This window comes from Dendrobates tinctorius, unplaced genomic scaffold (genome assembly GCF_039654945.1).
Source record: "Dendrobates tinctorius isolate UK_male_01 unplaced genomic scaffold, ASM3965494v1 ptg000005l, whole genome shotgun sequence".
Taxonomy (NCBI): Eukaryota; Metazoa; Chordata; class Amphibia; order Anura; family Dendrobatidae; genus Dendrobates; species Dendrobates tinctorius.
The window spans coordinates 14,625,712-14,697,800 of record NW_027361673.1 but is presented as its reverse complement, the minus strand read 5'-3'; positions in this window follow the sequence as shown (position 1 = coordinate 14,697,800).

Here is a 72,089-nt window from a genome sequence, read left to right as displayed (position 1 = left end):
CTCTGCATTTTGTTTCTTGTGAACAAAATAGGTGAAGCAGTCACCTATTTATCCCCCACAGCACAAAAGGCTGCATGCAAATTTGCTAAGGTGTTAGCAACCTTATGCATATCCCCCGCACAACAATGCAGCTGGGGGGTGGGCAGACACACTCAGGAGCAGCTTACATTCTTTTGCTCTTTTACAAGACCTTTGTTGAGGTGGATCAACACAATTAATTTGTTTTGTTTTTTGTCAGTCATTTTTAACCCACTTCTTTCACATCTTTTTTTAACACCTCCCTTGCCGAACACCACAGGTGGCGTCACGAATCACTTATAAACTTTATTCCCAACTCAACCCCTTTTAGATGGGCAACCAGGGCCACGGACCGGGTCACCGCTGCTGTAACAATCCCCTCTAAGAGACCGGCCCGGTACCGAGTACCCCACAGCCCTGGGAGGGTGACCCATTTTTGCGTCACGAACAGGATTATGGAGCCCGGTATCCCCGGGTCCTGCGTGCCAGAGACTGTGTTGTGTGCTATAGACTGTGTGCGAAATTGGCGCCATTGCCGCCATTATCCCGCTGATTGGCGCGTGCGGGAAGAAAAGGGGGCAGGCCTTTGTGGGCGGAGCCAGCTGAGAAGCGCGAAAGGAGAAGAGCGCGCGGGAAGTGAGAAGCTGAGGCCTGCAGTTCCAGCATCCCCTGATCCCGCCGAGGAGCAGCATCCGGTAAGCCAGCGCAACCCCGCGGCCTGGCCCACGTTAACTAGGTGGGAGAGAAAATGTCTGAGGACAATGCCAATGTAGCGGTGGACGCTCCCACTAACCTCCCAGTGCTGCCAGATGCAGGGTCCAGCGCAGCTGCGGCTCCAACAGCGCCACTGAATCCGGCAGCCAGCGCTGCCTCCAGGGCACCGCAAGATCAGCGCCCACCGCAGCGGTCCCCATAATGCCGCTGTCTATGCCCTATATACTGGGAGCCGCCTAGCTTCCACAGTACTCAGGTGAGTCACATACCCTGAGTGAATTCAAAGAGAGACTGTGCAGTTTGTTTGAGGTGTATCCTCTATCTGAAAGTCAGAAAGTGAACATTCTTATTGGGCAGTTAAAAGGTGCAGCACAGAGAGAAGTAAAAGCCTGCAGAACCCTGACCTGGACTTTGCAGACTTCAAGGACAGAGCTATCCGGGTGCTGCATGAACCAACTGTCAACCGTCCAGTGCCCCCTAGGTGCCCAGCAATCACCTACCACCAGGAAGCAACATCTTTCCCTTCCATCCCTGTGGAGGCTGATGCACAGACTCTGGATAAAGATCCTACAGAAGAGCTGCATCTTCAGGTCCAGGAGTTGACCAAAGGGATGGCTGCACTTACTAAAACCGTGCAGTCCCTGCAGGTGTCCTCCAAGGAAAAGATCCAGCTTGCTTCCAGTCCAGAGGATGTCCCGTGGCTCCGGAGGAGGAGAACCCCGCCACTCCGATGGAGGAACAACGATCGCTATGACCAGGACGGACCTCCCATCTGTCGTCACTGCCACAAAGCAGGCCACCTCGCAAGATTCTGTCCTTTAAACGAATAACCGCTGGGGCAGAGGGCTAACCCCCAGGAGTAGGACCACAAGGCCCAAGGAACTGGCGAGCCAAGTATGTTGGAGGGAGACCGATCCTTCCAGTGGTGATTGATGGCATCCCCATGAATGCTTTGCTGGACACTGGCTCCCAGGTGACCACTATGCCCTATATCCTCTACAAGCGGTATTGGGCTGACTCTGAACTCACCCGTGGCCCAAGTGATGAACTAACAGTAGTTGCCAGTAATGGCCAGTCTTTACCACAAGTGGGATGCAAAGAAATTACTGTTAAAGTGGGGAGGGTGGAGTTAAAATCTCAAGGTCTGATAGTTGTGGATATTGATCGACGAGAACGTAATCCCATGATGACTCTTGGTACAAATGTAATTGAAAATTGTCTTTCCGAGGTTATTATCTTGTTGCAACAGGTGGCTGAGACTGCTGGTTCCAGTGATCACTGAGTCCTGCAGAAGGAGATGAAGGCCCTGATGCAAAGACAGCAGGTAGAACTCTCTGGCGGAGAAATTGGCAGTGTCAGAGTGAGTGATGCTTTCCCCATTGCCATACCCCCCAGATGTGAAATGTTGATTTGGTGTCGGGCAGCCATAGGCCTCAGAGGAAAAGATTACCAGGCAATGGTAGAACCAGTGTACTCTGATAGCAGGCCCACTGTCCTGACAGCCAGAGGGGTAGTTGATGTACGTAAAGGGAGAGCACCTGTACGCCTTTTGAATTGTGGGGAGGAGGAGGCCACAATACCTCGGTATGCCACAGTTGCTAAGCTGCTCACTGTCAGTAACAATGCAATGCAGGCAGCAGAGTCCTTGGTCTCATCTGACCAGGTGGAGGACAATGGCTCTGTCAAGCAGCTGGAGGAGTGGTGCCAGCAACTGCAAGTGGGGACTGACTCTACAACTTCATACCAGAAAAATGGGGTTTACAGGGTGACCCAGGAATATGAGCGGGTATTCAGTAAACACCCCTTAGATTTTGGGAAGGCAAAAGGGGTTCAACACCATATCCCCACTGGAGATCATCCACCCATAAAAGAAATGTACCGGCCTATACCTCCAAGACAATACCAATGTGCCAAAGGTATGTTGAGAGAGATGAAGGAAGCAGGGGTTATCAGAGACAGTTGAAGCCCCTGGGCAGCTCCAATAGTTTTTGTAAAGAAAAAGGATGGTACCATGAGAATGTGTGTTGATTACAGAAAAATTAACAGTATTACACATAAGAATGCCTACCCATTACCCAGACTCGAGGAGTCATTAGCTGCACTTAAAACTGCTAACTATTTCTCCACCTTAGATCTCATTAATGGGTATTGGCAGGTTCCTGTGGCAGAGGCAGACAAGGAGAAAACAGCATTTACCACCCCAATGGGTCTCTGTGAGTTCAACTATATGCCATTCGGGCTCTGCACCGCCCCAGGAATATTTCAATGGCTGATGGAGTGCTGCGTGGGACAAAAGAACTTCGAGATGGTCCTGTTGTACCTTGATGATGTCATTGTTTTCTCCAAGACTTATGAAGACCATCTCAAGCACCTGGCTGAGGTGTTTGAAGCCTTGTCCAACTTTGGCCTGAAGGTGAAGCTTTCCAAATGCCACCTCCTGAAGCCCAAGGTACAGTACCTCGGTCATGTAGTGAGTGCAGAATGTGTGGCACCAGATCCTGACAAAGTCACAGTCATCCGGGATTGGCCGAAGCCCAGCAACCTCCATGAGGTGCGCCAATTTCTTAGGTTGGTAGGCTACTACCAAAGGTTCATCAAGGGCTTCACTAAAATAGCCACTCCTATGCAAAATCTTCTGGTGGGGCAGTCCAAGAAGGCCAAACAGAAAAGTTCCACCTTTGAATTGACTGAGGATTTGGAGAGGTCCTTCACCCGACTGAAGATGGCTCTCACAAGAGATGAAGTTCTGACCTACCCAGATTATGACCAACCCTTTGTGTTGTATACTGATGCCAGCAACGTGGGACTTGGAGCAGTACTGTCACAGGCACAGAATGGCAATGAAAGGGTGATCTCCTACGCCTGCAGGAAGCTTCATCCCACTGAAAGGAACCCTGACAACTACAGTTCCTTCAAGCTGGAGTCCCTGGCTGTGACTGAAAGATTCAAGCATTACCTAGCTTCAGCCAAGTTTACCTTCTTCACGGACAACAACCCGTTGACTCACTTAGAAACTGCAAAACTAGGTGCACTGGAGCAGTGATGGATGGCTCGGCTATTTAACTATGAGTTTACCATCAAGTACCGGGCAGGGCATAAGAATGCCAATGCTGATGCGCTGTCCAGAATGCCTAATCTGCCAGATGCAGGAGAAGACCCTGAGGCTCTTGAAGAAGTAGAGTTACCTCCCTTCCACCGGCCAATTGCGGCCCAACGTGCTCAAGGAGCGAGAAACAGGCAGTCTAGCTTGAAAGAGGTCACCCTAAATCCATTGCCCCATCTTGACTGGGCATAAACACAGGATAGTGACCCCGCAGTCCACATGGTGAAGGAGCTACTGTCACGAGCTGACTCACACCCAGAGTCGGATGCTCTTGAAGAAACCCAGCAGTTGTGGAAGGAAAGAGGCCGGCTGTTCATCTATGAAGGAAAGCTGTGTCGGAGGAGTATCAATGCCCGTACTCATGAGTTGGTCTGGCAGATGATTGTTGTGAGTTCATTTTCCCCTCCGTCACTGAGGCCTGGTGAACTCTCTATTCTAGTGAAGGAAGGTAGTGAGCCTGATTATCAGGCACCTGGGACTAATGAAGACGATTGGCTGAGTGGAGTCACTGACTGGATTTAAGGCAGCCTACGCCCTTTCTGCCCTGCAGGTGATTTCTCTGTGGACTCTTGGACACCAGTCTGATTCCTGCTCTCCAAAAGCTAAGTTTTCTGTTTTGCCTTTTGCATTTAAGATTTGCTTTTGTTTTTCTTGCTTTTTGGATTCTGCCACTCCCTGCTGGAGTGTGCAGTGTTCCGTTAGCTCTGTCTTCTGAAAGTACCTGAGTGCTGATTTAGTTTTTGAAGCTTAGTTGCTTCAGGGCCATTTTTATATCAGCTTGTTGGCTTTTGTCTCTGATAGGGTTTTGGCAGATTGCAGACAGCAGCCTTCCTACTTGTTCCTATCTAGGTAGTTTTTGGGCCCGTCTTTGCTCAGTCTGTCTTTCTGTCTGTGTAAGTGTTTTCATCTTGCTCCACCGTCATTATATGTGGGGGGCTGCCTATTGCTTTGGGGTCTGCTCTGGGGCAGATAGATTTCCCCTTTCCTTCTTTAGGCCTATGTATCTCTCCGGCTGTGATCGAGGGGTCTAGGTCATCGTAGGAACCCCCCACGGCTACTGCTGGTTGTGTTGATAGGTTCAGGGGTCTGCAATCTGATAGTTGCCAACTTCTCTGGTTTTCTGGACTTAGCTAGCATTTCTGTTTTTGCCTCCTACGGTGACTCAATCATAACAGAATCACCCGCCGAACCGCAGATCCTTGGGTACTCAATAGCAGGAAAGAATTGTGTTTAAAAAAAAAAAAAAGTGTGTATATTCTTTCCTCTATATCTCTGAGGCCGTAGGGGGAATTTTTTTTCCCTCAATGGAGATTAAGCAAGTGTCTGATCGTGTGGAGCAGCTCGCTGCTGAAGTGCGAGGAATTTCCGCCTATCTTGCTCGTTCACATGCTGTTGAACCAAAGATTCCTACACCTGATGTATTTTTTGGGGATCGATCTAAATTTGTGAGTTTCAAAAATAATTGTAAATTATTTTTTGCTTTGAAGCCTAACTCGTCAGGGAGCCCCGCACAGCAGGTTAAAATTGTCATCTCTTTGCTGCGGCGATCCCCAGGATTGGGCGTTTTCTTTGAAACCAGATGACCCTATTCTGACTAATGTGAACGCATTTTTTCAAGTCTTGGGGTTGCTGTACGATGAACCTAATGCTATTGATCAGGCTGAAAAGACCCTGTTAGCATTGAACCAGGGTCGAGAATCTGCAGAGTTGTACTGTCAAAAGTTCCGAAAGTGGGCGGTCCTTACTACCTGGAATGATAGTGCCTTGGCTGCTCTCTTTCGGAAGGGTTTGTCAGAAGCAGTAAAAGATACTATGGTGGGATTTCCTGTTCCCTCTGGTCTGCACGATTCTATGTCTTTAGCCATTCAGGTTGATCGGCGTTTACGTGAACGCAGGATTACACGAGAGGTGTTGCCACCGGTTGAACAGACGTCTGAACCTATGCAATGTGATAGAGTTTTGTCTAAGGTGCAACGTCAGGAATTCAGAAGGCGTAATAAGCTGTGTTTTTTCTGTGGAGATGCCTCACATATTATTTCTGTTTGTCCGAAACGTGAGAAACGCTTTGCACACTCGTTTTCTGTTGGTGGGGTTCAGCCTAAGTTTCTTTTGGCGATTACTCTGATCTGTTCCCTGTCCACATTTTCCGCCAGGGCTTTTGTGGATTCGGGAGCAGCGCTAAACCTTATGGACTTGGATTTTGCTAAACGTTGTGGATTTCCATTGGCACCTCTGCAGACGCCTATCCCTTTGAGGGGGATTGATGCTACCCCTCTGGCTAAAAATAAACCTCAGTTTTGGACCCAGTTGGTCATGCGGGTCGCCCCAGACCACCAAGAAAATTGCAGATTTTTGGTGTTGCATGGTCTGCATGATGCCGTTGTTCTGGGGTTTCCCTGGTTGCAGATTCATAATCCAGTTTTGGATTGGAAGTCTGTGTCTGTGGTGAGTTGGGGTTGCTGGTGTACCTTTAGTGAGGCTCCGGTTTTTTCCACCTCTCCTCAGTCGCATGAGGTTCCTGACTATTTGGCGGACTTCTATGATGTATTTAGTGAGAATGAGTCTGCGTCCTTGCCTCCTCATAGGAGTTATGACTGTGCAATTGAACTAAGCCCGGGGTGTAAATTTCCTAAGGGTCGGCTCTTCAATTTATCTGTACCCGAGCACGAGGCTATGCGGTCCTATATTAAGGAGGCGTTGGAGAAGGGTCATATTAGACCATCCTCTTCACCCTTAGGTGCCATTTTTTTTTTTTGTGGCCAAGAAGGATGGTTCTTTAAGGCCATGTATTGATTATCGTGCCCTCAATAAAATTACTATTAAATATCAGTATCCGTTACCCCTGATTTCGGATCTATTCTCTAGAGTCAGAGGTGCTTGCTGGTTTACCAAGCTTGACCTCAGGGGGGCGTATAATCTTATCCGCATTAAGCAGGGGGATGAATGGAAGATGGCGTTTAATACTCCGGAGGGACATTTTGAGTACCTGGTGATGCCTTTTGGGCTCACTAATGCCCCTTCTGTCTTCCAGTGCTTCATGAACGATATTTTCCGAGACTTTGTCGATAAATTTTTGATTATCTATCTGGACGATATTTTGATCTTCTCCAAGGATTGGGATGCTCATGTGGAACATATTCGGACTGTGTTCCGGATCTTGAGAGAGAATTCTCTGTATGTTAAAGGATCAAAATGCCTTTTTGGAGTACAGAGGATTTCTTTTTTGGGATTTATTTTGTCTCCGTCAACTATTGAAATGGACCCGGCCAAGGTACAGGCCATTTATGATTGGGTTCAGCCCACTTCTTTGAAGGCCCTCCAGAAGTTTTTGGGTTTTGCTAATTTTTATCGGAAATTTATAGCAAAATTTTCCAGTATTGCCAAACCATTGACTAACCTGACCAGGAAGGGTGCGGATGTGTTGAATTGGTCTCCGGAGGCGGTTGCTTCCTTTCAGGAGCTGAAGCGTAGATTTACCTCCGCCCCGGTTCTGCGGCAACCTGATGTCTCACTCCCGTTTCAGGTAGAGGTGGATGCTTCTGAGATTGGTGCAGGAGCGGTGTTGTCCCAAAAGGATCCGGTAACATCTAAAATGAATCCCTGTGCTTTCTTTTCCCGAAAGTTCTCTTCATCTGAACGTAACTATGATGTGGGGAATCGGGAACTGTTGGCCATGAAATGGGCATTTGAGGAGTGGAGACATTGGTTGGAGGGAGCCAAACATCAAGTTGTGGTCCTCACTGACCACAAAAATTTGATTTACCTAGAGTCGGCTAAACGCTTGAACCCTAGACAGGCTAGGTGGGCCTTGTTTTTTACATGTTTTGATTTTGTGGTCTCTTTCCTTCCTGGAACTAAGAATGTCAAGGCAGACGCCCTCTCTAGGAGTTTCTTTGCTGATTCTCCTGTGGTGACCAAGCCTGCTACCATCTTGGGCGAAGGGGTAGTTCTTTCTGCCATCTCGCCCGATTTGAGACTTGCTCTGCAAGAGTTCCAGGAGGACAAACCTGAGCGTTGCCCCAGTGGAAAGTTGTATGTTCCTGACCAGTGGAAGAAGAGAGTGATGTCTGAAGTTCATTGCTCTGCATTGGCTGGTCGTCCAGGTATTTTTGGTACTAGAGATCTGGTGAGTCGCTCTTTTTGGTGGCCCACCTTGTCTCATGATGTCAGGAATTTTGTGCAGTCCTGTGGGACTTGCTCCCGGTCTAAATCTTGTTCTCGCTCTAGTGGGTTGTTGATGCCTTTGCCGGTCCCCAGGAGGCCATGGACCCATATTTCAATGGATTTCATCTCTGATATGCCGGTCTCTCAAAGAATGACTGTTATTTGGGTGATTTGTGATAGGTTCTCTAAGATGGTTCATCTTGTACCACTCCCTAAGTTGCCATCTTCCTCTGAGTTGGTGCCCCTGTTTTTGCAACAGGTGGTTCGCTTGCACGGGATTCCTGAGAATATTGTATCTGACAGAGGAGTTCAATTTGTGTCTAAATTTTGGAGGACGTTCTGTTCCAAGTTGGGAATTCAGTTGTCCTTCTCCTCTGCTTTTCACCCTCAGACCAATGGGCAGACAGAGAGAACAAACCAGACCTGGGAGTCGTATTTGAGATGTTTTATTTCCGCTGATCAGGATGATTGGGTTTCATTTTTGCCCTTGGCTGAATTTGCTTTGAATAATAAAGCTAGTTCTGCCACTTTGATGTCACCTTTTTTTTGTAACTTTGGGTTTTATCCTCGATTTTCTTCAGGGCAGGTGGAGCCCTCTGCCTGCCCAGGTGTTGACACTGTGGTGGAGAGAATGCACCAGATCTGGGACCAAGTGGTGGATAAGTTATCTCTCTCCCAGGAAAAGGCCCAGCGGTTTTCCAATCGACATAGGACCATTGGTCCCCAGTTTAAGATTGGTGATATGTTGTGGTTATCATCAAAAAATATTGCTATGAAGGTAGCCTCTCCTAAGTTTAAGCCTAGATTTATTGGACCTTACAAGATTTTGGAGATTATTAATCCAGTCTCTTTTCGTTTGGCTCTTCCTGTCACATTTAAGATCCATAATGTGTTCCATAAGTCCTTGTTGAAGAGGTTTGTTGAGCCAGTTGTGCCTGAGGTGGCACCTCCGGACCCTGTATTGGTTGAAGGTAACTTGGAATATGAGGTAGAGAAAATTCTGGATTCCCGTCTGGCTAGACGGAGACTCCAGTATTTGGTTAAGTGGAAGGGTTATGGTCAGGAGGATAATTCCTGGGTCTCTGCCTCTGATATTCATGCCAAAAGATTGGTGCGTGCCTTTCATCGGGCTCACCCTGATCGCCCTGGTAGCATTGTTGAGGGTTCAGTGACCCCTCCTCAAGGGGGGGTACTGTTGTGAGTTCATTTTCCCCTCCGTCACTGAGGCCTGGTGAACTCCCTATTCTAGTGAAGGAAGGTAGTGAGCCTGATTATCAGGCACCTGGGACTAATGAAGATGATTGGCTGAGTGGAGTCACTGACTGGATTTAAGGCAGCCTACGCCCTTTCTGCCCTGCGGGTGATTTCTCTGTGGACTCTTGGACACCAGTCTGATTCCTGCTCTCCTAAAGCTAAGTTTTCTGTTTTGCCTTTTGCATTTAAGATTTGCTTTTGTTTTTCTTGCTTTTTGGATTCTGCCACTCCCTGCTGGAGTGTGCAGTGTTCCGTTAGCTCTGTCTTCTGAAAGTACCTGAGTGCTGATTTAGTTTTTGAAGCTTAGTTGCTTCAGGGCCATTTTTATATCAGCTTGTTGGCTTTTGTCTCTGATAGGGTTTTGGCAGATTGCAGACAGCAGCCTTCCTACTTGTTCCTTTCTAGGTAGTTTTTGGGCCCGTCTTTGCTCAGTCTGTCTTTCTGTCTGTGTAAGTGTTTTCATCTTGCTCCACCGTCATTATATGTGGGGGGCTGCCTATTGCTTTGGGGTCTGCTCTGGGGCAGATAGATTTCCCCTTTCCTTCTTTAGGCCTATGTATCTCTCCGGCTGTGATCGAGGGGTCTAGGTCATCGTAGGAACCCCCCACGGCTACTGCTGGTTGTGTTGATAGGTTCAGGGGTCTGTAATCTGATAGTTGCCAACTTCTCTGGTTTTCTGGACTTAGCTAGCATTTCTGTTTTTGCCTCCTACGGTGACTCAATCATAACAGATGGTAGTCCCAAAGAGAGAGGCATCAATGGTCCTGGAAGCATACCACAACGGAGCTGGCCACTTCGGATGGAAGAAGTTGGAAGCATTGCTCCGGGAGAAGTTCTACTGGACTGGTATGAGGAAAGCCACTGAAAAGTGATGCCGAGAGTGTGGACAATGTAACCTGTGCAGAAAGGATCGAAACAGCCAGAGAGCTCCTTTACAGCCAATAATAACCAAACAGCCACTTGAGTTGGTCGCCCTAGATCATGTAAAGCTGGTCCCAAGCCGCTCAGGCTACATCTATGCTCTTACCATCGTGGACCACTACTCAAGATTCCTGGTAGTTGTGCCTGTCAAAGATCAAACAGCCAAGACAGCAACCAGAGCCTTCCAACAGCACTTCTGTTGACCACATGAATATCCAGAGCGAGTGCTTACAGATCAAGGTCCAGCTTTTGGGGCAGAAGTGTTCCAGGAATTCTGTAACTTGTACGGTTGCAAGAAGATCAGGACAACACCGTACCATCCACAGACCAATGGGATGTGTGAAAAGATGAACCAAGTAGTGATTGACCTACTGAAGACCTTGCCTTTGGAGGAGAGGAATCTGTGGCCAGAAAAGTTGCCAGATCTGGTAGACCTCTACAACCACATTCCTGTGAATTCCACCAACTGCACTCCAGCCTACCTAATGAGAGCGAGGCCTGGAAAACTGCCTGTTGATTTGGATATGGGAGTCCTTACCCCTGAAGTGAAATCACCAGATGCTGACTGGGATACAGAGAGGCAGCAACAGTACAGAAGAGTTCAAGAGTGTGTGGAAAAGAGTCTAGCTCAGGCAAGACAAAAACAAGAGAGGAACTACAATCATCATGCACCTGCAGTCCCCTTGTCACCAGGAGAACAAGTCCTCAAGAGGAAAAGAAGACTGCATAAATTGGATGACCAATGGGAAGCTGAACCCTACACCATTCTACCCTCAAATTTTGACAATACCAAGGTGTGCCTTATTAGTAAAGAAGGAGGAGAAACCTCAGCAGCAGTATCAAGGGATCCTTTGAAATTATGCCCTGACCAGCTAAAGGAAAGAATAGAAGAACAGAATAACATCCAACCCATAGAAGAAGAAAAGGTCAGCACTATACTTGGAGAATTCCCTGCCAATTGGACTAAAGTAAATGATGCCATAGTGGTGCCAGTGTTGACATTTCCCCAACTGGTAGTACAAGAAGAAGTGACTCATGAGATCTCCGAAAATCAAGAAGATGCCATATCAGCAGTGGAGCCAGAGAACCCTTGCCCTGCCAATGGTGAATTTGTCATACCCATGGTGAGACTAAGAGTCGGTAGGAGAATACAACCCAGTTTACCCACACCAGAGTTACGCAGGTCTACCCATACTACACAAGGTATACCGCCCATCAGATATCGTGTATAGATAAGTTTATGTGAATGTTGAAATTGTGTATATATGTAACTGTTCTCAAGTTTTGTGCCTACGGATAATCTGCAAGAAGCCTTTTTGAAGTTCTTGTTTCATATTTTGATGGACATTGAACCATAGGACTTGTGTGGTCACAACCAACTTGTACATAGTTCACCATTTGCCCAGGAATGGACCATGGACTTTGAAGCTTGGACTTATCATCATAGTACTATTTTTGGAGCCTTTGGTTTTTGTAAATTTTTCATTTTTCTTAAATCTTGTAACCTTCATATTGTTTACATGGTTATGTTTTTCATGTTTTTCTTTTATCAGTCCAGGAGTACTGACTTGCAGTAGGGGGGAATGTGGCACCCCCAGGAGTATGGTCGCCACAGTGGCATTGCCTTCCTCCAGGGGTACTGAACGTCCTGTAACAGAAAACAGAGGAATAGGAAACTGTAAATGCTCTATTCCCAACTAAGACTCGGAGGCACAACAACGACGTGTGAGCCAAGAGAGATAGAGGGCTACAGCTGTCTGCCATACGAGGTAGTTCTAAGAGAAGATAAGAAGGAGGAACTTCAGTGTAACACTGTACTGCATGTATCTCAAGCCAGCGCTAGGAAGGAGACTACACAACCCATCTGATAGAGAGATCCCTGAGTTGCTTCCAGGCTAGCCTGCTCCTGTGCCATCTGTAACCAGTACCCTGGACTGCGTTAGCCAAGTAAAGGTAAAGAAACTGCACCCTGTTGTGTCCTTGCCTCCTTCCTGCAACATCCTCAGCACTGCTACATCTCTGTACCAAACACTGCACCCTATTCCTAAATATTCTGCTACTCTGCCCTGGGACCAACAGCCCTACCTGTGGAGGGCTACAACATCATTGCTGCCCTACACCATCTGTCCCAGAGGATCTGTCTGCAGCGTCGGCTTAACACCTCTCTTGCCGAACACCACAGGTGGCGTCACGAATAACTTATAGACTTTATTCCTAACTCAACCCCTTTTACATGGGCGCCCAGGGCCATGGACCGGGTCGCCGCTGCTGTGACAATCCCCTCTGAGAGACCGGCCCGGTACCGAGTATCCCACAGCCCTGGGAGGGCGACCCATTTGACAAGGTGGAGGGTGTCTATAGGATTGGTGAGAATTTGGATCTCACTAGAGATTTGAAGACGCTGACAATGATGCTCTTAGTCCGAGTATGGACGCAGGCAGCATAATAAGCAGGACTGCTGCACACAAAAGGGTGGAAAAATGAATGCTTGGTAACTGTGCAGAAAAGAGGAAGAAAAGTTTTTTTGCTTTTAAAAAAGCAGTTTGCACAGCAGTGTGCAAACAGCAATGCAGCTGTCAGCGAGCCTTATAAGGCAGCCTAATAACCAACAGAGCTGATGCACAAAAATAGAGCCTCCCCTGTCACTGCACACAAAGTGCTGAGTTGTAAGTGGAAATCGCTAACAGCAGAAGCAGTTTTTTGTTCTTCTTCCCTGCCTAACGCTCTCCCTACAGAATCAGCAGCAGCAGCAGCAAGATGGTGGTCAGCGTTCACGCCCTTTTATAGCCCCTGTGACGCCACACAAAGCCAGCCAATAAATTGCATACCCTTCTCAAAGATGGTGGTGACCGATGCCTATGTCATCGCGTTGCCCACAGTATGTGTCCTCCATCATTGGCTGAAAAAGGGCGCTGGAAGCATCTTTTGAAATGTGACTTTGGCGCTCTGGTCTCCGACATCGTGGCCGACCTCACGCTATGGTCGGGTTTCGTTTCATGAAACCCGACTTCAGCGAAAGTCGCCGACTTTTGAATATGACGGACCCGTTTCGCTCAACTCTAGTCATCATCATTATCAGGTGGCAAGCCTCAGTCAATCTGACCAGCTCCACTACCTCCAGTAACCACCAGAGGGAGCCCAGAAAGAGAACTCACAACAGACTATTACTCCTTCTGACTTACGGTGCTCCGAGCGAACAACAGCCAGAATACCACCAATTAATACAATCAGGACCAATTTATTTGACAGCAAAATGTCCACGGAAAAGAAGACTGCCAAAGCATTTTACAAGAACACTCGCCCGTAAAATGGCGAGCAAAAGCAGAGGAGGGGGAGTGTAGGAAGATGGATCGGGCCGGTGGTACCTCTCTCGCGTCGGTTACAAAATCATTGGGACTGTCACCATTGTTGCTGGGTGGGAAGCTTTCTGACCTGGACACACCTTTGCACCCGACTGTAGGGGTCGTGACAGAAATAAAAGAGATGGTGCTCGAGAAAGCAGGACACTTGGAGGGAAGACAGAGCACACAGCAGGAGAAGGTTGATTCCCTCTTCGTGGAGCTATGCGATAATTCAGGCCCGACCTCCAGCTCCCCTGCCCATACACACACTGACTGTGAGCAACTTATTCGTGCGTGTCCGTTGACTCCGGTGACTGAGAATCAGTCCCGCTCCGCTGACTGCCGGGGGCGTGTGGCCTAATTCTGACCAGGTAAATCAAACAGAGCCGGGTTGCTTCACCCCGTCTCCGCCACTGAACTGAGTGACACTCCGGCGGTGCCACAGACTACATCACACCATGTTCGTTGCTCTGGGAATGTAGGACCTCGCCTAGAAGAGCCAGGATATGCGCTTCTGTCAGGAGACAGTGGATCTACTTTCTTCAGGATCAGGCGAGAGACTTCACGCATTACTTGCGGCGCTACCGTGGGATTTCATGCTTCCCCTGCCTGGAAACCATCAGACTTTTAAGTTTACCCATTTCATAAATATTCGTTCTTACCCTGATACATTACTCAGTTTACTCCCCCTCATAACTCTTTCTCTCCGTGCGTGGAGTAACCCTTTACTAAACCCTTTAACTCTTGCTCTGCCTTCTGCTTGTCACTGCATCCCACGTACCTGTGATTTCTATATATGTTCCCTCACACTGCCTGCACTCCTACTAATTTTTCCCTTGCAAAGCGTTGTCCTCTGATGCCAGTTCCTGGCTTCATTGTCCAAGTCACGGAGCCGCATGACATCGCTGCCATGCGCCCAGTCACGTGCACACCTACATCAGTTGCTGACCTCTGATTGGCTGGCAACTTATATTGCGGAGAACGGACCGGCCCGTTCCTGAGCTGAAATACACTTCAGCTGGATGTGCGTCCGATTACCCACGTTCAGCTGAAGTAGGGGCTGGCGTCGGTGGCGTCCGCACTACGGCGTTATTTTATCGAAGGCACTCTTCAATAAAATGGTGCTGCAGTGCAGTATGCACATGCGCTGCTCCCGACTCCACACTGCGCAGCCGTCAAGTCTTCAGTCACAAGGACACATCTCCGTTTACATTATAAATATAATGCATGACACAATACATGCAATATAGTCCACACCCTTACAGCATGACATTAATTAAAACCAAACAGCCCCCATTATAGTTAAGCTATAATAGTTCCTATGACCATTATTGGGTTTGACATCTAAAATATGAGATGTCATTGATGAATATTATTATTTAACCTTTGTATTGCGTAAATGATCTACAATGATTGGTTCTACATAAAACTTTGAAAATGTGCTCCCTGTTAAGCCTCACCCCTAAAAGTATGCCACTTTTTTTCACTTTTGCTGGTATTTTTGGTGAAAAAGGAAACAATTTTAGTGGAAGTGGTCATCAAAGCGTATTTCCTGACTGTTCGGAGGGTGGAGGTGCTGCATTAGTTAGCATAGTTTCTGACCCATTACTTTGCTTGGAAGGATGTCATTGGCTTCATCTGCCTAAGGCTTCAAAATACCTTGTCCTGACCCTGATCATATTACTAAAGATACCAAAAAGCAGGTCTGTATATGAGAAGAATCTAACCAAAAGCAACATAGATGTTTTATATATATATATATATATATATATACTTGTGCATAAAAGTTGTTAATATTATGCAAATATGAAAAAGAAAGTGTGTAGATACAGTGACTTTCTCTATAAAGGAGCAGATGATGACGATTCCGCTTCTTGGGCCTTGGTTTGCACTTGTGCTGATTTTAGACATCCAGATCTGGATCACACATGACAGAGATGAGAAGAGCAGGAATTTGTGACATGTGATCTGTGTAGTTGAAGTTTTCCTGGATTCCTACAGCATTGCGATCAACCATATGGCCTTCTGTCTGACCATGGGCAGTAAGGTGAAGGAGCAGCCGTTTCCTTCCATCTGTCCATGGCCTTTTAGGTGAAGGAGCAGCCACTTCCTTCTGTATGTACATGGCCAAGTAGGAGAAGGAGCAGCCGCTTCCTTCTGTCTGTACATGACCAAGTAGGTGAAGGAGCAGCCGCTGCCTTCTTTCTGTAAATATCTAGTAGGTGAAGGAGCAGCCGCTGCCTTCTGTCTGTCCATATTCGGTAGTCTTATCCTTGCCACCACGTTGTAGATGAGTCGTCCAGATGGTGACATAGCAATTATTGCTGAAAGAAGTCCTTCAATTTCAGCCTTTAATTACTTGCTATGTTGCTCCAGAGGAAGGCGAAAAATAACCCTGAAGACTCGTTGATGGATTGTCCTCATATCAAGGGAAAAAAATTCCTTCCTGATCCCAAATATGGCGATCAGAATAAATCCCTGGATGTTTGGTGCTCAAATCTACGTGGGTGTTATGTGGTGGAAGCTCAGTAGGTTTGCCACAGTCCGGTTAATGAGAAAGTCCAGTTTTGTCGTCTCGTCCGATGAATGTAAATCTTAATTCCTGGATGTTACTGGAATGGGGCTGATTGTTATCAGCTTAATAGTCTTGCTGTAAGAAGAGAAATATACACGTCTGAGAATCAGCTCCTCACATTCAGTATATACAGTTTACTGGGGGATATAACAATAAGGGGTATAGTGGGTAATTGCGTTACTGAGTAGTGATAACATTATGGATGTCCGTATGTGTTATACTTACATAGTAATATGGGAATGGTGGGTCGGATCTGCCGCACTCCACATCGCTCCAGTCTATGGAGTGGAAGAACGGGTGGGACCTGATGGATGTTGTTATGGCAAATCGGGTAGATGGAGTTTTGCAGAGAAGCTAGAAAATGAATGAGACCATTAGTCATTAGATTATGTATTATTACTTATAAGTTATTACACAATGTCTATGGACTGTCCACATCTTATCTTCTATCTATTCTTGTAGTCCACAGTCATCTTTATCCATCTAAAACTACTCACCCCTTTTATGATGTCAATGGTATTAGTGCATATCCCTGGTGGAAAATAAGGGATGTGCTCACAGAGAGACTGGTGGTATTCGTCCAGTGAGCCTTTGCTGTAAAATGGCCAGTCACCTACACTCATCATATATAGGATGACTCCGAAGGAAAAGGAGTCTGCCAGATGGTTGTATCTTTCCTCATTCATTATCTGTGGGAACATGAGATTGGAGAGAAGCTGAATATAACGGGAAGAATGACACACAGAGAATATGAGTACCGGTCTGTGATTAGATGTGAGCAAGATACATTGGGATCAGATTATCCCTCAATCCTGCAATCGGCACCAGTCACACAGAGATGTTCCTTACCTCAGGAGCTACGTAGCCCTTAGTGCCAACAAAATATCTCACTATGTCACCCTCAGACACATTCATGACTGATAAGCCAAAGTCGGAGATTTTGATATGTCCGGTGTCTTGAAGGAGGATGTTCTCTGGCTTCAGGTCACTGCAGGGAGAAGGAACAGACACTGATTGTGAGGATTATTCATGAAAATAACTTTCTACAATAGATATGTAAGGAGATAACAGAGAGTCACAGGTGACAGATTTATGGAGGTGAAATGATTACCTATGTATGACGCCGTGTTCATGCAGGAATTGTAGTCCACACACCATCTCTGCCGCAAAGAGTCTGTGGAGTAGAAAGTAAAAGATGGATCAGTGGTACATACACAATCATACGGAGAACATGAGGAGATCACACACGTGTCCTTTTCACCTCATTATTTGCTCTTGTTGTTATTCTCCATTGCTCCAGGACTATAATGTGCAGGCAGCAGATTATTAAGATTCAGTATAAGACATTTACCTTGTTGTCTTTGTGTTAAACATCATTGAATCTTTCATGTGGTGAGACAGGTCTCCTCCGGCCATATAGTCCATGGCTATTGCATACTCCGTAGGTGTCTCCATAAACGCCCTCATAGACATTAGGTAGGGGCACCCGGCAGCCAGTCTCAGGACTTCTACCTCTGTAGAGATTATGTGCTCACAAGATCTCTTGTCTATGATCGTAATGGCCAGCAGTCCTTCACTGACCGGATCTGATGCCAAGCTGACCTGGAGAAAAATCACAACAGATCAGACCAAACTCCCAAATATTACTCTGTAATATGTCACTGGTTTATTCCAAGTATCATTACATATGAACATCCTGTAATGAATAAGTCCATCCCTCCTGTGTATCTGTGCAGGATACATTGAGGGTCACGGACAAATATAAATTGACACTTACTTTTCCATAGCCTCCTTTTCCAAGATCTTTCAGGAACTCAAGACTGTAAAGGTCCATAGGTTGGTTTGTGTGGACCAGTCCTCTGTGTGGAGAAATCTGTACACTGGCATCACCAAGGCGTCGTGCCGGCATGTATGGTGTGTCGATGGACATCATTTCCACTCCGTCGATGGACATCTTATCCATTCCATCTGCAAGAGATGATACAAGATTAGCCCCTTAGCGAACACATGATGGAAATGTTTGTCAGGTTGTGTAGAAAATGTATGGAGTGGGCTCAGAAGCTGAGCATGCATCGTACCAATGCCTGTTGTATTACATAGCTGCCACCTGCCTATAACTTCAGCGACCAGAGCGTTCTCCGATTACTGTAGTTTATCCATTTCAATGCTGACAATTGTATTTAAACTAAGTGACTTCCAATTTGTGTCCACGCAATTGCAGGACATAATTGCTGGGGGTTGATTGTTTGAAATGACTACCTGGGCCTGCTGAAAGCCCCTGTCTCTCACTTTCCTTCTCCTGTGAAGACCAGCCTGGCTTAATTTCATATGAGAACATTAATATAGCTATATACAGTTCTATCACAGTACAGTCATGGCCAAAAGTTTTGAGAATGACACAAATATTAATTTTTACAAAGTCTACTGCTTCATTTTTTCTAATGGCAATTTGCATATACTCCAGAATGTTATAAAGAGTGATCAGCTTAACAGCAATTACTTGCAAAGTTAATATTTGCCTAGAAAATGAACTTTATCCCCAAAAACACATTTCAACATCATTGCAGCCCTCCCTTAAAAGGACCAGCTAACATCGTTTCAGTGATTGCTCCATTAACACAGGTGTGTGTGTTGATGAGGACAGGGCTGGAGATCAATCTGTCATGATTAAGTAAGAATGACACCACTGGACACTTTAAAAGGAGGCTGGGGCTTGGCATCATTGTTTCTGTCATGATCACGTGTGTCTGGACGCAGATGATACCGCAAGGCGGACCCATAACACACGTGACCCTGGATACACCGCCTCCAGTGGGGCGCATTTAAATAATAGAACGTGCAGGTGGATACACCGCCACCACCTGGCGGATTTAGGTATTACATGCCATGCATACATATATATGGAAACACCGCCTCCAGTAAGGTGCATTTAAATAATAAGGGGGGAACCTGGGTAACTTTAACAATGGTGGGCCCTGTGATAGGGAATGGGGACATGGAGACGTCCTAAGCTCCCCTGAGCCAGTGTCCCTGCACTCCTAACATTCCCTATGCCGGTTTCGCACCGGGCGCCGCACGCGTACCTTAACGCCCTTGCTCACCCTGACCCTAAACCCTCACTAGGGAATGGGTCGGTGCGGAGACTAATCCCACCACTGCACTAACAACACACATGAGGAAAGAGACAATACAGGGGAAACACCACTTATCTTTGCTCTGTTGCGAGCTCTCCTAGCAACAGAGCCCACCACCTGCGTGCATCTTCCCCTCCACCTGGATCCATCACCATAACTGGATCCGACACCATCGTGCAACCTGGGAGCAGAGTCCATCACCACTTGCAGCAGTCCAGAACACAGAGTCCCAAGATGAGTCCAGCCTCTGCCAAGAATCCAAGCATGCTCGAGTCCAGTTCTCAGCAACCAAGTCGAACATGCTGAGTGCAACTCTCTTCCAAGTCGCCACTCCTCCAAGCCATGCCCGCACCTCCCGCCGACACCATAAACTGCGACTCCACCAAGCCATGCCAGTCCTTCCTGCAGACACCATTAGCTGGCACTCATTCTCTCTGGCTGACTGCGCAGGACTCCTATCCCGCTCCATCCTTCCACCAGGCTCTCCAACAACTCAGCAAGAAATATCACCAGCCGTGAGTGAACACCCTGAGCACACCTTTATAGGGAGTCACACCTGATCCATAATTAAGTGAACATTAACCTAAACCTAAGGTGCAATACCAAAAACCACCACCGGGGACAGTCAAGACACCTTTGAACTCAACCAAAGTAAAAAAAAGTTCACTTTGTGCTTTTAATACCGCCAGATCCAACACTGGATCATGACAGTACCCCCTCCTTAATGAGGGGCCTCTGGACCCTCAAGACCACCCCTCATTAGGGAAACACCTACAGCGGGGATGCCCAGACCCTGAATTCACCCTACCACTACCTGACACTTCAGGTTTATGACAAACACCGCTGATATTGGCAATAAAGTTCCTTTTGGAGGCACCACTCATCTCCAGAGCGCCGACCTGGGGAACGAGTTAATGTATGTGTATGTTTGCTCAGAGCTGATCAGACTCCACAACACATTTCCACAAGATGTTTTTTGGTGGGACCCATACATGCTCGTTCACACACAGGTCCGGACCTGAACGTTTATTGCACACATACATTTGTCATTTTTTGGTGAACTCACTCTGGACTTGACAACAGAGGCGTCCCCCTGTGTCACCACACTCACACCCCCGCTATTCACCAAGGGACACCACCCTCCAACCCTTTCACCATGAGGACTGCGCCTCCCAGGGTTGGTTAATGGCGAGGGTAGAGGTTTGTCCCTACTCCCCCGCAGCACACCTGCTGCACACACCAGGAGGAGAAGGGGACCGGGAAATGGAGGAAATATACTCTCGCTGGTCACCTCCACATGACCAGGAGGGCGGCTTCTTCGATGGTATGAAGATTTGGCGTAAAACCCCGCGGACTATCACACCAGTCAGCTCACCACAGGGGCGTACCCCTTCACCTCGGGGAATACCAGGCAGCTCCGTGGGGCACCATTCCTCCCACCTGCCTGGGTGCGCCCGCCTGCATGAACCAGTCCTGCTCCCCAGCAGCGACTCTAGGGGGTTTTAGTACCATAGCCGCAGGAATATGGAGGAAAATATATATATACTCGCTGGTCGCCTCCACACGACCAGGAGGGGCGGCATCGAAGATTTGGCATGAGCCCCGCGGACTATTCACCAATCTGCTCACTACAGGGACGTACCCCTTCACCTCGGGGAATACCAGGCAGCTCCGTGGGGCACCATTCCTCCCACCTGTCTGGGTGCGTCCCCTGTAAGAGCAAGTCCCGCTCCCCAGCAGCGACTCTAGGGGCTTTTGCCAGACCGCAGCCGCCATTTTTGTTTCTCTGGTTATCTGAGCAGAGGCCCCAGACCCTGATAACTGCTGCTGCAGCGGCTTTAACACACCTTGCCGCTCCCCACTGCACCTCAGTGAGGCCCGGCAGCAATTACCACAGGTCTCCACATGGCCAAAGCTCACCAGAAAAAAAAGTAAGGGCCTGTGATAATGTCATGATCACGTGTGTCTGGACGCAGATGATACCGCAAGGCGGACCCATAACACACGTGACCCTGGATACACCGCCTCCAGTGGGGCGCATTTAAATAATAGAACGTGCAGGTGGATACGCCGCCACCACCTGGCGGATTTAGGTATTACACGCCATGCATACATATATCTGGAAACACCGCCTCCGGTAAGGCGCATTTAAATAATAAGGGGGGAACCTGGGTAACTTTAACAATGGTGGGCCCTGTGATAGGGAATGGGGACATGGAGACCTCCTAAGCTCCCCTGAGCCAGTGTCCCTGCACTCCTAACATTCCCTATGCCGGTTTCGCACCGGGCGCCGCACGCGTACCTTAACGCCCTTGCTCACCCTGACCCTAAACCCTCACTAGGGAATGGGTCGGTGCGGAGACTAATCCCACCACTGCACTAACAACACACATGAGGAAAGAGACAATACCGGGGAAACACCACTTATCTTTGCTCTGTTGCGAGCGGTCCTAGCAACAGAGCCCACCACCTGCGTGCATCTTCCCCTCCACCTGGATCCATCACCATAACTGGATCCGACACCATCGTGCAACCTGGGAGCAGAGTCCATCACCACTTGCAGCAGTCCAGAACACAGAGTCCCAAGATGAGTCCAGCCTCTGCCAAGAATCCAAGCATGCTCGAGTCCAGTTCTCAGCAACCAAGTCGAACATGCTGAGTGCAACTCTCTTCCAAGTCGCCACTCCTCCAAGCCATGCCCGCACCTCCCGCCGACACAATAAACTGCGACTCCACCAAGCCATGCCAGTCCTTCCTGCAGACACCATTAGCTGGCACTCATTCTCTCTGGCTGACTGCGCAGGACTCCTATCCCGCTCCATCCTTCCACCAGGCTCTCCAACAACTCAGCAAGAAATATCACCAGCCGTGAGTGAACACCCTGAGCACACCTTTATAGGGAGTCACACCTGATCCATAATTAAGTGAACATTAACCTAAACCTAAGGTGCAATACCAAAAACCACCACTGGGGACAGTCAAGACACCTTTGAACTCAACCAAAGTAAAAAAAGTTCACTTTGTGCTTTTAATACCGCCAGATCCAACACTGGATCATGACAGTTTCTCTTCTGTTAACCATGGTTATCTCTAAAGAAACATGTGCAGTCATCATTGCACTGCACAAAAATGGCCTAACAGGGAAGAGTATCGCAGCTGGAAAGATTGCACCTCAGTCAACAATCTATCGCATCATCAAGAACTTCAAGGAGAGAGGTTCCCTTGTTGCCAAAAAGGCTCCAGGGCGCCCAAGAAAGACCAGCAAGCGCCAGGACCATCTCTTAAAAGTGTTTCAGCTGCGGGATCGGGCTACCAGCAGTGCAGAGCTTGCTCAGGAATGGCAGCAGGCAGGTGTGAGTGCATCTGCACGCACTGTGAGGCGGAGACTCTTGGAGCAAGGCCTGGTCTCAAGGAGGGCAGCAAAGAAGCCACTTCTCTCCAGGAAAAACATCATGGACAGACTGATATTCTGCAAGAGGTACAGGGAGTGGACTGCTGAGGACTGGGGTAAAGTCATTTTCTCTGATGAATCCCCTTTTCGATTGTTTGGGACATCTGGAAAACAGCTTATTCGGAGAAGACCAGGTGAGCGCTACCATCAGTCTTGTCTCATGCCAACTGTCAAGCATCCTGAAACCATTCATGTGTGGGGTTGCTTCTCAGCCAAGGGAATGGGCTCTCTCTCAGTCTTGCCTAAAAACACAGCCATGAATAAAGAATGGTACCAGAATGTCCTCCAAGAGCAACTTCTCCCAACCGTCCAAGAGCAGTTTGGCGATCAACAATGCCTTTTTCAACATGATGGAGCACCTTGCCATAAAGCAAAGGTGATAACTAAATGGCTCAGGGAACAAAACATAGAGATTTTGGGACCATGGCCTGGAAACTCCCCAGATCTTAATCCCATTGAGAACTTGTGGTCAATCATCAAGAGACGGGTGGACAAACAAAAACCTTCAAATTCAGACAAAATAAAAGCATTGATTTTGCAAGAATGGACTGCTATCAGTCAGGATTTGATCCAGAAGTTGATTGAGAGCATGCCAAGGAGAATTGCTCAGGTCCTGAAGAAGAAGGGTCAACACTGCAAATGTTGACTTGCTGCATTAACTCATTCTAACTGTCAATATAACCTTTTGCTACTCATAATATGATTGCAATTATATTTCTGTATGTGATAAAAACATCTGACAAACACACATAAAAACCAGAGGCCAGCAGATCATGTGAAAATATAATATTTGTGTCATTCTCAAAACTTTTGGCCCTGACTGTATATAGTACAAGCAATCAGAAAATCACAGGTTCAAGTCCCCTAAGGAGACTAAAGAAAAGAAGTAACTGAAAAAATTGTTACAGAAGAAAACAGAAAATAAATCTAAAAACTTAAACTTTCTCATTAATAATAGCAATAATAATGATAATAATAATTTACATCTCTGTTATCACCACATCTATATTGGTCCGATACACAAAAATGCAATATTTATTATTATTAACGCAAACCGTAAACACTGAATTGAGAAAAAAAATGAAAATTGATTTTTTGAGAGTGCCGTATCCACCTAAACAATTGTAATGAAGAGATATCACAATGTCCGCTCTACCCAAGAAAGGTATTAATAAAAGCTACAACTCAACATGCGAAAAATAAGTCCTCACACAGTTCCATCAAGCTATCAAAATAAAAAAGATACAATGTCTCAAAATATGGGGATACAAACCAATTTTTTTTTTTAAATTTACAATTTTCTTTCAACATCAAGTAAAATGAAAATCCCTATGAATTTTCAGCATCAGCATAGCTGTCACTGACGTGGAGAAATATTTTGTGAGGTAATTTTTACCACTTTTTTTACCCACACTTTAAATCTTTTTCCTTATTTTCCAGAACATTGAATGGTAAAATAAATAATGTTCAAAACTACAGCTCGGTCCACTAAAAAAACAAGTCCACATACGGCTACTTTGGCAGAAAAATTAAAAATAGTTATTTGTTTTATAAGGAGTAAGAAAAAAAAACGGACAGTTACCAGCTCAAGAAGGGGTTAACAAATATAGCTCCAGAAGACATATTACAATTTTATACAGCATTATGTAAATGAGCAGGAAATGTCTAATATTTGGGCTCCCATTCATCAAAACTGTCCATTAGCAAAAGTTCCTGTTGCCAATAGCAATGAATCACAGCACAGATTCTATTTCTTAACATTCTATAGAACAATTAAAGCGCATTGTGATTGGTTGCTATGGAAAACAAGGACAGTTTTTCTGCACTTTCGATAATTGTGGCCAGTACATAATATTAGGAGTATAATCCCACTTACCCCAGTCGTATTATACTGAGCAGTGTCCATCTTACCTGGTCCCTCTTTATCCAGTGATGTGTTCGATGGAGAATCACTCAGCTGTTTGTTATCTGGGATGGAGATGTTTTCTGCTGATGTCCTGGACCTCCGTGATGCACCATTCCCATTTATAATGGGTTTAGCATAGATGAGACGTCTTGTACATTGGACAACCAAGTCTCTGCTGTTTCTGATCCTCCTCTGGGCTGCCGCTCTTTGTAGGTTTGGTGTCTCCAGACTTTCAGATCTGGAGAATGTGACATGTCTCGGTCTTTCTTGGAGAACCGCTTCCAGCTCTAACTCTGCGCTGATGTTTCCCCGCTTATTGAGGATGTCATCTTTGTTCCTCCTCCATATTTCAGGGACCAGATCTCCGATTTTTTTCAAGGAGATAAGAATGGCCCTCTGAAGCTCAGTGGAGGCTGCAGAGTGAAACTCCATAAGGGTCTCCATTTTCCTTTTCTCTGTAAGGATGTCATGTCTTTTGGTCTTTCTCATTTTCTCCAGATTTTGTCGTTTGAATGCCATTTCTGAGGCTTCAGTGTCCATGTCCAGTAATATAGAGTCTTTTCGCCCTAAAGCGAACAATGGTACCTGCTCTTCATTTATTCCTCTCTTCTCTCTCAGAACTCAATCTCTTCCTCTTGGGGCTTTATCCATTTTAGAATGAATTTTTGCTTCGTTCATCATGAAAAACAAAAGGGGTTGCCTCACCCTTGGGAGTCTGTAAGGCAGTGATTTCCCTTAGGCCGCAACAATGGAATATAGAATGTGATGATGTCATCACATCACTTGTGACATTGGTTTTATTGTGATGTCACCATAAGAGAGATGATAGGGATAGATAGACAGATAGCTAGATAGATAATAGATAGAAATGAAATTTAAAGGATGATGAACCAAATTTTTGCAGATGTATGCATGTACATATATACCCTGTGTGCACAATTTGTATTTGTGATAGATTTTATTATTGAACAACTACTGTGCTGCTGATTGATTCAAAATGTTAATAAATCTGAAACCTGAATATTTAGTAAATTAAAAATAAAGTTTTTTCTTTCTTAGGAGAATATCTCTGTGCGCAGAAGTATTGAGTAACTATTATTGTGCAGAATTATTATGCAACTAAATGAAAAACCTACATTTTCTCATCTCATTTGTTTATTTTCCTCTTACAGTGAGAATAATAATCAAGGAACTCAAAAAGTAAAAAAATACATTTCTGACATTTAAAAAATATATATCAGTGCCCAATATAGCCGCCCTTCTGTTCATTAATAGACATAAGCTGCTCATCCATGGAGTCTGTTGCAATCAGCTTTTTGATCAACACCAACCACATCCTCCCAGACCCCGGTATTAGATGCATTGATACATAATGTTTTAGAGGTTCCCAATTGGATTCAGGTCTGGGCCTGTTTTGGAGGTGGTAGTGGCCCCCTAACCTCTTGGACCCCTGTGTGGATGTAAAAGTTGCACCAGGTCTGCGCCTGGGTCTGGGGATCATGGACTCACAGGGCCGGCGTTACGGGCAAGCAGACCAGGTAGCTGCCTAGGGCTCCCACTCCTCCTGTGAGCCAGGGTGGCCCGCCTTCCCCCAGCGCCGATTCCAGCGGCCGCCGGATTGAAGGATGCAGTGATGGAGGAGAGAGCGTCAGCTGATGCTCCCTCTCCCATCAATCCCCGCTCTGCCTCTGACACAGCGGGGTCGCGATGACATTATCGCACTCTCACTGTGTGCCAGACAGAGCAGGAGGAGACAGGAGCAGCCAGCAGCTCAGGCACGAGGAGAAGGTGAGGAGTGTTTTTTTTTTTTAAATCAGTGTGAGTACTGGACTGTGGGGCCACTCTGGGGGGGACTATATACCATGCTGGGCTGTATTATACCATGCTGGGGGTTATATACCATGCTGGGCTGTATTATACCATTCTAGGTGGACTATATACCATGCTGGGCTGCATTATACCATGCTGGGGGGGCTATATACCATGCAGGGCCGTATTATACCATTCTGGGGGGCTATATACCATGCTGGGCTGTATTATACCATGCTGGGGGGCTATATACCATGCTGGGCTTTATTACACCATTCTGGGGGGGGCTATATACCATGCTGGGCTGTATTATACTGTGCTGGGCTGTATTATACCATTCTCGGGGGGGGCTATATACATGCTGGGCTGTATTATACCATGCTGGGCTGTATTACACCATGCTGGGCTGTATTATACCATTCTGGGGGGGCTATATACCATGCTGGGCTTTATTTTAACGTGCTGGGCTGTATTACACCATGCTGGGCTGTATTATACCATTCTGAGGGGGCTATATACCATGCTGGGCTGTATTATACCATTCTGTGGGGGCTATATACCATGCTGGGCTGTATTATACCGTGCTTGGCTGTATTATACCATTCTGGGGGGGCTATATACCATGCTGGGCTGTATTACACCATTCTGGGCAGTATTATACCATTCTGGGGGGGCTATATACCATACTGGGCAGTATTATACCATGTTAGGCTGTATTATACCATTCTGGGGGGGCTACACACCATGCTGGGCAGTATTGAACCATGCTGGGCTGTATTATACCATTCTGGGGGGCTATATACCATGCTGGGCTGTATTATACCGTGCTTGGCTGTATTATACCATTCTGGGGGGGGGCTATATACCATGGTGGGCTGTATTATACCATGCTGGGCTGTATTATAGCATGCTGGGCTGTATTATACCATTCTGGGGGGGCTATATAACATGCTGGGCTGTATTATACCATGCTGGGCTGTATTATACCGCGCTTGGCTGTATTATACCATTCTGGGGGGGCCATATACCATGCTGGGCTGTATTATACCATTCTGGGGGGCTATATACCATGCTGGGCTGTATTACACCATGCTGGGCTGTATTATACCATTCTGGGGGGGCGATATACCATACTGGGCTGTATTATACCATGCTGGGCTGTATTATACCATTCTAGGGGGGCTATATACCATGCTGGGCTGTATTAAACCATGCTGGGCTGTATTATACCATTCTGGGGGGCTATATACCATGCTGGGCTGTATTATACCATGCTGGGCTGTATTATACCGTGCTGGGCTTTATTATACCATTCTGGGGGCTATATACCATGATGGGCTGTATTATACCATGCTGGGCTGTTTTATTCCATTCTGGGGGGCCATATACTATGATGGGCTGTATTATTGTCATGATCTCAGTGCGGGTTTGACTTGCACACGTGAGGTTAATGTCTGGAACCAGTGCTGATGACTGGCATTTCTGGGGTTAAAGGTTGTGATCCCGATGCAGGCTTACATGCACACCTGGGGCTATGATTGTGGCCTCTCCCTGGTTCTGGGGGAGGCTTCTTATAGCCTCAGGATGCTCCCATCCCTGTCAGTTATACTCTTGCCCTTGGCATTGTGTGGTGACCCCTGAGTGTGTTTGTGCTGTGTTCTGGTTACTTGATTCTCTGTGTATGACTCGGTCTGTTCTCTGGATATCGCTTTGGATTCTGCCTGGTACCTTATATGTCTGTTTGGTTTAGATCTCTGCTTGGCCCTGACTATCCGCTCTGTCTCATCCCTGGTACTGTACTGTGATCCTGTGTATGACCTTTGGCTTTGTCTGACTACCCGTCTGTTTATCCCTCCTGTGCCTCATTTGCCCGTACTGTTGTGACCTCCGTTTTGCCTGACTCTGAGTTGTTGTATGGTGTCCTGTCATATCTGAAAGCAGGATGCTAAGCCATGCCCCCTTGCAGTCACATGACCATAGGTCCCGTGCAAGCTTGCTCATTGTCCGCAGGTCCCGTGCCTCTTTACTTTCCAGCGCTGACTGGACCCTGACACTAATAGTTGGAGCACGCATTGTCACCTCTGCTGCCCTGCTCCCCAGGTAACTCTTAGCACTGCTTCTGTACTCAGGACATGCGCACTGGCTCTATGAGCAAGTGTAGTGCAGTGTCTCTGACATTATAACTGACCGTTTCAGTTTTTTGTGTTTTTTTTCTCTGAAGGAAAAAAAAAAAAAAAGTGTGTGTTATCCTCATGGATCCCATACGAGCCTTGTCTGATCAGGTCAAGCACCTGACCCAAATGTTCCATAAGCTCAATGTGGAACAACGCACGATGGCCCAGACCCAGCAACAGTTGGTGGTTACTGTGCAGGGGGCTGTCGATGCAGGGGCTTCTGGTTCTTGGGGTAGGGTTGTGTCATTAGCATCCCCCAAATCTCCGGTCAAATTACCAGACCTTTTCTCAGGGGATAAAAAGGAGTTCAGGTCTTTCAGAGAAGGATGCAAGCTTTTTTTTTCTCTAAAGCCCCGCTCCTCCGGGGATGAGTTCCAGAAGGGTGGGGGTCATTATTTCCCTACTTCGGGGGGCTCCGCAAGCATGGGCTTTCTCTCTGTCTTCCTCTGCTCCTGAACGTATGTTAGTGAATGCATTTTTTGAGGCCCTCGGGCACATTTATGATGAACCTGACCGAGTGCGATTGGCAGAGGACATGTTGATGAGTGTCTGTCAGGGGAAACACTCAACTGAGTGGTTTTGTTCTGAGTTCCGCCGCTGGGCTGCAGAGGTCTCTTGGAGCGACGCCGCACTCCGAGGACTCTTTCGCAGAGGCTTGTCCGAGCGACTGCAGGATGCCTTGGCGTTACATCCTCCACCTAACTCTCTTGATGACGCCATGATCCAGGCCGTCCGGATGGACCACAGGCTGCGGGCCAGAGGGGTGATGCAGGTGGATACTCCATTATTCCCCAGTGGAAAAGAGACTGCCCCTGAGCCCATGGATGTAGGCGCCCTCTCCCTGAAGGATACGGAGAGGAAATGCCAGAAGGACAAGCAGTTATGCTTTTACTGCGGTAAAACGGGACATTGGAAAAGGGAGTGCCCGAATTGCCCGTCTTCAAACCCGGTCGACGGGAAACGACTAGGTCTGGGTAGTCAACGAGGAGGCTGCTCAGACCCTCAGGTACCATTTTCCTCATTTTCTAAAGTAGTACTGCCTGTGGAACTGTTTGTGGATGGTAGTTCTTTTTCCTCTACAGCCTTCGTGGACTGCGGATCATCTATTAATCTTATTGACTCTCAGTTGGTCACACACTGCAAGATAGGGACAGTTAGGCTCAAGGTTCCGATCAAGGTGATGGCCATTGACTCATCTCCCCTTACTAAGGAGGGAATTCACTTTATGTCTGATGTGTTTTCGCTCAGAGTGGGCGCTACTCATGTGGAAAACATAAGTTGTTTTGTGCTGGACAATCTACCTGCAGGGTTGGTGTTGGGCATGCCCTGGTTACAACACCATAACCCAGTTATTAACTGGAAAACGGGGAGATTGTACAATGGGGGTTTAATGATTTTGAGTTATGTGATAAATCCGCACTGCTGGTTGAACCTGTTAAATCTGTGTCTGAATCATCTGTCGAGCTGGAAGGTATTCCGGAATGCCTGAAGGACTTCGAAGATGTATTCTCTGAAAGCGAGGCCGAGACGTTACCGCCACAAAGACCCTTTGACTGCGCTATTGAGCTGGTCCCGGGGGCTAAATTACCCAAAGCCCGTCTGTTTAATTTGTCCGGTCCTGAGCGCTTGGCTATGAAGGAGTACATTACTGAAAGTCTGCGCAAAGGACACATACGTCCTTCAGTCTCACCTGTGGCAGCATGTTTCTTTTTTGTAAAGAAAAAAGATGGCGGGTTACGTCCCTGTCTCGACTTCCGGGAGCTTAATCAAATTACTGTACGGAATACGTACCCCCTTCCGTTGATTCCCGATTTATGTAACCAACTATCAGGGGCAAAGTGGTTTTCTAAACTGGACCTTCGGGGGGCATATAATTTGATAAGGGTCCGAGAGGGGGATGAATGGAAAACTGCGTTCCTCACGACCGAGGGACTATTTGAAAATTTAGTTATGCCGTTTGGTCTTACCAACGCCCCTGCCATATTTCAGAATTTCATCAACGTGGTATTCTCGGATCTCATTGGTCGTTTTGTCGTTATCTACTTAGATGATATTTTGATATATTCCCCCGACAAGTATTCTCATTTAGAACATGTACGAACTGTGCTCCAAAGGCTGAGAGAAAATCATTTGTATGCCAAATTGGAGAAATGTGTATTCTGTGTACAAGAGTTGTCCTTTTTGGGGTTAATTGTATCCGGTGAGGGTTTTCGCATGGACCCCAAGAAGGTGCAGGCCATTGCGGATTGGGTGCAACCCCGAGATCTTAAGGGTCTTCAGTGCTTCTTGGGGTTCGCCAATTATTACCGCAAATTTATCCGGGGGTTTTCGCAAGTGGTGAAACCTCTCACGGATCTAACATGCAAAGGTGCGGATGTGAGAAATTGGTCCTCGCTCGCAAAAGAGGCCTTTGCGACGCTGAAAAAATGTTTTATGTCTGCTCCTGTGTTAGTGCAGCCAGATCCGTCCAAACCATTCGTCGTGGAAGTGGACGCCTCTGAGGTGGGGGTGGGGGCGGTGTTGTCCCAAGGGCCTGCCACTCTAACCAACCTCAGGCCATGTGCTTTCTTTTCCAAGAAGTTCTCTGCTGCGGAAAGAAATTACGACGTAGGCAATAGAGAGCTTCTTGCGGTTAAATTGGCGTTTGAAGAATGGAGGCACTTTTTGGAGGGGGCCAGTCACCCGGTTACGGTGATCACGGATCACAAAAATTTGTCGTACATTGAGTCTGCTAAAAGACTAACGCCCAGACAAGCCCGTTGGTCACTTTTTCTTTCCCGTTTTCAGTTTACTATTACATTTCGTCCAGGGTCTAAGAATGTCAAGGCTGACGCCTTATCACGCAGTTTTCAGCCGGTGTCGCCCCCTGAGCCACCGTCCTCCATTCTTCACCCTGGGGTTGTGATAGCAGAGGTCTCATCTGAATTGGAACGGGAGATTCAGGGGGCCCAGTCGCAGGCCTCGGCGGCCACGCCGGAGGGGAAGTTGTTTGTCCCAGAGCAACTTCGCCTGAAACTCTTGCAGGAGTTCCATGAATCCAAGCTGAGTGCTCACCCTGGTATTTCAGCCACACGTCTGGTGGTGGCTAGGATCTTTTGGTGGCCTACCCTTGGTTCGGACATAAAAAAATTCATTGCTGGTTGTGGGGTCTGCGCTCGTTCTAAAAGCTCTCATTGCCGGCCGGCAGGGGAGCTGATACCTTTGGCAGTGCCCGAAAGGCCATGGACTCACTTATCCATGGATTTTGTTACCAATCTCCCTCCATCTAAGGGTAATACAGTGGTATGGGTAGTGGTGGACAGGTTTTCTAAGCAGGCTCATTTCGTACCCCTGTTCGCACTACCGTCAGCTGAGACGTTGTCCAGGTTGTTTGTGCAGCATGTGATCCGGTTGCATGGGGTACCCCTGAATGTGGTGTCTGATCGTGGTGTGCAGTTTGTGGCTAAGTTTTGGCGTGCTTTCTGCAAAAAATTAGGTATGTCTCTGTCCTTTTCGTCTGCATACCATCCTGAGAGCAATGGGCAGACGGAGCGCACTAACCAGTCCCTGGAACAGATCCTCAGGTGTCTAACCTCTGCTAGACAATGACTGGTGCGATGCACTGCCGTTGGCTGAATTTGCCTTCAATAGTCGGGTGAGTCAATCCACTGGTAGGTCCCCTTTCTTGATTAACTATGGGTTCAGTCCTCATTTTGGTGAGTTTTCTCGTCTGGATTCGGGGTGCCCCGGGGCTGAGGACTCTGTTCAGCGGTTAAAAGATACATGGGCAGAAGTCCAGCGGCATATATCCAGGTCTCAAGGCAGGTATAAGTTTTTCGCGTACAGGAAACGAACACCTGGTCCCACGTTTCAGGTTGGAGAGAAAGTTTGGCTCTCCACGCGAAACATTAAGTTAAAGATTCCGTCAGCCAAGTTAGGACCCAAATTCATTGGCCCGTACAAGATTGTGGAAAAAATCAATCCAGTAGCGTATAGGCTGTGCCTTCCACCCTCTTTCAAGATCCCTAACGTCTTTCATAGATCTCTACTGAAACCTTTTGAAGCAGTCCGGGGAGACTCCGAGTCTGCTGCTTCTCCTGTTTTGGTCGAGGGGCAGGTGGAGTACGAGGTTGGTCATATCGTAGATTCCAGGTTGGTACGGCGGTCGGTACAGTACCTGGTTCATTGGAAGGGGTATGGACCGGAGGACAGGTCCTGGGTACCGGCCCGGTTGATGCATGCTGATCGCCTGGTACGGGCTTTCCATGCTAAGTACCCGGGCAAGCCTGGGGGTCCAGGGGCCCCCCGTTGAGAGGGGGGTACTGTCATGATCTCAGTGCGGGTTTGACTTGCACACGTGGGGTTAATGTCTGGAACCAGTGCTGATGACTGGCATTTCTGGGGTTAAAGGTTGTGATCCCGATGCAGGCTTACCTGCAAACCTGGGACTATGATTGTGGCCTCTCCCTGGTTCTGGGGGAGGCTTCTTATAGCCTCAGGACGCTCCCATCCCTGTCAGTTATACTCTTGCCCTTGGCATTGTGTGGTGACCCCTGAGTGTGTTTGTGCTGTGTTCTGGTTACTTGATTCTCTGTGTATGACTCGGTCTGTTCTCTGGATATCGCTTTGGATTCTGCCTGGTACCTTATATGTCTGTTTGGTTTAAATCTCTGCTTGGCCCTGACTATCCGCTCTGTCTCATCCCTGGTACTGTACTGTGATCCTGTGTATGACCTTTGGCTTTGTCTAACTACCAGTCTGTTTATCCCTCCTGTGCCTCGTTTGCCCGTACTGTTGTGACCTCCGTTTTGCCTGACTCTGAGTTGTTGTATGGTGTCCTGTCATATCTGAAAGCAGGACGCTAAGCCACGCCCCCTTGCAGTCACATGACCATAGGTCCCGTGCAAGCTTGCTCATTGTCCGCAGGTCCCGTGCCTCTTTACTTTCCAGCGCTGACTGGACCCTGACACTAATAGTTGGAGCACGCATTGTCACCTCTGCTGCCCTGCTCCCCAGGTAACTCTTAGCACTGCTTCTGTACTCAGGACATGCGCACTGGCTCTATGAGCAAGTGTAGTGCGGTGTCTCTGACAATTATACCATGCTGGGCTGTGTTATACCATTCTGGGGGGATATATACCATGCTAAGTTGTATTATACCATTCTGGGGGGCTATATACCATGCTGGGCTGTATTATACCATGCTGGGCTGTATTACACCATGCTGGGCTGTATTATACCATTCTGGGGGGGGCTATATACCATGCCGGGCTGTATTATACCGTGCTGGGCTGTATTATACCATTCTGGGGGGCTATATACCATGCTGGGCTGTATTATACCATGCTGGGCTGTATTATACCATTCTGGGGGGCTATATACCATGCTGGGCTGTATTATACCATGCTGGGCTGTATTATACCATTCTGGGGGGCTATATACCATGCTGGGCTGTATTATACCATGCTGGGCTGTATTACACCATTCTGGGGGGGTATATATACCATGCTGGGCTGTATTATACCATTCTGGGGGGGCTATATACCATGCCGGGCTGTATTATTCCATTCTTGGGGGCTATATATCATGCTGGGCTGTATTATACCATGCTGGGCTGCATTATACCATTCTGGGCAGGCTATATACCACGCTGGGCTGTATTATACCATGCTGGGCTGTATTATACCATTCTGGGGGGGCTATATACCATGCTGGGCTGTATTATACCATTCTGGGGGGCTATATACCATGCTGGGCTGTATTAGACCATGCTGGGTTGTATTATACAATTCTGGGAGGGCTATATGTGATGCTGGGCTGTATTATACCATGGTGGGCTGTATTATACCATGCTGGGCTGTATTATACAGCCCACCATGATATACAGCCCAGCATGGTATACAGCCTGTATACCATGGTGGGCTGTATTATACCATGGTAGGCTGTATTATACCATGGTGGGCTGTATTATACCATGGTGGGCTATATACCATGCTGTGCTGTATACCACGGTGGGCTGGGCTGTATACCATGGTAGGCTGGGGTGTATACCATGTGGTGCTGGGGTATATACCACGTGGTGCTGGGCTATATACTATGCGGCTGTGTTGTATACCATGGGGTGGTACATTTTACATTATATTCTATAGGGGGAGGCTGCGTTATATTATATGGGGAGGTGGGCTGTATAATATTCTATTTGGGGCTACATTATATTCTATGGGGGTTGTATTATATTTATTATATTTGATGGGGGCTGCATTATACTATATGAGGAGGGCTACATTGTATTTTATGGAGGGGCTACATTATACTATATAAGGGGCTGCATTATATCCTATGAGGGGGTTATATTATATTCTGTGGAGTGGCTGCATTATACTCTGGGGTAGCTGCATTATTCTCTAAGGGGTGGCTGCATTATACTATAAGAGGGGGGCTGCATTATATTCTATGGGGGTTACATTATATTGTATGGCGGGGCTGCATTATACTCTGTGGGGTGGCTGCATTATGCTCTATGGGGTGGCTGCATTATACTATATGTGGGCTGCATTATACTGTATCGAGGACTATGGGGAATACATTATATGAAGAACTATGGGGTGCATTATGCTATGGGAAGTTAATTGTATTACATGGGTGACTATGGTGGTGAATTATACTATATGGAGGACTGAGGAGTGTATTATACTATATGGAGGACAATGGGGCAGATTATATTATTTGGAGGACTATGGGGTGTAAACTGTAGATGTGCTGCTGATAACATGATACTGTATGGTGATCTGTTAGGGTGTGTGCACACGTTGCGGATTAGTCTGTGACTTTTTCTGCAGAGAATCCATATCTCTTGTCAGAAAACACACGGTAAAACACATGCATTTTTCCTGCGGATTCCTAGCATGTGTACAGCGGATTTGATGCAGGTTCTAGTGCGGGTTGGCATTGCGGATGAGAGAGAGAGATTGATTTGTATGTCCCAGAACGTACACTGCAGCTGCGGTTCCGCAAAAAAGAAGTAACATGCTGCGGAAAATAAACCACAGCAAATCTGCGCGGAATTTTTTCCATAGGTTTACATGGTACTGTAAACCGCATGGAAATTGCTGCGGATCCGCAGGACTAAATCCGCTGCGGATCCGCAGCAAAAACCGCAACGTGTGCACACACCCTTAGTGATCCATTAGTGATTGTTCTGTCCCCATCATTCTTTCTCAGATGGTGGAAAGAAGCCGGGAAACATGTGTTGAACGACTTCTTCAATTTTTCGATCTCATTTACCGGCCTGAACTCAGCGCATGTAAATACAATCGAAATGCTTCTGTGATGAGCAATATATTAGCATTTGGGGCCCCATTTTAAACTTTGCCTAGGGCCCCACTTTGCCGAAAACCAGCCCTGTGGACTCATCAATACCTTCATCATCCAGTAACTGCGTACCCAGGCTGGTCACATGAGGTCGAGTAATGTCCTGCACAAGGAGGAGCCCAGGGTCCACTGCACCGCGGTAAGGTCTGACAATGGCTATGAGAATTTCATCCTGGTACCTAATAGCAGTCAGGAGACATTGGCTATCACATAGTACCCGTCCTACCAGGTGATGGTGCAGACTGCATAACATTCACCACGGCGTCTCCAGACTATCACATCTGTCACTTGCTCAGTGTGAACATGCTCTCATCTGTGCAGGGAATGTAGGACCGGCCAATTCTGGTGTTCTCAGGTTTGTGTCACTTGAATTACAAGGTGCTGGGCTGTTAGTAAGGAGGCTGCGAGTAGGGAATTCAGGTGGGAGAAAGGCAGTAAGCGAGCCAGTGGAGGACCGGGCACAGACAGGAGATTGGCGATATAAGTGTATGTTTTTTTTATTTTTTAACCAGTCTGTTTATTGTGCTTTTCATTCTGCAGAGACTACAAGAAAAAAAAAACAAAGTAAAGGACAAATATAGATCGTGTTATGGAATATCTAAACTTTATTAACCAAACAATAGATGTGCAAGAGTAATACAGCAGGATGACAGGGGGTGCATATCCAAATAATAATGTGAACAATCTAAAAACTATAAAAATTGTGTCTCCAAAGAAGCAGCTGAATAGAGATGAGCGACTTTGCCTTTTTTCGAGCTGAGTCGGGTTTCATGAAACCCGACTTTCGCAAAAGTCGGGTCGAACGAATCGGCTGATTATCGTGAAAAGTCGAAGGCTGACTGAAACACGAAACCCAATGCAAGTCAATGGAGAAGAAAAGTCGGCAGTGAGTGGAGGACAGGAAACACACCTACAGTGCCCATTTTAATGCCAAAAACATCAATTCTTATTACTTAAGCTTGTCAACCTTAATTTACTTTATAATAATAGTTAGGCATTGAAAACTGGGGGTTATTTGGCTAAAGTTGTGGGGGGGTAGGGCTGGCTCCAGATTTTCGTGGGCCCTGGGCCAAAGAGTGCCACTGGGCTCCTTTAACACATGCCACAATTCAGAGATCCTCTGATACGGCAGGGAAATAGTGGTATAGTACAATGAAAAATACTTCACTTCTTACATCACATGACCGATACCCATTTTAAATTCTCCAATAGCTCCAAAAATGGACAGTATATTATTCCATACAGTATTATGGCCACAGCATAGTGCGCCATACAGAGTAATGAGGCCCATCTATTTCTCCATACAGACTCATTGGTCCCATATAATGTTCCATACAGTATATGATGAGCTCCACATAATGCTACAGTATATGTTGGTTGGTCCTCATGGATGAAGCTCCACTGTCTTATGGCCCCAAATAATGCTCCATATACTGTATAATGGGCCCCATTTCGAATGCTCCAGTGTATAATGGGCCCTGTAAATGCTGCTCCAGTGTCTGATGTCCACCTTTGGAATGCTCCAGTGTATGGTGGGCCCCATATATCATTCTCCAGAGTATAGTGCTCCCCAAAAATTGCTCCCAACCTTTAAAACAATTAAATAAGTCTCCTCGCTAGGGAATCCCTGTACTAGTCTGGACTCCTCGTCGTCCCCATCTTCCATCTCTCTGCACTTGGACTGTTTAGGCAGATGGCGTACAGACGTGATGTCATCACAGTCTCTGACCAGAATGTCACTGTCAGGAAACGCGGAAGACGTCACGGCGGTGGAGCAGGGAGAGGTAAGTATTTCAACTTTGCAAGTGCTGTGATCCTGAGCAAGCAGGGGGGGCCCACTCGTTGGCGACGGCACTGGCACAGGGCCCCTCATAGTACGGCGGTGTGTCTGACGGCGGGTGGGCCCTCCCACCGGCAGAGACACTTTTGCGTACTATGAGGGGCCCTGTGCCAGTGCCATCACCCATGAGTATGCCCCCCACCTGCTCATGGAACCTGCACTTTCATCTGCATCTTCCTCTTTGTCACTGTGTAAGGTGGTATAGTATGCGGGAAGGGGAACCTGAGTTTGATCAGGGTCAGATTCTGGCTGTGTAGAGTGCGAGGGGAATGTAGTGGTCTGGGTCAATGTACCAGCAGAATCATCTAGTAGTTGCTGGGCATCAGTGCACTTGTGGCGCCCCCAGGAGTACGGTCGTCACAGTGGCATTACCTTCCTCCTAGGGAGTGTGATGTCATGCTTGGGAGCAACGAAGGATCTCTCTAGCAGTTAAACCAACACACAACACAGTTCCCACTCCAGGCCATCAGGGAGAGCTCTGAACCTGACTGCTGAGGAGCTGCTCTCCGTGGTCGGGAGGATGTAAGTTAGGCCATTCTGTGCAGGGAAGGGGAAGTGGGTGGATGTGAGAAGGGGAGCTGGAGGATGAGCATAGTTAAGGCTCACTCCTAGCTGGAGCGCATGGTCCGGATTCCGGTCTCCGAGTTTGTAGGGACACTGACGTTCCTGCAGCAGAAACCGGAGGAAGTAGCAGCTGTAAATGCTCTGTTCCCAACTAAGGCTTGGAGGCCCCAGCAGCGACTTGTGTGAGCCAGAAGGAAAAGGCTACGGCTGCCTGCCATACGAGAAAGTTTCAAAAGAGAGTCAACAGGGGGAACGTCAGTGAACTCAGTACTGCGAGTACCTCAGATAAGCGCTAGAATGGAGGCTACACTACCTATCTGCAGAGAGAGAATTCCTAATTTGCTTCCAGGCTGACCAACTCCTTTTCCATCTGTACTCTGGGTCCTGTACGGCACTTACCAAGTACAGGTAAAGGAACTGCACGACTGTGCCTGTCATCTTTCTCCTGCGCCTGGTGCATGGCTCTGCTACATCCTGCACTGCACACCATCTACCAACTCTTTCATCTGCCCTGCGACTATGGCCCTACCTGTACAGGGCTTCTACATTTTAGCTGCGCCACAACATCTGTCCCAGAGAAGCGACCCTGCAGCGCTGGTCAATCTGATCACAAACCACAGATGGCGTCACGTATCATTCACCTATAAACAGTATTCACCCCTTTGCATGTACGCCCATGTCCACGGACCGGGTCACCACCACCGTGACACATCCCTCTGAGACACCGGCCCGGTACCGATTAACCCCACTACCCTGGCTGGCCACCCACACTCCATGTCAGATTCATCTTGGACTGGGGAATTCATGATTTGACTTGATAACCCAGGCATGGTATGTGGGAAAGAGCTACATGGACTAATGTGAAGTGTGGCCTGCTGCATCATTCACTTTTGGTGGGGGTGAAGGACACAAGGAAAGGGGTTCTTCCTGACCAGGAGCCAGCACTTGACAACTCAGTGCTTGCATTTTTTGAAACTTCAGAAGAGGAGGGCATATTTACTGGAGTCTGTTTCGGCAATGTAAGCCAAAACCAGATCCTGATGCTCCGGCTTTAAAAGCGGTTAACCTACTTCCAGAAAAGGTAGCCTTCCAGGCGTTCTGGAGCCAGACCATGATGCAGGCTCAACACGTCCTGCCTTAGCTGCTATTGTGCTTTTGCCACTACCAGCAAATGCACCACCACCATCAGTACCAGCTGGTCCCCCCACGCCCACGTCCGCGGCCTCTTCCACCATACTTCCAAATTTTGGAGAAAATGTACCCAAAATAACATCAGATATATGGTACTGTATCAGAAACGTACAGCTCTATACAGTCAAAGGATAATTGTCAATCTCCCTATATATTTCATGAGTCACACAGACGCTCACAGGCTCAGTATGGATTAGACAAGAATATAAAAAGTAGAAAAAGGGTACAGTATCATCAGATACCAGGTATATATAGTATAGTTTAAGCACGCTCAGGATGGATCACACCACAATATAAAAAGAAGATCCGCAAAGAAATAATCACACATGTGGGCCAATGTTCCAGGTGTCAATGATACACTTAGAGTGGTGGGTGGAGGAGGACTTCCTGGCAGAAAGGGTACAGTATCACCAGATACCAGGTATATATAGCATAGTATAAACATTAAAAATGTACGTCTATATATCAGGAGTAGTGTTGAGCCACCCCGCTAGTGTTCGAGTTCGGTTCGTCAAACAGGAGGCAAGTAAACATAGAAAACAATTACAAAACACCTTAAAAGGTGTCCCAAAGCAGACACAATGCTCAGAAGACAAAAGTAACATATGGAAAAGGGCAACTACATATAGAAAAGAGGTGGAGGAGTAAAAGGAGGAGGAGGAGACACAGATATAGGCATGTCATGCCCTTACAAAGTCAAGAAAGGCTGGACTAAAAATCTAAAATAAAAAAAAAATCTAAAATTCTAAAATCGAAGATGATCTTATACCGTTGGACTTCCCACCATAAATTATGCCAACTGCCCATCGAGCGGCGTTATTCCCACGACCCTCCGAACAGCGTCCATGAAGTCAAAGTGTTTGGTTTCCGGGGGCTGTATGGTTGCAAAGCTGAACCTTAAAGGAATGTCTAGATGGGCACCACCAGGAGTGGAGCCTGCGGCTTAATTGGACTCCATACGGGCAACCTCAACCATGCCAGCTACGGAAAAGATGGACAGATTGCAAGCTTTGTCGATTCTGTGGGTGGTGGTGCATGGCCGTTTTTAGCTGTGCTAGCGATTTGTCAGCTTAATTCCGTTAACGAATGAGACTCTGGCATGACCCCGCGATCAGCATCCATCTTACTAGAGGGACATGCGAGGCTCTGGCTCACGAAATCGAGCAATAACAGGTCTGTCATGCCCTTACATGTCTGGGGCTGCATGCACGCTACACTGAAAGGACCAGTGTGTGTTGCTTACCGGTGCGGATAACCCGCTGAACCCCGTTAGTGATGGTGATCTGGGATTCCAATTCTTCCCCGCGAACGAGGACTTCCCAGTAAGCGCAGGTAAACCGGAATCCCACAATTAGGCCTAACCGGCAATCCAGAAAGAATGTGAAAAAATTAATTGGCCCAACCACAGGTGCTGTAGCTTGCTTTACAGCTGGGCTCCTCTGCTGAGTGGCACGCAGTTCTTACATAAACAGGCGGCATAGCTTGGTTCACGGGTGGGCTCCTCTGCTGAGCAGTAGACACAGGTATTAGGCCCAAAGTATTGACTGGGCTAAATGGAGTTAAAAAATGGTTCTTACTTAAACAGGCGGCACAGCTTGGTTCACGGGTGGGCTCCTCTGCTGAGTAGCAGACACAGTTACTAGGCCCAAAGTATTAACTGGGCTAAATGCAGTCAAAAACTGGTTCTTTCATAAACAGGCGGCATAGCTAGGTTCACGGGTGGGCTCCTCTGCTGAGTAGCAGACAGTGCTACAAGGCCCAAAAGGATTTTCTGGGCAAGATGCGGTAAAAAATTATTAGAAACACACACGGTGTAGCTCCTTGACAGGTGCACTACACCGCTGGCTACCAGACACCGCTACTATGCCATGAAACTGTCTATTAACATTTAAAACCATTATTAATGTGAAAATAAAGTTACGCTTTTGGTGAACGAACCATTCTCGAACGGAACCTCTAACAGCAGAATTTTAAGCAAAGTGTTCGAGTTCGACGAACGGCTCGAACACTGCCCAAACAGCTCGAATTTGAACTTGGCGAACAGGTCGACTCAAACACCGCTCATCTCTAATCAAGAGGCAGACTCAGACGGTCTCAGGCCCAGTATGGATTTGACAAGATTGCAGAAAGTTGAGAAAGGGTACAGTATCACATTATAACAGGTAAATATGTAGTATAGTTTACACATTAAAAATCTATGCCTATATATTGGGAGGCAGACTCAGACAGTCTCAGGCCCACTATGGATTCGACTAGATTGTAGGAAGTTGAGAAAGGGTACAGTATCACTGGATAACAGGTATATATGTAGCATAGTTTGCACATTACAAATTGATGTCTATATATCAGGAGGCAGACTCAGACAGTCTCACGCCCAGTATGGATTCGACAAGATTGTAGAAAGTTGAGAAAGTGTACAGTATCACTGGGTACCAGGTATATATAGCATAGTTTAAACATTAAAAATCTCTGTGTATATTTCCGTAGTCCAACAAAGACACTCACAGCCTCAGTATGGATTAGACAAGAATCTAAAAAGTAGAAAAAGAGTAATGTATTCGAAGCGTACACCAGTATACACTGTTGGGGTATTTTTCAATCTTCATATATATTTCAGTCTCAGTAAGGCAGTCCAGACTGTCCGCAAGAGGAAGCGAGATGGATACAAGAACAGACGGAAAGTCGAGTGATAGCAGAAATTTGGGGATTACTAATCACGGGAAAAACTCCGGGGAGAATTCTCAGAGGCGATGCTGGCCCTCAATAACTTTGTCTGTGGAGACAGCGAAAACAGTTCTTGTGAAGAAAGGTTTGCTGTATCGCAGTACCGTGGATCCCATCACCGTTACTCATCTCCATCAAATTGTGATTACAGGGAGAGATGTAGACAATGTCCTCACTGCCTATCATGATCTGTCAGGTAACTTTGGAGTGCAAAAGACAGAAGCCACAGGCCGTAAGTGATTCTATTGGATTGGCATGAGAGGACACATTTAAAAATGTGGGCAGGAATGTTACATCTCTGTGAGTCGGAAAACCATGAAAGCTGATGATAAACCACCACTGCATCTCATTGTGAGTCGACGTCCTTAACAAATGGAAGCCATTGATCATCTGAAGATAGAGCCCAGCAGGACAGGGCATAGCTACGTCTTAACCATCATCTATCAGTTCACTAAATTTGTATTGGCAGTCCCAGTGAAGGATTAGCAGCCCAGACTACACAGCGGTGGAGCAGGGAGAGGTAAGTATTGCAAGTGCTGGGGCCCTGAGCAAGCAGGGGGGGCCCACTCATGGGCGGCGGTACTGGCACAGGGCCCCTCATAGTACGCCTGTGTGTCTGACAGCGGGTGTGCACCCCCACTGTCAGAGACACTTGATTGTACTATGAGGGACCCTGTGTCAGTGCCGTCGCCCAAGAGTGGGCCCACCCACCTGTCCAGGGCAACGGCACTCGCACGGGTGCGTGAGCCAGGTGGTGACCCCGGCCCTGGGGGGAGGCAGCCCAGTTAGGGAGGTTGAAAAAATGGCATATGTTGATGTTGGACATTCAGCAGCTGAAAATGGAGGAATTGGAAAAGTCCGAGGAAGAGGAGGACAAAAGTGATCCATTTTTCGGGCAACCTGTGTGTCAGCAGGGGAAGGTGGGACAAAATCCTTTGAAACCCATGCATGGTTCATTTTAATGAATGGTAGATCATCAACATTTTGGGTCGACAGACGGGTCCTTTTTTCTGTCAGGATTGATCCAGCAGCACTGAAGACTCTTTCGGATAGCACACTAGCAGCAGGGCAAACGAGCTCCTGTAAGGCATATTGTGCCAATTCAGGCCAGGTGTCCAGTTTACAGGCCCAATAGTCAAAGGGGAATGACCTGTGAGGGAGAACATCGATATGGGAGGAGAAGTAGTTTGTATCCATAGTTGACAACTGCTGTTTCCTGTCACTTTCAATCGATGCAGTATTACCAGTCGTGTGAGCGGTACTTGAAAAATCAGTCCACAACATGGTCATGAAACCCCTGTGTCCAATGCCACTTCGGCTGTGTGCACCACGAACACCTCTTCCATGTTGCCCCCTACGGCTCGTGGGAAAACCATCACCGCCGATGTGCGCTGGGAATGACTCAAACGGTTTACCAGAGTTGCTTGTTTGTTAGCCAATATTAGCTCTAGGTTCTCCTGTGGCATGATGTTTTGGAATTTGCCTTTATAGCGTGGATTCAGGATGCTGGCCAACCAGTAGTCGTCATCGTTCATCATTTTGGCAATGTGGGGGACCCTTTTTAGGATCTGCAAGGCATAATCACACATGTGGGCCAATGTTCCAGGTGTCAATGATGCACTGCGAGTGCTGGGTGGAGGAGCACTTTCTGGCAAATCAACATCCCTCCAGTCACGCACAAACCCTGTACCTGACCTTGCCATGCCAACATTTTCTCTTGCCCCCTGAGAAGCATCGTCCTCCCCTAAATAATAATCCCCATCATCCTCCTCCTCTTCCTCTTCCTCTTCCTCTTGATGACAATGGATGACTGTCATCAAGGCTTCCCTCCTCCTCTTCCTCCTCAGCTGCAGACGCCTGCTCCTTAATGTGTGTCAAAGTTTGCATGAGCAGATGCATAAGTGTTATGATTGAGTCACCGTAGGAGGCAAAAACAGGAATGCTAGCTAAGTCCAGAAAACCAGAGAAGTTGGCAACTATCAGATTGCAGACCCCTGAACCTATCAACACAACTAGCAGTAGCCGTGGGGGGTTCCTACGATGACCTAGACCCCTCGATCACAGCCGGAGAGATACATAGGCCTAAAGAAGGAAAGGGGAATATCTAACTGCCCCAGAGCAGACCCCAAAGCAATAGGCAGCCCCCCACATATAATGACGGTGAAGCAAGATGAAAACACTTACACAGACAGAAAGACAGGCTGAGCAAAGACGGGGCCCAAAAACTACCTAGATAGGAACGGATAGGAAGGCTGCTGTCTGCAATCTGCCAAAACAAAACAAGACAAAAGCCAACAAGCTGATATAAAAATGGCCCTGAAGCAACTAAGCTTCAAAAACTAAATCAGCACTCAGGTACTTTCAGAAGACAGAGCTAACGGAACACTGCACACTCCAGCAGGGAGTGGCAGAATCCAAAAAGCAAGAAAAACAAAAACAAATCTTAAATGCAAAAAGGCAAAACAGAAAACTTAGCTTTAGGAGAGCAGGAATCAGACTGGAGTCCAAGAGTCCACAGAGAAATCACCCGCAGGGCAGAAAGGGCGTAGGCTGCCTTAAATCCAGTCAGTGACTCCACTCAGCCAATCGTCTTCATTAGTTCCAGGTGTCTGATAATCAGGCTCACTACCTTCCTTCACTAGAATAGGGAGTTCACCAGGCCTCAGTGACGGAGGGGAGAATGAACTCACAACACATAAGTGGGATGCTCATGCTTATGATGGCATCGTCTGCGCTTACCAGCCGTGTGCATTCTTCAAAACACTGAAGGACTTTACAGAGGTCTTTCAGCTTCGACCACTGCACACCAGACAACTCCATCTCTGCCTTCAAACTGCCTGCCCATGTATCCTCCCACAAATGCATTACAGCCTGCCTCTGTTTGCACAGCCTCTGAACCATGTGCAGGGTTGAGTTCCACTTTGTTACAACGTCGATAAGTAGGTGGTGCTTGGGAAGGTGGAGCAATCGCTGCAGCTTCTGCATATGACTGGAGTGTACGGGCGACCAGCGGATGTGCGAGCACAGTCTTCACACCTTATGGAGCAGGGCTGTTAACTCTGGATAATTATTGAGGAAGCACTGCACCACCAGGTTCAAGGTTTGAGCCAGACAAGGTATGTGTCTGAGTTTTGAAAGGGCTATTGCTGCCACAAAATTCTGGCCGTTATCCCTAACTATCTCGCCTGCCTCAAGATGTAGACTGCCCAGACATGACTCAGTTTGTCGCTGCAAGTAGTCGGCCAGTACCTCCGCGGTGTGTCTGTTGTCACCCAAACACATCATCTTCAACACAGCTGCTGACGCTTACCACTAGCTCTTCGATAGTGGGACACCTCGTGTGCAACACTGGCAGCTGCGGATGGAGTGCTCGTGCGACTGTGCTCTGTGGATGAGCTTTCGCTTCTGGAGGAGGAGGGTCGAACGCCTACAGCCAACTGTTTCCTATACAGTGGGCTAGGCAGCACTGTCCCACCGCCGCTGTCCCCTGTGGAGCCTGCATCCACCACATTAACCCAGTGCGCAGTGATGGACACGTAACGGCCCTGGCCATGCCTACTGGACCATGCATCTGTTGTGAGGTGCACCTTTTCACTCACTGATTGCTTGAGTGCATGGACAATGCAGTCTTTCACATGTAGGTGGAGGGCTGGGATGGCTTTTCGAGAAAAGTGACGACTGGGTAAGTCATAGCATGGTACTGCGTAGGCCATGAGTTCGCGGAAAGCTTCGCTTTCAACCAACCGGTAGGGCATCATCTCTAACGAGATTAGTTTGGCAATGTGGGCGTTCAAACACTGTGTACGAGGATGAGAGGATGAGTACTTTCTTGTTCTACTGAGAGTCTCTGGTAGGATGAGCTGGACTTGAGAGCTGCATATGGTGGAACTAGCGGTGGACAATGCGGACTGAGAGAGGGTTGGTGATGGTGATGGTGTTGGTGGTCTTGCTGATGTCCTAGATTGAGTCTTTCATAGCAATAACATTGTGATTCCCTGACTGCTTTGGCCTTGCGAAGACACCTCAACATTTGCTGGTGGTGGTGTGCTAACCGGTGGGCTTACAGTGGGGGAAGCGATGTAGCGTTGCTGACTACCTTCATTCGGAGCAGGTGCACATGTGGTACGTGAGGTTTGGTAGTCCGTCCACGCTTGCAAGTGCCTGGGGGTTAAATGTCTAAGCATGCAACTGGTATTCAAATTTCTCAGATTTTTCCCTCGGCTAAAGGTCTTTAACCTACATAACCTTTGCCTGATCATTAGGATATTGTTCAAAAAAGTGCCACACTGCACTCTTCCTACTATGGAAGACATTTTGAGGCCTTGCACGCTGTGCTAATTTAACCATCTGGCCAAGCTGTCCTGCAACACTTTTGGTTTTTGTAAACCGTTTTTGGACCGCTACGGGCCTGCCAGATAACAGCTGTTGTGATGTTGATTCCTGCTGCAGATCCTCCTCCTCCTCTTCTGAGCTATCGGCAGCGGCACCCTCTTCCCCCAATGGATGTCAATCTGGGTCAACAACTGGGTCATCCATCACCTCCTCTTCAATTTCATGTGCACCTTCCTCTGTGTCACCGTGTAAGGTGGTATAGTATGCGGGAAGGGGCACCTGAGTTTCATCAGGGTCAGATTCTGGCTCAGTACACTGCAAGGACAATGTAGTGCTCTGAGTGAATGTATCAGCAGAAAAATCTAGCAGTGGCTGTGCATCAGTGCACTTCATGTCAGATTCATCTTGGACTGGGGAGTTCATGACTTGACTTGATAACCCAGGCATGGTATGTGAAAAGAGCTCCATGGAGTAATCTGTAGTGTGGCCTGCGGCATCCTTCACTTTTGGTAGGGATGAAGGACACAAGGAAAGGTGCTGTTCCTGACCAGGAGCCTCCTCTGACGACTCAGTGCTTTTATTTTTTGAAACTTCAGAAGAGGAGGCGAGAGAGCTGGAAGCTGTGTCAGCAATGTAAGCCAAAACATGTTCCTGAAGCTCCAGCTTTAAAAGCGGTTTACCTGCTCCCAGAAAATGGAGCCTTCAAGGCCTTGTGGAGCCAGACGATGACGCAGCCTCAACACCTCCTTCCTTAGGTGCTATTGTGCTTTTGCCACTACCAGCAGGCGCACCACCACCCCCACCACCATCAGTACCAGCTGGCAACCCCCGCCCACTTCCACGGCCTCTTCCACCATACTTCCTCATTTTTGGAAAAATGTACCCGAAATACCACCAGCTTTATGGTACTGTAAAACAAGGTACAAGATGTATATAGTATTGGGGAGAATTTGAATCTCCCTAGAGATTTTAGGAGGCTGAACTATTTTCTCAGGCCCACTACAGATTACACTTCAATTTAACAAGCTGAAATTGGCTGGTGTATGACAAAGTACAAGGTGTGTATATAGTATTGGGGAGAATTGGAAGCTCCCTAGAGATTTTAGGAGGCTGAACGATTATCTCAGGCCCACAATAGATTACACCTCAATGTAACGGGCTGAAATTGGCTGGTGTGTGTCAAAGTACAAGGTGTGTATATAGTATTGGGGAGAATTGGAAGCTCCCTAGAGATTTTAGGAGGCTGAACTATTATCTCAGGCCCACTATAGTTTACACCTCAATGTAACAGGCTTAAATTGGCTGGTGTATGACAAAGTACAAGGTGTGTATATAGTATTGGGGAGAATTGGAAGCTCCCTAGAGATTTTAGGAGGATGAACTATTATCTCAGGCCCACTATAGATTACACCTCAATTTAACAGGCTGAAATTGGCTGGTGTATGACAAAGTACAAGGTGTGTATGTGGCGCCCCTGAGGCTTCAGTCGCCACAGAGGTACTGCACCTTCTCCTAAGGTGTAGTGCCCCACCATCCAGGTAGGCTGGGAACTCCTTTCCACATTCCAACACCTGCACCCCACACACAGGATAGTTCAGCAGAGACCCATCCATGCTTTATGCTGAAAAGGTCATAGGGTGCCTTTTGTGGTCCCTGGCTTCATAACACGAGAGGTGCTGGGGAGGCGGGTCGAGTTAGATATAAAAGAGAGGGAAGGTGTAGGATTTCAAGTCAGTCAGACGAGGGTCTGAGAGAAAGCAGGCTGACAGCAGGTCAGCCTGAGAGGAGCTCAAGGCGGAGGAAGGCAGTCAGTCAGGAGAGGCTGAGGACTGGTCTTAGTGGAACGAGCTCCTCAGGGAAGGAAAAGAAGGAGAAATAGACGTAGACTGAAGACTACAGATTCCATAAGAGATAGAACAGATCGGAACGAAGGAGAATAGAAGGACGGTGGGAAGCAGGTTGAGAAAGAGAGAGAACCCTTCCAGTCCAGAGAGCGCAAAGGCCGGGGCCCGGTCCCCGAGGTTGATTGGATCTTTATGTCCGGCAACAGACACCGGAGGAGTAGTGAGCCACTAGTGCCTTGCTCCCATCATAGACTTGGGACACAACAGCAACTGAATAGAGAGCCGGGATGCAGTGAGGAGTCCCCAAAGCAGGCTACAGCTGTCTGTCATACAAGTAAATACTAGGAACACCTAGAGAGAGTCATTCCAGGGTAACTAAGTACTGGAGTGCTTCGCACCTAAAGGCGCATTAGAGGAGTCGTTCAGTAAGGTACATGTTGGCGGAGTGTGGAAGGGAGAATACTATCCTGCCTGGAGGTTGGCTGGAGCCCTGACCTGGAGAACACAGTACGGAGGCAGGCAGTTGTGTGAATTGCAAACAGTGAGTAAAGCTTTGGAATCGCATACTCTGGTGTCCTCCAGTTATTCCAGCACCACTACACCTGGGTACCAGCATCCATACCATTCTGCGCCTCTCCTCATCCATTGCACCTACACTGCCCTGGGACTACAGCTCCACCTGTGGGGAGCTATACCATCTTTGCTGCACCACACCATCAGTCCCAGCGGATCTGCATGCAGCGTTGGCTTACCACCTTACTTGCCAAACACCACGGGTGGCGTCACGAACTATTCATATAAACTTTATCACCATTAACATCACTGCCATTGATATTGGGTGCCCAGGGCCATGGACCGGGTCACCGCTGCTGTGACACATTCCCGCCTCGACACCAGCCCGATACCGAGTACCCCGCTGCCCTGGGTGTGCGAGGGCGACCCAATTTTGGCATCACGAACAGGATGACGAGACCCGATGCCATCGGGTTCTGTGTGCCTCGGGTTTACAACTTTTGAAAATGTGCAGAAGACCAAATTTAATAGACTGTAAAATGGACATTAGAAATGGCCGCTGGCGCAGAGAAGAAGGGCGTGAAGAGATGGGAGGTCCTAAGAAAAGACCGCGAAGAGTCTTGGGCCGTCCCTGCCTGAATTACTATGTGACTGATGCATGGCCCTCCCCCCGAGAGGTTCGTATACTGGCTTGGTATGGAGGCGCGGGAAGAAGACGCCGCCCCCAGAAGGAGGGGCAGAGAAAGCCAGTGGCAAGCAGAAGGGCGGAGCAAGAAGAAGAACGCCAGAATGCCATTTTGGAGAGTCAGGGAAGGAGGCCTGCGGAGCGCGGGGAAATGTATCTCCCTGACGCCATGGCTGACGGCTCCAACCCTGAAGCTGGCATGATTTGCCGGCAGCTACAGGATGAGATCACGGAACTGACTACCCGTCTTCAGCTAAGAAGAGAAGCGCTGGGGAGGCTGAGACGGCAGCACGCCCCGGCGGGGCCTACATCAGCGGTACCCCCTCCATCGGTACCTGCCGCTGCCGCACCAGACTGCTCCCCGGCAGCGTTAACTTTCACCTCCACGCTGTCCGTGCGACTGCGTCCCGCTCGCCCAAAGAAGTCACCGGAGGACCCGGGAGGTGAGACCGTGCTCCCGCCCGGACCTGTTGCGGCTGCGCAGGTCCCGACCGAAGCCCCCGCGGACCCGGAGCTACCATCCTCTCCGTCACCGCCTGCACCGGAGCAGAGGCCGCACCGCCAGGAGGCCCCAGGTATGTCAGATGTTCCTCCACCTGGGAAGGCCCTGGGGTGTACCGCAGTTGCAGCGGCTGGCCAGGTCGTCCTGGATCTGGTCTGGGACCGGGATGCTGGTGCTGTGGGTGAAAGCAGGTCCCGGGAGGAGCAGAATGAAGCCTATTGCCGAGCCACCATTACAAAGCAGGCAGCGGACTACTGGGAGAGGGAGCAGAGGAAGCAGGCTGTGTTGGGCCCGGATCTGGCCCGGAAGGAGAGGGCCCGTGCAGGTCATCATGGCCCCCGGGATGCAGCCGGATGGGGCAGGTGCTGAATGTGAATAAGGAGAGGGGGTTTGGATTCATCGCGGACCCCAAGTGCATTGGTGACCTGTTCTTCAACCGGTGGGATGTGGAGTCCCATCTAAGGAAAGGGCATCCAGATAGAGACCTGCAGCCTGGGGAGTATGTGACTTTCACCCGGCATGACGGACTCCGGGGGTGGTACGCCTTGAATGTATGACGTATCCCTGCAGAGTTCATCGAGAGGTACCTACCATCGAAACCAGTCAATGCCCCTCCATCCACCGGTACCACTCAGACTGCTCAGGTACCTGATCCTAGGAATCAGGCTGCTCTTGCAACACCTCCAGTTCGGCAGCCTAAAAAGAAGATCTTTGGCTTGACACCGTGGGAAGAGGACTACCTAAAAATAGTCAATGATTATCTTGAATATGGTGATGGTTCAGCTTCCAGAACCCTAGGAGGGAACCACAATTGAAAATTTACATTTACTAAATCTCGTTACCCAGGAGGGTTTGTTTGCACCAGTTGTGCCTTTTTGCTATCATGTTTTTCCGGTAGCACTTTTGTTGCCTGTTTCTACAAATGGAACTGTGGAGATCATGAACGCTGTGTGATCCAAAACTTTCTCGTAAATAGTTTGCACCCCTTTGGGTGCTCTCTCTTGGTTTTACATATAAAGACTGTTTGCGAAGATGGTGTTTTTGCATGCACACTTTTCGAGGAATGATGTCTACCTCAAGGGACACTGCAAAAAATCCCGGCTGGGAGCAGTGTTCAGCACCTTACAAGAATTTTGAATGTTTTAGGATAACGTATTTGATAATGTTATGTCTTATGAAAAGTAAATTTTTTTTTTAGAATATTTGATACAGAGAATTAGAAAAGTTTTGAGATAGAATGTGAGAATTGAATAAAGACTGAAGAATTGAAAGTGACAGGTGACAGGCCAAGAGTAAATGGTCAGTGTCTTGCGTCCAGTAGAAGAAAGAAAGAAAAAGAGAATAATTGATAGAAAATGAAATAAAAAAAAGTGTTGACTATAGCACTTTGAACTAGGAATTGCACTTAAGTAAATTTTTCATATTAAGATAGGAAGTTAACCTGTTTGTAACGTTTAAGAAATGTGCCTCCTACATTAGGAAGATTAGATAAGTATTGTTGAATAGCATTTAAAAATTTTTGTGTGTTCCTGTATTGTGCCTTTTGTTGTCTTACAGCCCGCGGACGTGCTGTGTTTAACGGGGGGTATGTGGTGCCCCTGAGGCTTCAGTCGCCACAGAGGTACTGCACCTTCTCCTAAGGTGTAGTGCCCCACCATCCAGGTAGGCTGGGAACTCCTTTCCACATTCCAACACCTGCACCCCCACACACAGGATAGTTCAGCAGGGACCCATCCATGCTTTATGCTGGAAAGGTCATAGGGTGCCTTTTGTGGTCCCTGGCTTCGTAACACGAGAGGTGCTGGGGAGGCGGGTCGAGTTAGATATAAAAGAGAGGGAAGGTGTAGGATTTCAAGTCAGTCAGACGAGGGTCTGAGAGAGAGAGCAGGCTGACAGCAGGTCAGCCTGAGAGGAGCTCAAGGCGGAGGAAGGCAGTCAGTCAGGAGAGGCTGAGGACTGGTCTTAGTGGAACGAGCTCCTCAGGGAAGGAAGAAAAGGAGAAAGAGACGTAGACTGAAGACTACAGATTCCATAAGAAAGAGATAGAACAGATCAGAGCGAAGGAGAATAGAAGGACGGTGGGAAGCAGGTTGAGAGAGAGAGATCCCTTCCAGTCCGGAGAGCGCAAAGGCCGGGGCCCAGTCCCCAAGGTTGATTGGATCTTTATGTCCAGCAACAGACACCGGAGGAATAGTGAACCGCTAGCGCCTTGCTCTCATCATAGACTTGGGACACAACAGCAACTGAATAGAGAGCCGGGACGCAGTGAGGAGTCCCCGAAGCAGGCTACAGCTGTCTGTCATACAAGTAAAGAGTAGGAACACCTAGAGAGAGGCATTCCAGGGTAACTAAGTACTGGAGTGCTTCGCACCTAAAGGCGCATTGGAGGAGTCATTCAGTAAGGTACATGTTGGCGGAGTGTGGAAGGGAGAATACTATCCTGCCTGGAGGTTGGCTGGAGCCCTGACCTGGAGAACACAGTACGGAGGCAGGCAGTTGTGTGAACTGCAAACAGTGAGTAAAGCTTTGGAACCGCATACTCTGGTGTCCTCCAGTTATTCCAGCACCACTACACCTGGGTACCAGCATCCATACCATTCTGCGCCTCTCCTCTTCCATTGCACCTACACTGCCCTGGGACTACAGCTCCACCTGTGGGGAGCTATACTATCTCTGCTGCACCACACCATCAGTCCCAGAGGATCTGCATGCAGCGTTGGCTTAACAACTTACTTGCCAAACACCACGGGTGGCGTCACGAACTATTCATATAAACTTTAACATCACCGCCATTGATATTGGGCGCCCAGGGCCACGGACCGAGTCACCGTTGCTGTGACACATTCCCGCCTCGACACCGGCCCGGTACCGAGTACCCCGCTGCCCTGGGTGTGCGAAGGCGACCTATGTATATAGTAATGGGGAGAATTGGAAGCTCCCTAGAGATTATTATCTCAGGCCCACTATAGATTACACCTCAATTTAACAGGCTGAAATTGGCTGGTGTATGACAAAGTACAAGGTGTATATAGTATTGGGGAGAATTGTAAGCTCCCTAGAGATTTTAGGAGGCTGAACTATTAACTCAGGCCCACAACAGATTACACCTCAATGTAACGGGCTGAAATTGGCTGGTCTGTGTCAAAGTACAAGGTGTGTATATAGTATTGGGGAGAATTGGAAGCTCCCTAGAGATTTTAGGAGGATGAACTATTATCTCAGGCCCACTATAGATTACACCTCAATTTAACAGGCTGAAATTGGCTGGTGTATGACAAAGTACAAGGTGTGTATGTGGCGCCCCTGAGGCTTCAGTCGCCACAGAGGTACTGCACCTTCTCCTAAGGTGTAGTGCCCCACCATCCAGGTAGGCTGGGAACTCCTTTCCACATTCCAACACCTGCACCCCACACACAGGATAGTTCAGCAGAGACCCATCCATGCTTTATGCTGAAAAGGTCATAGGGTGCCTTTTGTGGTCCCTGGCTTCATAACACGAGAGGTGCTGGGGAGGCGGGTCGAGTTAGATATAAAAGAGAGGGAAGGTGTAGGATTTCAAGTCAGTCAGACGAGGGTCTGAGAGAAAGCAGGCTGACAGCAGGTCAGCCTGAGAGGAGCTCAAGGCGGAGGAAGGCAGTCAGTCAGGAGAGGCTGAGGACTGGTCTTAGTGGAACGAGCTCCTCAGGGAAGGAAAAGAAGGAGAAATAGACGTAGACTGAAGACTACAGATTCCATAAGAGATAGAACAGATCGGAACGAAGGAGAATAGAAGGACGGTGGGAAGCAGGTTGAGAAAGAGAGAGAACCCTTCCAGTCCAGAGAGCGCAAAGGCCGGGGCCCGGTCCCCGAGGTTGATTGGATCTTTATGTCCGGCAACAGACACCGGAGGAGTAGTGAGCCACTAGTGCCTTGCTCCCATCATAGACTTGGGACACAACAGCAACTGAATAGAGAGCCGGGATGCAGTGAGGAGTCCCCAAAGCAGGCTACAGCTGTCTGTCATACAAGTAAATACTAGGAACACCTAGAGAGAGTCATTCCAGGGTAACTAAGTACTGGAGTGCTTCGCACCTAAAGGCGCATTAGAGGAGTCGTTCAGTAAGGTACATGTTGGCGGAGTGTGGAAGGGAGAATACTATCCTGCCTGGAGGTTGGCTGGAGCCCTGACCTGGAGAACACAGTACGGAGGCAGGCAGTTGTGTGAATTGCAAACAGTGAGTAAAGCTTTGGAATCGCATACTCTGGTGTCCTCCAGTTATTCCAGCACCACTACACCTGGGTACCAGCATCCATACCATTCTGCGCCTCTCCTCATCCATTGCACCTACACTGCCCTGGGACTACAGCTCCACCTGTGGGGAGCTATACCATCTTTGCTGCACCACACCATCAGTCCCAGCGGATCTGCATGCAGCGTTGGCTTACCACCTTACTTGCCAAACACCACGGGTGGCGTCACGAACTATTCATATAAACTTTATCACCATTAACATCACTGCCATTGATATTGGGTGCCCAGGGCCATGGACCGGGTCACCGCTGCTGTGACACATTCCCGCCTCGACACCAGCCCGATACCGAGTACCCCGCTGCCCTGGGTGTGCGAGGGCGACCCAATTTTGGCATCACGAACAGGATGACGAGACCCGATGCCATCGGGTTCTGTGTGCCTCGGGTTTACAACTTTTGAAAATGTGCAGAAGACCAAATTTAATAGACTGTAAAATGGACATTAGAAATGGCCGCTGGCGCAGAGAAGAAGGGCGTGAAGAGATGGGAGGTCCTAAGAAAAGACCGCGAAGAGTCTTGGGCCGTCCCTGCCTGAATTACTATGTGACTGATGCATGGCCCTCCCCCCGAGAGGTTCGTATACTGGCTTGGTATGGAGGCGCGGGAAGAAGACGCCGCCCCCAGAAGGAGGGGCAGAGAAAGCCAGTGGCAAGCAGAAGGGCGGAGCAAGAAGAAGAACGCCAGAATGCCATTTTGGAGAGTCAGGGAAGGAGGCCTGCGGAGCGCGGGGAAATGTATCTCCCTGACGCCATGGCTGACGGCTCCAACCCTGAAGCTGGCATGATTTGCCGGCAGCTACAGGATGAGATCACGGAACTGACTACCCGTCTTCAGCTAAGAAGAGAAGCGCTGGGGAGGCTGAGACGGCAGCACGCCCCGGCGGGGCCTACATCAGCGGTACCCCCTCCATCGGTACCTGCCGCTGCCGCACCAGACTGCTCCCCGGCAGCGTTAACTTTCACCTCCACGCTGTCCGTGCGACTGCGTCCCGCTCGCCCAAAGAAGTCACCGGAGGACCCGGGAGGTGAGACCGTGCTCCCGCCCGGACCTGTTGCGGCTGCGCAGGTCCCGACCGAAGCCCCCGCGGACCCGGAGCTACCATCCTCTCCGTCACCGCCTGCACCGGAGCAGAGGCCGCACCGCCAGGAGGCCCCAGGTATGTCAGATGTTCCTCCACCTGGGAAGGCCCTGGGGTGTACCGCAGTTGCAGCGGCTGGCCAGGTCGTCCTGGATCTGGTCTGGGACCGGGATGCTGGTGCTGTGGGTGAAAGCAGGTCCCGGGAGGAGCAGAATGAAGCCTATTGCCGAGCCACCATTACAAAGCAGGCAGCGGACTACTGGGAGAGGGAGCAGAGGAAGCAGGCTGTGTTGGGCCCGGATCTGGCCCGGAAGGAGAGGGCCCGTGCAGGTCATCATGGCCCCCGGGATGCAGCCGGATGGGGCAGGTGCTGAATGTGAATAAGGAGAGGGGGTTTGGATTCATCGCGGACCCCAAGTGCATTGGTGACCTGTTCTTCAACCGGTGGGATGTGGAGTCCCATCTAAGGAAAGGGCATCCAGATAGAGACCTGCAGCCTGGGGAGTATGTGACTTTCACCCGGCATGACGGACTCCGGGGGTGGTACGCCTTGAATGTATGACGTATCCCTGCAGAGTTCATCGAGAGGTACCTACCATCGAAACCAGTCAATGCCCCTCCATCCACCGGTACCACTCAGACTGCTCAGGTACCTGATCCTAGGAATCAGGCTGCTCTTGCAACACCTCCAGTTCGGCAGCCTAAAAAGAAGATCTTTGGCTTGACACCGTGGGAAGAGGACTACCTAAAAATAGTCAATGATTATCTTGAATATGGTGATGGTTCAGCTTCCAGAACCCTAGGAGGGAACCACAATTGAAAATTTACATTTACTAAATCTCGTTACCCAGGAGGGTTTGTTTGCACCAGTTGTGCCTTTTTGCTATCATGTTTTTCCGGTAGCACTTTTGTTGCCTGTTTCTACAAATGGAACTGTGGAGATCATGAACGCTGTGTGATCCAAAACTTTCTCGTAAATAGTTTGCACCCCTTTGGGTGCTCTCTCTTGGTTTTACATATAAAGACTGTTTGCGAAGATGGTGTTTTTGCATGCACACTTTTCGAGGAATGATGTCTACCTCAAGGGACACTGCAAAAAATCCCGGCTGGGAGCAGTGTTCAGCACCTTACAAGAATTTTGAATGTTTTAGGATAACGTATTTGATAATGTTATGTCTTATGAAAAGTAAATTTTTTTTTTAGAATATTTGATACAGAGAATTAGAAAAGTTTTGAGATAGAATGTGAGAATTGAATAAAGACTGAAGAATTGAAAGTGACAGGTGACAGGCCAAGAGTAAATGGTCAGTGTCTTGCGTCCAGTAGAAGAAAGAAAGAAAAAGAGAATAATTGATAGAAAATGAAATAAAAAAAAGTGTTGACTATAGCACTTTGAACTAGGAATTGCACTTAAGTAAATTTTTCATATTAAGATAGGAAGTTAACCTGTTTGTAACGTTTAAGAAATGTGCCTCCTACATTAGGAAGATTAGATAAGTATTGTTGAATAGCATTTAAAAATTTTTGTGTGTTCCTGTATTGTGCCTTTTGTTGTCTTACAGCCCGCGGACGTGCTGTGTTTAACGGGGGGTATGTGGTGCCCCTGAGGCTTCAGTCGCCACAGAGGTACTGCACCTTCTCCTAAGGTGTAGTGCCCCACCATCCAGGTAGGCTGGGAACTCCTTTCCACATTCCAACACCTGCACCCCCACACACAGGATAGTTCAGCAGGGACCCATCCATGCTTTATGCTGGAAAGGTCATAGGGTGCCTTTTGTGGTCCCTGGCTTCGTAACACGAGAGGTGCTGGGGAGGCGGGTCGAGTTAGATATAAAAGAGAGGGAAGGTGTAGGATTTCAAGTCAGTCAGACGAGGGTCTGAGAGAGAGAGCAGGCTGACAGCAGGTCAGCCTGAGAGGAGCTCAAGGCGGAGGAAGGCAGTCAGTCAGGAGAGGCTGAGGACTGGTCTTAGTGGAACGAGCTCCTCAGGGAAGGAAGAAAAGGAGAAAGAGACGTAGACTGAAGACTACAGATTCCATAAGAAAGAGATAGAACAGATCAGAGCGAAGGAGAATAGAAGGACGGTGGGAAGCAGGTTGAGAGAGAGAGATCCCTTCCAGTCCGGAGAGCGCAAAGGCCGGGGCCCAGTCCCCAAGGTTGATTGGATCTTTATGTCCAGCAACAGACACCGGAGGAATAGTGAACCGCTAGCGCCTTGCTCTCATCATAGACTTGGGACACAACAGCAACTGAATAGAGAGCCGGGACGCAGTGAGGAGTCCCCGAAGCAGGCTACAGCTGTCTGTCATACAAGTAAAGAGTAGGAACACCTAGAGAGAGGCATTCCAGGGTAACTAAGTACTGGAGTGCTTCGCACCTAAAGGCGCATTGGAGGAGTCATTCAGTAAGGTACATGTTGGCGGAGTGTGGAAGGGAGAATACTATCCTGCCTGGAGGTTGGCTGGAGCCCTGACCTGGAGAACACAGTACGGAGGCAGGCAGTTGTGTGAACTGCAAACAGTGAGTAAAGCTTTGGAACCGCATACTCTGGTGTCCTCCAGTTATTCCAGCACCACTACACCTGGGTACCAGCATCCATACCATTCTGCGCCTCTCCTCTTCCATTGCACCTACACTGCCCTGGGACTACAGCTCCACCTGTGGGGAGCTATACTATCTCTGCTGCACCACACCATCAGTCCCAGAGGATCTGCATGCAGCGTTGGCTTAACAACTTACTTGCCAAACACCACGGGTGGCGTCACGAACTATTCATATAAACTTTAACATCACCGCCATTGATATTGGGCGCCCAGGGCCACGGACCGAGTCACCGTTGCTGTGACACATTCCCGCCTCGACACCGGCCCGGTACCGAGTACCCCGCTGCCCTGGGTGTGCGAAGGCGACCTATGTATATAGTAATGGGGAGAATTGGAAGCTCCCTAGAGATTATTATCTCAGGCCCACTATAGATTACACCTCAATTTAACAGGCTGAAATTGGCTGGTGTATGACAAAGTACAAGGTGTATATAGTATTGGGGAGAATTGTAAGCTCCCTAGAGATTTTAGGAGGCTGAACTATTAACTCAGGCCCACAATAGATTACACCTCAATGTAACGGGCTGAAATTGGCTGGTCTGTGTCAAAGTACAAGGTGTGTATATAGTATTGGGGAGAATTGGAAGCTCCCTAGAGATTTTTGGAGGCTGAACTATTATCTCAGGCCCACTATAGATTACACCTCAATGTAACAGGCTGCAATTGGATTGTGTATGACAAGGTGGAGGGTGTCTATAGGATTGGTGAGAATTTGAATCTCACTATAGATTTGAGGACGCTGAACTATTGTCTCAGGCCCAGGAGAGATTACACCTCAATGTAACATGCTGAAATTGGATGGTGTATGACAAGGTGGAGGGTGTCTATAGGATTGGTGAGAATTTGAATCTCACTATAGATTTGAGGATGCTGAACTATTGTCTTAGGCCCAGGAGAGATTACACCTCAATGTAACAGGCTGAAATTAGATGGTGTATGACAAGGTGGAGGGTGTCTATAGGATTGGTGAGAATTTGAATCTCACTATAGATTTGAGGACGCTGAACTATTGTCTCAAGCTCAGGAGAGATTACACCTCAATGTAACATGCTGAAATTGGATGGTGTATGACAAGGTGGAGGGTGTCTATAGGATTGGTGAGAATTTGAATCTCACTATAGATTTGAGGACGCTGAACTATTGTCTCAGGCCCAGGAGAGATTACACCTCAATGTTACATGCTGAAATTGGATGGTGTATGACAAGGTGGAGGGTGTCTATAGGATTGGTGAGAATTTGAATCTCACTATAGATTTGAGGACGCTGAACTATTGTCTCAGGCCCAGGAGAGATTACACCTCAATGTAACAGGCTGAAAATTGGATGGTGTATGACAAGGTGGAGGGTGTCTATAGGATTGGTGAGAATTTGAATCTCACTATAGATTTGAGGATGCTGAACTATTGTCTCAGGCCCAGGAGAGATTACACCTCAATTTAACAGGCTGAAATTGGATGGTGTATTATGTGGTGCCCCTAGGAGTATGGTCGCCACAGTGGCATTGCCTTCCTCCAGGGAGGGTGATGACAGGCTTGGAGGCAATGAAGGGTCTCTCTAACAGTTAACCATGTCATGCAACACAGTTCCCACTCCAGGCCAGCAGAGGGAGCTCTGAACCAGAATTGGGGGAGGAGTGCTTTCTTAGGGCCAGGAGGGGAAATGAGGAGTGAGTGTGAGAAGAGTAACGAGTGTAGATGTGTGGAGAGAAGCTGGAGGTTGAGCTGAGGATAGAGAGCTCCCTCCCAGTGATAGCGCATGATCTGGAGCCTGGTCTCCACGGTTGTATGGATACTGAAGGTCCTGCAACAGAAACCAGAGGAATAGGAAGCTGTAAATGCTCTATTCCCAACTAAGACTCGGGGCACAACAGTGACGTGTGAGCCAAGAGAGATAGAAGGCTACAGCTGTCTGCCATACGAGGTAGTTCTAAGAGAAGATAAGAAGGAGGCACTTCAGTGTAACACTGTACTGCATGTACCTCAAGCCAGCGCTAGGAAGGAGACTACACAACCCATCTGATAGAGAGATCCCTGAGTTGCTTCCAGGCTAGCCTGCTCCTGTGCGATCTGTAACCAGAACCCTGGACTGCGTTTGCCAAGTAAAGGTAAAGAAACTGCACCCTGTTGTGTCCTTGCCTCCTTCTTGCAACATCCTCAGCACTGCTACATCTCTGTGCCAAACACTGCACCCTATTCCTAAACATTCCACTACACTGCCCTGGGACCAACAGCCCTACCTGTGGAGGGTTACAGCATCATTGCTGCACTACACCATCTGTCCCAGAGGATCTGTCTGCAGCGTCAGCTTAAAAGAAAAACATAACTAAATTCTTTTAGAAAAACTTGAAAAATTGAAACAGATTGTATGTTTTGCAAACTATATGTACATTTGGCAAAATGACCAGCACAACATCACGGATCAGCAGCAAAAGGTCACATCTCTCCCAAAACACTTCATGTGTGCTTCAAAACAAAATGTGTGGTTTATACAAATTGTCAGTTCCCTCAAAATGCAAAGTCTCTTGACCTGTGTTTCACACAGTGTTTTGAGGATGAATTCAGCTCTACTCCCCCCTACAGATTCCTCAGACAATGGCCACATTTACAAATGAAAGGATGCTAATTGGAGCCATCAGAGTGGTCAGTTCTGACTAAGGGTCATTTGACCCTCTTTCGGGACTTCAGGGGGGAGCTCGAAATTTCTGGGACTTCTAGTGTTAACACTTCCAGATTTGGATTGTAGGTGACTACTAGAGGTACCCGGCTATTTTTTTCTTTAGCTTTGTAATGTAGCAGGTGATTCCTTGATATTCTGGTGGCTCGTGTAATCTGGTTTTCAATTGTTCTTGGATGGTAGCCCTAATTCAAAAAGGTCTTTCTGAGACAACCAAAGTGTTTATCTGTATCCATGGGATTGGAACATATACGATTGTGTCTGATGGCTTGGCTGTAGACAATAGAGTTTTTCATGTTTTGGATGCAAGCTGTCCTATTTAAGGTATGTTGGACGGTCAATTGGATTCCGATACAGGGATGTCTCTATTTCATTGTTCGGTAGCTTAATGATGGTGTCCAAAAAGTTAATTTCAGTGCTGGAGTAGTTGAGTGCTAGGTTGATGGTGGGATGAAATTGATTAAATTGTTCATGGAATGTCTTTAGCAGTGGCTCAGACTCCATCCAGATGATTAAAATATCATCAATGTAGAGGTAGTAGGCCAGAGGCCTGATGGGACATGAGGACAAAAAGCCACTTTCAAGCTTGGCCATGAAAAGATTTGTATACTGTGGAGTCATTTTACTTCCCTTTGCTGTGTCAGTCTCCTGTAGATATATCCTGTTGTCAAATTCAAAGTAATTGTGGGTGAGGATGAATTTTATAAGTTTCAACACAGAAATAACATCAGTCCCTGTGTTTTCTATGAAGAATTTGCAGGCAATTAATCCTTCCTGGTGTGGGATATTAGATATTACAAAGATTCACATCAGGACTGCAAGATCACAGGTACTTTCAGCTGCATTACATCTAATGTAGTGTACTTAATTATTTGTACTAAATGTCCAACTTGGGGTCTGTATGTGGGGGAGACAGGGCAAAAGCTTAGAACAAGGATGAATTCTCACTGCCACACAATAAGAGAAAAATGAATGGATCTACCTGTGGACAAACATTTTTGTGGGCCTGATCACAGCACCATAGACCTGAAATTACTTGTATTGAAAGGTAACTTCAAATTTCAGAGATACAGGAGAGTCTGGGAGTATAAACTTATGACAACCTTTGACACATTTAGTGCAGGAATGAATGTGTCGCAAGGATTTTTGTCTTTTTACATCAATTAAGAAATTTGCTCCTCAGACCTTGTGGAGGCATCAAAACACAGAACCAGACTCCAATCAGAGGACAATAAAACTTTCACTCCTTATCTACGAACTGTTGCAATATTCCTGGACACAACTCTTTATCACTCTCCCATAATGACAGTTCTGCGGTGAGTTGTGTATAAATATGTGATTCTTCAGATTTTGTATTAGTGTATATGCCTGATGAAGAGACCTGAGTAGTCTCGAAGGCTTGCAATTTGTTACCATCTTTTCAGTTAGCCATTAAACCATATCAACCACTAAGGATTCTCAATTCCAAATATTTTTCTATCTACTGGCTAACACGGTACAAAGGTGTATATCTTTCCTGTATCAAAATTGATACATGTAAAGTTCAAAAGAATACAACTTACTAATATCTGATAAAGAAGGTTTTCCCAGGGAAATCAATGCCAGTCTAGGATACCAGCACCTTTTACTTCTAGATAAGTTTTGACTCAAGAGAAGGCATTTTGTGTTGGCACTTCGCCGGTGATGTGTATGAAGGAGCAGGTGCAAACACAATCAGAAGAGGGCCTCTGTGCATGAAAAGTAGATGAGCCATGAGTAGTCAGCCAGACCCCATTTACACACAATAGCAGCGACAAGCCAGTTCAAGAAGCTCTTTCTGTGTGGAAACAACACCAGCAGTGGCTACGCTGGGACTCAAGACCTATACTGATATCTCAAGATCAGAGAAGCTTTGTTAACTCAATTATACTGGTAAGTTGTATCTTATTGATCTTTACACACAAAAAAAGGCAACTTTTTTCAAGCTTAGCAACCTCTTTAATATTAATAAATTCTTTATAAAAGTAAAAGCCCCAATACACATTAGAGACTAATGTCAGCCGGCCGAAACCACCAATATTGATGGGTTCGGCCAACACTGTAATGGATATGGGGGTGCCGGCTTACTGATCATTGGGATAGATGTCAATTTGATATGTCCGAATTTTGGTCTGGTGATCACATTGTTCTCTAAGAGTTAAACGGACTTTTTCAGCATAGAATGACTGCTCAAACTAAGTACCACGGCTCGGTGCTTCACAACGGGGTGGGTCAATCATTTAAATACACCATCCCACCTGCTTGTTTTCCCTCTATATCCATCCTATCTTCTTTGAATGACAGCTCTGGCTTCAAAGAGTGAGAGAAACGTGGCGTTAGATGGAAAGCAAGCAGGTGGTAAGGTGTATATATAAATGACTGTCCAAACCAAGTACACACGCGCGGTGCTTCACGGCGGAACCAGTCATTCCGTGCTGACAGAGTCCCTTTAAGTCACCGTCAGATTTGTCTGTTGATGTCTTTCTCATATAAAACACAGTGTTAGGGTTAGGGTCTCCGGCATGCCATTTCACTCACCTGTGTTGCAGTGGGTTCCTCTCTTCCTCATGCTCTGCATGCTCCCTGGAGAACTTCCAGCCGGGCTTCCAACCGTGTCCTTAGGGCACACATGCAAGCTTCCGCCCTCTTAAAAGGCCAGTGCGTGCACTTACTATTTCTTCCACAGCCAATGGTTGAGAGGCATTATGTATATATTTTGCTTCCTCTCCACTGTCGAGGTGCATGAGGAACCTTCCTGTTTTGCAGTCTAATTTGTGTAAGGTTGCATAGCAGTTCTTGCTGCACTCTGGTGCAAATCCTTCCTGCTGCACTCCGCTGCAAATCCTGCCTGCTGCACTCTGATATAAACTCTGTCTGCTGCACTCTGGTGCGAACTCTGCTGCACTCTGGTGCGAACTCTGTCTGCCGCATTCTAATACAAACTCTGCCAGCTGCTCCCTCCAATCTGTCCTCTGGGTCCAGCTGTTGCATGTCTGTTGGTCTGTCCTGGAGTGGCACTTGGCGTTCAAGGGGAGTCAAGTCTAACCCCACTTTTTACGTCAGTTGAAATCTGCCAAGGAGTAAAAAAACGGATCCGTTTCCGTTTGACAACAAACGGATGCACCGGATCAGTTTTTTGATTGATCCATTTCAGCCACCAATGTCTGCAATTTAAAGCAATCAGACTCTGGAAAAACAGAGTTTTAACGCAGACAAAAAACGTTTCATTGTCCGTCCACTCCAGACAGCGGACGCCAAAATTATGACTGATCCATCAAAAAACGGATTCAACAGATGACCATCTGTCAAAATCCACTGCTAATGCAAGTCTATGGGAAAAAAGGCGGATCCACCCAAAAACATGGCGGATCCGTTTTTTTTTAAAAACGGTGGATTTTGACTGACGTCAAACAACTGAAGTGTGAAACAGGCCTTAGACATGCAAGTCCTGCCTGCTGTACTCTGGTGCAAGTCCTGCCTGTTGCACTCTGGTGGAAGTCCTGCCTGCTGCACTCCGGAGCAAATCCTACCTGCTGCACTCTGGGGCTAATCCTGCCTGCTGCACTCTCATACCAAACTCTGTCTGCTGCACTCTGGTGCGAACTCTGTCTGCTGCACTCTGGTGCAAACTCTGTGTGCTGCATTCCTTCAGTCTGTCCTTCAGTCTGTCCTTCAGTCTGTCCTCTGGGTCCAGCTGCTGCGTGTTCGTTGGTCTGTTCTGGAGTGGCACCTGGCGTTCATTTGGAGCCAAGTCTACCCTCACCATCAGAGGCTCTAGTGAACAGTCAGGTGTTTACTTAGTCATGCCCCTCTAGGCTCTCCACGGTCCGTGACACAGTGGTTCCACAAACCACGTCTGTGACACACATGAACAATCGGTTGAGCAAGCACTCCTGTAACGGCTGACCAAAGCATCGTTTGGCTGACAGTCATCTAATGTGTATGGACGACTTTATAAGGTTTCAGAAGATGATTCCATAATATCCATATTTTGGCAACAGCATCTACACCCTCCAGGTACTTTATTATTTAGTTTTGTCTCCATAGAACCATCTGAAAGGCGTCTTGTTCTTAGTAATACGCACATAATAATAATAATAATACATTTTATTTCTATAGCGTCGACATATTCCGCAGCACTTTATATTTCAGAGGGGATTTCTACAGACAATAGACATTACAGCATAACAAATGCCAAGAGGAATGAGGGCCCTGCTCGCAAGCTTACAGTCTATGAGGAAAGAGGTAGACACGAAAGGTGGGTGGTAACAGTTGCCCTGATTGTATGGACCAGCCATAATGTTAAGTGTGTAACAGTACAGACACAGAGGTCTAATGGATGCATAAAGCATGTGGGAACATGATGCGGGGAACCTGGTTATGGTAAAACTTTTGGCTGTGCCACACAGGGATAGATTAGGTTAATGTGTTGAGGCGATAGGCCAGTCTGAATAAATGCGTTTTCAGGGCACGCTTAAAATTTTGGGGATTGGGGACTACTCGTATTGACCTGGGAAGTGCATTCCAAAGAATTGGCACAGCACGTGTAAAGTCTTGGAGACAGGAGTGGGAGGTTCTGATTATTGAGGATGCTAACCTCAGGTCATCAGCAGAGTGGAGGGCGCGGGTAGGGTGGTATACTGAAACAAGGGAGGAGATGTAGGGTGGTGCTGAGCCATAGAGGGCTTTGTGGGTGAGGGTAATAAGTTTATACTGAATTCTGGAGTGGATGGGTAGCCAGCTTAATGACTGGCACAAGGTAGAGGCATCTGTGTAATGATTGGTGAGGAATATGATCCTGGCTGCAGCATTCAAGACAGATTGGAGGGGGGAGAGTTTGGTAAGAGGGAGACCGATTAATAGAGAGTTACAATAGTCGAGACGAGAATGAATAAGAGAAAAAGAAAGAGTTTTTGCGGAGTTAAAAGTAAGAAAAGGTCGAATTCTAGAGATGTTTTTGAGGTGCAGATGACAAGAGCGAGCCAGTGATCGAATGTGGGGGGCGAAGGAAAGCTCGGAGTCAAGTATGACCCCAAGACAGCGGGCATGTTGCTGGGAAGTAATAGTGGAACCAGAAACAGAAATGGCAATGTCGGGTATAGATACATTAGTAGAGGGATGAAACACAAGGAGTTCAGTCTTTGACAGGTTCAGTTTCAGATATAGTGAGGACATGATGTTAGACACAGCGTTTAGACAATCGCCGGTGTTTTCTAGAAAGGCTGGCGTGATGTCAGGAGAAGAAGCATATAATTGGGTGTCATCAGCATAGAGATGGTACTGGAAATCAAATCTACTGATTGTTTGACCAATAGGGGCAGTGTACAAGGAGAAGAGGAGGGGGCCTAGAACTGATCCTTGAGGAACCCCAACAGTAAGGGGAAGGTGAGAGGAGGAGGAGCCATCAAAAGATACAGTAAAGGAGCGGTCAGAGAGATAGGAGGAGAACCAGGAGAGAACTGTGTCCTTGAGGCCAATGGAATGGAGCATAGTGAGGAGGAGCTGATGATCAACAGTGTCAAATGCTGCAGAGAGATCCAAGAGAATTAGCATGGAGTAATGACCATTTGATTTAGCTGTTAGTAGATCATTATAGACTTTAGTGAGGGCAGTTTCAGTAGAGTGTAAAGAGCGGAAACCGGATTGGAGAGGGTTGAGAAGAGAGTTATCAGAGATATAGCGGATCAGACGGGAGTGGACCAGGCGTTCCAGGAGTTTAGAGACGAAGGGAAGATTAGAGACAGGTCTATAGTTAGCGGCACAGTTTTGGTCGAGGGATGGTTTTTTAAGTAGTGGATGTATGATGGCATGCTTAAATGAGGAGGGAAAGATACCAGAAGAGAGAGAGAGGTTAAATATTTTAGTTAGGTGAGGGGTGACAGCAGGGGAAAGGGACTGGAGGAGATGTGATGGAAATGGGTCACTGGTGCAAGTGGTTGGGCGAGAAGATGCAAGGAGCCTGCTTACTTCTTCTTCTGTGACTGGTTCAAAATCAGAGAGTGAGCTAGATGCAGTGGGGGAGGGAGGACAGTGCATGGTATGAGGTGATTGGGAGATAATTTCCTGTCGAATCTGGTCAATTTTTTCTTTGAAGTAATTGGCCAGATCGTCAGCTCGGAGCTCCGTGGTTGGGGCCTGTACTCTTGGTTTGAGTAGAGACTGAAAAGTGTCAAAGAGACATTTCGGGTTATTGGACAGTGAGGTGATGAGGGTGTTGAAATAGGTTTGTTTGGAGAGGTGAAGGGCAGTGTTGTATGTTCGAAGCATAAACTTATAATGGATGAAATGTTCGTGTAGATTGGATTTTCTCCACAGACGTTCGGCGCACCTGGAGCACCGCTGCAGGAAACGTGTTTGCAAGGTGTGCCAGGGTTGTCGTCGTCTGTGTTGTGGTGTTCTATTTATAGGGGGTGCAAATTCATCCAGGGCACTTTGAAGTGTTTCATTGTAATGCTTCAATGCAGAATCAGGACATGAGAGGGAGGAGATAGGGGCCAATGAAGACTGCAAGTTCTTCATAAGTTTCTGGGTGTTAATGGCCTGTATGTTTCTATAAATATGGACAGTGGGGGTGACCTGAGCAGCCTGGCAGTTCTTGATAGAGAATTAAAGAAGATTGTGGTCAGAGAGCGGGAGAGGGGAGTTTGCAAAATCATCAACTGTACAAAGCCGAGAGAAGACCAAGTCGAGGGAGTTTCCATCTTCATGCGTTGGAGAATTAGTAAGCTGCGAAAGGCCAAACGAGGAGGTTAGAGATAAAAGGTGAGTAGCAGATGGGGAGAGTGGAAGAGCAATGGGGATGTTGAAATCTCCCATGATGAGGGTAGGGATGTCACAGGAGAGAAAATGTGGAAGCAAAGTGGCAAAATGATCCAGGAACTGATGGGAGGGGCAGGGAGGACGATACACCACCGCCACTCGCATGGAGATGGGGGTGTAGAGTCTGACGGCATGGACCTCAAAAGAAGGGAAGACTAGTGAGGATAGTTGAGGGATAACCTGAAAGGTACATTTTGGTGATAGAAGCAGACCAACGCCTCCACCTGCTCTATGGTCTGATCTTGGTGTATGAGAGAAATGTAGTCCCCAGTATGAAAGAGCAGCAGCAGCAGTAGTGTCTGACTGCTGGATCCAGGTTTCAGTAAGAGCCAGGAGGTTATGAGAATTAAAAAGGAAAAGTCATGAGTGAAGGAGAGTTTGTTACACACTGAGCGAGAATTCCAAAGTGCACAATTAAGAGAGACAGATGGCATGCAGGGAATATTAATAAGATTAGAGGGGTTTCTGAGTGTAGCAGTTGTGAGGTTTGACTTTCTATAACATGGGGGACCAGGGTTGGGAGCAATGTCTCCTGCGACAAGGAGAAGGAGGATAGAAAGAGTGAGCAGATGGTTAAGTGATTTGTGAGAGCGTCTCTTATGTTGAATGGTAGGACTGACTGGATCTGTGCAATTTAACAATGTGAAAAGAGCATGAGTGCTATACATAGGAGAGGAAAGGAGCGAGGGGCCGATATGGATGGAGTGTATAGAGTTAATGCCAGGGCGGTGGATGTGTGTGAATGCAGCGGCCAGGATATAAATGTATAAATGACACAAATGCATATGGTATATATTTGTTGTATTCCAAATGTACAGGGAGTAGATGTATATAAATGTCTTACCTGTCTCCTGCCTTGTCTAACTGCCATGTTATAACTGCCAGTACTTTGATACATGTACTTAGATTACATGTGCATAAATGCCTTCCCCAAGCTATATCTGAATATATAGGAGGCTAAGACTTAGAACTTTTTTTTTTTTGCTCTCTCTCTTCTCGTTAATCAATCAAACTAAATTGAGACAGCAGGACCCAATAAAATGTTGTGGTCAAATAAACAGATGTCCAGCACTATATGGATCATAAAGCACTTTGAAAAGTTTCTTGACCTCACAACATAAGGGGACAAGCAGAGTAAGTTGAAAAAGCTATATACCAGATATAAGCTTGCATAGTTGAAAACACATATATAGCATTCAGGATTAACTGCTTGCTGACATTGAATGGAGTGGAGAAACACAGGTTGATTCAGAGCAGAGATTGAAAGAGCTGGTTACCTGTATGAAGAGAATAGAGAGGCATGTCACATTCATCCATGTTATAACTGCCAGTACTTTGATACACGTACATTAACATTAACACTGGTTTATGGCCATGCGAAACAAAATGTCAGTTTTCAAACACTTCCAGAATTATCATCATTAATATACACTCACTGGCCACTTTATTAGGTACACCTGTCCAACTGTGTGTTAAGACTTAATTTCTAATCAGCCAATCACATGGCGGCAACTCAGTGCATTTAGGCATGTAGACATGGTCAAGACAATCTCCTGCAGTTCAAACCGAGCATCAGTATGGGGAAGAAAGGTGATTTGAGTGCCTTTGAACGTGGCATGATTGTTGGTGCCAGAAGGGCTGGTCTGAGTATTTCAGAAACTGCTGATCTACTGGGATTTTCACGCACAACCATCTCTAGGGTTTACAGAGAATGGTCCAAAAAAGAAAAAAAATCCAGTGAGCGGCAGTTCTGTGGCCGGAAATGCCTTGTTGATGCCAGAGGTCAGAGGAGAATGGGCATACTGTTTCGAGCTGATAGAAAGGCAACAGTGACTCAAATTGCCACCCGTTACAACCAAGGTAGGCAGAAGAGCATCTCTGAACGCACAGTGCGTCGAACTTTGAGGCAGATGGGCTACAGCAGCAGAAGACCACACTGGGTACCACTCCTCTCAGCTAAGAACAGGAAACTGAGGCTACAATTTGCACAAGCTCATCGAAATTGGACAGTAGAAGATTGGAAAAACGTTGCCTGGTCTGATGAGTCTCAATTTCTGCTGCGACATTCGGATGGTAGGGTCAGAATTTGGCGTAAACAACATGAAAGCATGGATCCATCCTGCCTTGTATCAACGGTTCAGGCTGGTGGTGGTGGTGTCATGGTGTGGGGAATTTTTTCTTGGCACTCTTTGGGCCCCTTGGTACCAATTGAGCATCGTTGCAACGCCACAGCCTACCTGAGTATTGTTGCTGACCATGTCCATCCCTTTATGACCACAATGTACCCAACATCTGATGGCTACTTTCAGCAGGATAATGCGCCATGTCATAAAGCTCGAATCATCTCAGATTGGTTTCTTGAACATGACAATGAGTTCACTGTACTCAAATGGCCTCCTCAGTCACCAGATCTCAATCCAATAGAGCATCTTTGGGATGTGGTGGAACGGGAGATTCGCATCAGGGATGTGCAGCCGACAAATCTGCGCCAACTGTGTGATGCCATCATGTCAATATGGTCCAAAATCTCTGAGGAATGCTTCCAGCACCTTGTTGAATCTCTGCCACGAAGAATTGAGGCAGTTCTGAAGGCAAAAGGGGGTCCAACCCGTTATTAGCATGGTGTACCTAATAAAGTGGCCAGTGAGTGTACATTATATATTCTGTTATATTAATAACAGCAACGTAATAATATAATTACATCTTCCACCACTATACAGTAATTCACACAATTTATCTCAATTACTTGGAATAATTGAACGCAGCCACTAAGGTAAAACATATATGTTTTAATAATATATCGTGGCACCTAGGAATATTAAATCTGCCAATATTTTGCCATCTTGGTAGCTGGAAGCTTGTTATTGAATACATTAGAAGTTTATGTTAGCTTTTTCAATCCTGTCTGATCCCTGAGGCAACATATGGAGAAGGCTGATAAGCTGTAAGCATAATTACTAGTATCCTTTCTCCCTGGAAAGTTACATTTGCTGCTGAGGTTTTCCTTGGTATGCATTCTGATATTGTTTACTGCTGAGAAATAGTTTCCAAACGCCTCAAGCTTAAAAAGATGGACACAACCTAGTCGCCCGGTGCATTTACTTTGTACATCACATTAGTCATTGCATGGTCCTACAGCTCTCATTTATCAAGGCAAAGTGCCTCCGCTGGCACAAAGCTGTTCATCAATGCCTTTTGAGCATGATTTGCAGTAGCTTAGGGTGATTGTATGTTTCAATGTTTTCTACATAACCCAATAGATGTCCTCATTTTGCCTAATGTGATTGCCATGCTTCACTGGAAAAGCTGCCTCTACTTATTCACAAAAAACCACTTTGCTATTTTGATAACAATGCTTTATGTACTAGACAGCACCTGCGAATACCCAAAGGCTATGCAAAAGGTAGACTCAGGATTTGCTGTAATGTCAGTGCCATCTGATTTTTTTCACTCTTTTGTTATAAAAATCCACAAACGTGTCTATTATATATGATAGATTTATTTCCCATTAGGACCATGTCGCTGAGATAATGATACTAGGGAGAAAATTTGTAAATGTCTGAGTCCAAGCGATTTCTGAATGGCCCTTAACTTATAACCAAAATGTCACCGGAAAGTTCAGCTTTCTGTTTTGTATCTATGTACTCTCAATATATAATGTGGAATCTCATTATGGAAAGATTCTAAAGAAAGAGGAAAATCTAATTCCTGCAAATTCTACTTTAATTGTTACATTGATAACCCAATAATGGCATGTTAAACTTTAGAAAATACATTTCTTGTTTTCTCTTTCTCTCTTTCTCATTTTTTTTTGTTATTCATTCATTTTATTTTATTCATTTTGCTGCACAGAGCTTGTCCTTAGGCAAGGTTCACACAACTGCTTTCTTTCCATCCTAGAAAAATGGTCCCGTTATGTTAATCAGACTCTAATCAGAGTTTATATAACCTAAAGATGAATAAAAAGCATCTATAAACCACTAACACCAGAAAATAAAATCAATAAAGTTTATTGAACACAAATTTAAAAACCATATATCACAAAAAATAAAGGACACATGCATGAAGTTTTTAGCAAAGAGGATGTACCAAGTATAGAAAAAATGCAGTGGTGGTCAGTCAAAAATAATAAGGAAATGGTGCCACGTCGGACTCAAATATAGATCATCCAATAATCATATAGTTGCAAACAGACATTTCAGAAATGTATATCTAGTGGCAATAGTGCAAGCTCAGTGTTTACCCATAGTGTAGATTGCCAAATCACAAACACCATCGCCAATGCCACTACGCGTGTTTCGCCCACGTGCCTTCTCAAGGAGAGTTTGATCAGGGTTTGGTCAGAGTGGAACCTGTTTGTCTTGGAGGTGGAAAGAAAAAAACTATTTTCTCCACCTTCTCCATTCATAGTTACATAGGATAAAAAAAGATCTAGGCCCATCAAGTTCAACCTTCCTCAACCAATTGTATATTTTGTCACAATTTAACTATAATCCACAA